Here is a 72,089-nt window from a genome sequence, read left to right on the forward strand (position 1 = left end):
AAATCATCTTTCGGGCTAGCTTTGTTCAAATCCCGGTAGTCCACACACATCCTCACCTTTCCATCCTTCTTCGGCTCTTGACACTTACCTCCAAAGCGACCCCAATTTTCACTTCCTTTCTGACCTCTTCGGTGCCCAGATTGACATCCTCAACTCGCTCCTCGTGCGGCTGAGTCACCTTCTCCTCTGGATTCAACAACCTGGCTAATTCTTTCGGCAGTTCACAATCTTCTTCGCCTTCTTTCTTCGGCATAATAGATTGGATTGTCGAAGTCATATAGATGTGTAACAGGATTGTTATCAATGAGATCCGGAGAATGATCGCATCTACATGAATGTTGATTCATGCATTGCTTTGGAGTCGGGACGAGACCAATCAAAAGGAAGGAAAAAAAAAACATTGCCATTTTTATTTTTTAAACTGCAAAAAAAAAATGAAAAACAGGGAACAGCGCTTTTAATGTGAAAAACATCCATTTATTAATGATGCAAAATGTTGCAAAATGAAACACATGAGGTGGCCCTTACGATGGACCATTACGTTTCGGGCAAAACGTATGGCTTTCATGCAAACAGAATTGAAAAACAGAAATATTACTCTTCACGTAGAGTGACAGTGATGATCTTTTAGGCCTTCCAGTTTTGGATCTCCATCCCTGGTACGCATGATTTTATCCAAAGATCGAGCTCGCAGTTACTGTCAATCTCCTCACCCATCGCACAAACGCGATCTGGATCTAGCATTCCAGCACTGGTGAATATGAGCGGTTGACGACGTCCTCTGTTTTGCCCAGACGAGCCTTGGCCTGATTAATAGCCAATCCCAAACCTATCTGTTTTCACCGCAATGTCTATCTTCTGCCCTGGCTAAAGCTTCGGCCTTATCCATCTTTTCGGCGATCGCTTGCTGCCCCAGGGCAAACCCTTGCATGACGTTGATCAACGCACTCATCTTCTCTTTCAGCTCGAGAATGTCAGCGTTGGGTGGATCCATTAGTCTGAATTTGTTGGGTCTGGCAGGATATCTGAGCGGACGAGCTATGTGCAGAGGAATGACTCGGTGTGTGCGAGAAATGATTCCTAGGTCAATCAAACCACCTGCAAAACAGAAGACAGGTTATTATGACTCATGCATGCATGCAATGTCTATCCGTATGAGGAACATTCTGTCCTTCGATTCTGGCTTCATCGAGACAGATAATAATTCGACAATAACATTCTGACATCAGGATGTCTCTCAACCAGAATCTCAATCGAGAATGTACCCTGAGTATGGATAAACATGGGTTAGATGCAGATGAATGCGAAATTGGAATGATGCAGATGCATGAATGCAAGTCACTGTGCCATCCTCCAAGTCATCTGAACATCAACTGTGCGGAAGTTCCGGTCTCTGAACTGATCACAACCATCTGAGGGACCCAGTAACCGCAAATCCAACTTGGGGAGTTCCGAAATAAACGGAACGGAGGATATACCACCATCATCACAGGACAATCACTGGACAGATAGCGACAAGATCCTCTGAACAAGTACCCTCGAATCCAGCCCGAGGATCCGAAATAAACGGAACCCGCTGATAAATACCACGGACAGCACTTCGGCGTGTCGGACATAAATATCCATAGATCCGACTTATACACAGAACCCGGATCACGAACCGGACCAAAGTCATCATCAAAGAGTCACCAACAGAACAAGTCACCATCAGTACCTGTAAATGATTCATTCCCTCCCCACTCACGGGTGTCATCTAGGCCAGGGTAAGGTCAAGAGAAACGCAGGATAAACAATCCTTTCAAGAATATCATCATATGCACACCAGGTGTATGCAACGATAATACCCCATCAGGATCTGAACTGCTCGTGATACCATGTTCCGCTAAGTGGCGCCATACCACCCGCTTCCCATGAATCACTCTATTCCTAGGTGTCCTAAAGTTCACTCATAGCTTGTGTATTGGGCCTTTTACCTCTTGTGACTCCCACCCCAAATCAGAGGAACCAACATGTACAGAGTCCAGCGCAATGATAATATGATGCATGCAAACATATATGCAAATATATACAATCAAGGTACAACAATCACAAATGCAATGAATAAAGCAGTAAAAGCAACCAAAAACTATCCTAAAGAGCGCTAGGATTGACTCGCTTAGGGAAGATGGACCAGCAAGAGGTCAACTTATTTATGTCCCCAGCAGAGTCGCCAGCTGTCGCATCGCGAAAAACAACCGGCGGGAGAAGACACAGAGCCGCCACCGTGCGTTATTTATCCCAAAGGAGGGAAAGGAAACGCTCGAAATAAACCTGAAAAAGGGAAAGGAATGGTTTCACGACCAGAGATTACAAGGTACGGGAGTCGGTTACGCAAGGGGACGGTATTAGCACCCCTCACGTCCGTCGTACTCGATGGGATCCACGCTCAAAAGAAAAGAATAAGGTTGCTAACAAACTGCTCAAAAACTGCACCAAACTGGGATAAAACACAGGTGAAGGAAAACGGAGAAAGCGGACTCGGCAGAATGTCGCATCCTGGGCCTACGTAGTTTGTCAGAAACAAACATCAGAGTCGACGTAGTTCGGGGAAATGGGAAACATGCTCGCTAGGACATCACATCCTATGCATACGTATCTTCTCTAACTAGAGTTAGAATCAGAGCACTCGTAGCTCGGCTAACACACACCGAAACAAAACACTGAAAAGGGACGCTGAGACGTCAAAAGAAACACACAACAGGAAACATAATGTCAATGAATGGACTTACATCCGACTCCGAACAAACAAACGCAAACAGGAAACAGAATTCCAATGAATGGGCTTACATCCGACTCTAAACAAACAAACGCAAACAGGAAACAGAATGCTAATAAATGGACTTATATCTGACTCCAAACGCATACAAAAGGAAACAGATTGCAACGAGGGAAAGAGAAAAGGAAGGTCTCGATCGCAACGAGGGCGAGAGAAAAGAATCGCAACGAGGGCGAAAACCAGCAAGGATTAAATGTTAGTCGTCAGTCAAACTCGGCAAGACATCGCATCTCGTGCCTACGTATCTCATCTGAACATGAGAATCAGAGTTGCCGTAGTTCGGCTAAACCATTTCTGTTCGTTTTGTGTTTTTTAGATGAACAATCTACCGGATGCTCGACCTTGGGAGACTTACTCACCTGTAGTAGAAGGAGTCAACGTGTCCTTAAGAGAAGATAGAGTTTGTTTGTGTTTTAGGAATGCTCGCGCAAGAAAGGAAGTCCTAGACGAAGGAACCGTGCTACCTTAATTGACATGCAAACGAGAGACTATACGAAGTCTAGCAATCCTATGGGGAAACAATAAGCAGGTCTCATAAGAGAACAACAAAAACTGGAAACAGAATGCCAATCAATGGTCTTACATCTAACACCACAAAACAGAACAGGAAACAGATAGCCAATCAATGGTCTTACATATTACTCCTCAAACAAACAGGAAACAAAACAGAAAAGGGTGCACACCCACACAACAAAAACAAAAGGGTGAAAAAAGAAAAAGGGCGCCCGGAGAGATCTCGCTCAATCTCCTGCCTACGTATCTCATCTGGTATGAGAATCAGGGCGATGTAGTTCCCCTTAACAGGGAAGAAACTCTCCTAACCAGAGACTAGGGAGATAACAGACTAATAGGGAGACTACGACTCGAACCTAAAAGTTGTCATGCAAACGATCCCTAAGTTGAGGTCTCTAATCAGAACCTAACTCACACAGGAAGCAAGCTAGCTCAAACAACAAATAAACATCAATCACAGGTGAACAAGTATCACACTCTATATGCAAACAAGCGGCTCATACAAGTTTGGCTTTAGTCAAGGGGTCATATCAACCTCGACAAACAAGCCAACACTGGAAGGGTACGATGAAGCTCTTAACCACTAACATTGAGAGTTAGGGTGAAGCCGATGAAAGGAAATGAGGATAAGACCTCATGCTCTTAACCCTGGCCTGAGGATCCAGAATGAGGGACCCTATTCCACATGACTGACTCTATCCAAGATCTTGGGTGTTTATTCAAAATCATCAGCACGTAGTGCGAGCATAATGAAAGACTCAACTGAATAACAGGGGATCGATTGGAAATCCCTTCTATCTGTCAATTGCCTCTTCACTTAGGAGGACTTAACAAGTAACATGCCTCGCTTGGAGGTCTTTAGCACAAATATAAACAATCACAGTCATTGCCTCTTAAGGGGGACTTCAGCCAAATGCCTGCCAAAAAAGTGGCAGGACTTCCAGACTACATGGAGTGAGAGAGTGGTTACCTAGGTGGTATATCAACCACAACCAAAGCAAAGCTCAAGCAAGATCTAAAAGCGACTGATGTACTTGTACAAAAGCCAAACAGTTAATATTTACATTCAGACAAATCAAACAGACAACAACAGTGAGACATTTCCAATATGTACACAATGCAAGTCATGAATGCAATCACTCAAGTGATTTCACCACATCAAAGGACCTACAACACAATAAGAGTTAGTTAATCAAAGCAACTTGCATCTCAAGTAATGAGATCACATCAACCATTAGAGCTAGATGCTTGAACCTGAAATACAAAGCTCAATTGGTGAGTACAAACCACTAGTACCAAGACTAGGGTCAAAGGCAAGTCAAATAGTCAAAACAGAAATCAACATTTCATATGAAGCACATTCAATCAATCAAGGAGAAGGCCTCAAAAGGACCAAACCCAAATCATTAAGCAAAGCCATCAAGTAATCAAGATAAGGCAGAGTCAAACAATGTGATCACATTTGGACATCAAGAATATAAAATCCACATTAAAACATAAACACATCCAATGATCATGAAACATTTTATGTGAATACCATATGTTATGAATAAGCATCATACCAAAAATTAAGTCCAGAAGATAACAAATGGTACATGAATGAAAATGCACAAGAGCAAGGTCAAGAATGTGACACCAAATGTTACAACATATGTTCATGTGTCCAAAATAGTGGTATCAAATGGTAAAAATGCCAAACAAAATCCAAAAAATCATGTTACATGTTAGGATTGAGCATGTCAAATTTTAAGGCAATTGGACAAATCATGATCATTTTACAATCAAATGAATGCAACATATCAATATGGCCTCATGTGCAATCAACAAATCACCATTAAAAATCCAGAACCACAAAAATCAGGAAATTAGCATCACAAAATAATAGACATCACAACAAGAATGTGGAAAAACGTTTGGATTAAATTGGACAATTTTTCTATTTGTTATGAATTTTTGAAGTTGCATGAAAATAAAATGAAATAATGAAAATCATGTTAAAAATGGAAATGTGAATAAAAAAATGGAATAAGGCACCAGCAAGTGTTGAACACAGGTCCTTAAGGTCACAAGGCGCGCTCACTGAAAATTCAATTGGAAATTAAAAGAATGCATAGCCAAGTACCGAACTGGCTTGCCTAGGGTTACCAGCGCGCTATCAAACGCTGCGTTTGGACCAAGCGAGAATTACAAGTTGGAAATTAAAATGTTCACGCAAGGGATCGAACAGGGGACGGTGAGGATAAAGGCGCTACACAGAAAACCCTAGCGAACGAACCAGATGACCGGAACAGTACTTCCGGTCATCTTCTCCGGTCATACGCCGGTGGCATGCGTCAATAATTTTCCAGAATTTAGCATATCCTATACCGTTGGAACCGTCTCATCACGTAGAACACGGATCTATGATTATCTAAGCTTAACTCTCCATGAATAAAGAAAATCGAAGGAAAACATATTGCACATCCAAAATTGAATTCAGCATAGCTCACTAAATACTCATCCATTTCAAATTCTAACTATATCAGCGTTAACAGCATCCAAAGATCTACAAGATCATGGCAATGAATTGGAGAATAATGAGATTCAAATTTTCACCAACCTGTTATGCAGTGATCAAAAACAGTGGATTCAAGCTTCCTCCAGCTCCAGATCTCTTCTATCAACCTTGTGGTGAAGCTTTAAGCACGAAATATCACTTGAATTGGCTTGGATCTTGCTAAATTTCAGAACACCATCTTCATCTTCAAGCTTTGTGTATGCACGTTTCTGCACCAATTTCTTCAATCCAATGCTTGATTTGTACTCAATGATACTCAATGAACACGATTATGCAAGAAAATTGATGTGTTATGTGAAGAATTTTGAAGTTTTAATTGAGAGGATTTTTGGAGGGAAATGAGATTTTGAGATCTAGAATGTGTAATCTGAGCAAAACAGTTAGGATTATCTATTTATATCACATGTTAATCACCATGCTAATCCCAATTAGGCTTGGCTAATGAAAAATTAATGAGAAATGAGGTGTATGACCAATTTGGCAAGTGTGTGGTGTATGGAGATTTCACACGTGAACAGTGCACATGCATGGTTCAAAGTCACTTAAAATCATCCAAAGATCACAATGGCATTGGTATTTTTCATGTATGATCAATAGAATTTGAATTCTCCATTTTCCCTCCAAAATATACATGCATGGACAAATGATCATGTGAGTTAATTTCATGCAATGCAATGTTTGATTTGAAAAATATTGCTCAAGTCAAGAAATTTGCAAAAAGAGTGGCTCAAATTGGAGTTTTGGATCAAAAGTTATGCCATGTTGAACTTCCATGCACACTTGGTGATCCTTTGCTCATAACTTCTCAACCCTTCATCAGATGCTCATGATCTTGGACTTTTTGAAAAAAGGAGAGAAAGATCTTCAACTTTCATGTTGACCAAAATTTCATTTGAAGCTTCTTTGATGTTGGAAAGTCAAGTTAAATGTGAACCAAAAACTTGCCATTTTTGGAAACTTTGAATTACAGGTCACTTTCCATTTTTGGAAACTTTTGATTTAACTTCAAATTCTTCAAGATAGATGTTTGACATGATGAATAGACCTTGTATGAACATGATTGGGATGCTTCCACTCACTCCCCCAACTCAAAGCCCTCAGTTGACTGCACAGTTGACTTTTATGGGCCTCAGATGACCTGGACATGCACTGATGAATTTGGGCCTCTACCACTTGGTAAAGTTGCTTCAAAATGAACCTAGGCTCATATAAGCTCTTTAGAATAATCATGTGACCTTCATCTCAAGGAAAAACTTGCTCTTTTGCACAAAAGACTCTCTTGATGCCAGTTCTGACTGCCAAGATGCAATGCAATGGAATGATAAATGACAAAAAAATGGAATGAATGCATGAATGGGTGAGGGAAAATTTGAGGTACTACAGATATCAAGTGTTTTCTTCAGAGTCAGATTTACCCGCCTGGGGCATCTGTTAAAGACAAGAAGACTCTGAGGAGATTACCTGCCAGTTTTTACCTTAATGGCGATGTGCTTTATAAGAGGAATTTTGATATGGTTCTGCTCAGATGCGTGGATAGACACGAAGCAGACCTGTTGATGACTGAAGTCCATGAGGGTTCATTTGGTACTCATTCCAATGGACATGCCATGGCAAAGAAGATGTTGAGAGCAGGCTACTATTGGCTGACAATGGAGTCTGACTACTTCAAATACGTGAAGAAATGCCACAAGTGTCAGATGTATGCGGATAAGATTCATATTCCTCCGACACTTTTGAATGTTATTTCCTCACCATGGCCCTTCTCCGTGTGGGGAATTGACATGATTGGCATGATAGATCCAAAGGCGTCTAATGGTCACCGTTTTATTCTCGTAGAAATTGATTACTTCACCAAGTGGGTTGAAGCGGCGTCATATGTGAATGTCACCAGGCAGGTGGTTGTGAAGTTTATCACGAATCAACACATATGCCGTTATGGAGTGCCAGATAAGATCATTACTGATAATGGATCTAACTTGAACAATAAAATGATGAAAGAGTTGTGTAGCGAGTTCAAGATTGCACATCATAATTCTTCTCCCTATAGACCCAAGATGAATGGGGCTATTGAAGCTGCTAATAAGAACATCAAGAAGATTATCCAGAAGATGGTTGTTACATACAAATATTGGCATGAGATGTTGCCATTCGCTTTGCATGGCAATCGTACATCTCTCCGCACTTCAATAGGGGCAACCCCTTTCTCTCTTGTATATGGCATGGAGGTTGTGCTCCCCGTGGAGGTTGAGATCCCATCAATGAGAGTCTTGATGGAAGACAAGTTGACTGAGGATGAATGGGTTCAGAGTCGTTACGACCAACTGAATTTGACTGAAGAGAAGAAATTATCTGCCATGTGCCATGGTCAATTGTATCAGCAAAGGATGAAGAAAGCCTTTGATAAGAAGGTCAAGCCTCGTGTGTTTAGAGAAGGTGACCTCGTGCTCAAGAAAGTTTTGTCTTTTGCGCCCGATTCCAAGGGCAAGTGGACTTCAAACTATGAAGGTTCATATGTTGTTAAGAGAGCCTTTTCAGGCGGTGCCTTGATACTTACAACTATGGATGAGGAGGATTTCCTATGAATTCATATGCAGTCAAGAAATACTTCGCCTAAAAATAAAAACAGAATAGCTCGCTAAGTTGAAAACCCAAAAGGGCGACTTAGGCAAAAATGAGCGTCTCGGTGGATTGAAAACCCGAAAGGGCGATCCAAGCAAAAGTTAGAGACATAAAAAATGAATATATATATATATATATATATATATATATATATATATATATATATATATATATATATATATATATATATATATCCCGCTAGATTGAGTACCTCACCCTGGGGAAATCTAGGTAAAAATTAGGGATTTGGCAAGTAACTGCATCTTGACAAGACTTTGTTCTACAACTGTCATCCTGTCAGAGATTCTCGCTCAATCATCATCAACTGAAGCCTCAAATACATCTGATTAGAGTTGATGGAGAAATGGTCATTATGTTCAATGTAGCCTTTTTTCCAATATAAATCCAATTTCAAATTTGTAAAGATCCATGGAGTCTCGCCATTTGCGGACTACCATTCTATCAAAAAAATTTGAGCCTTTATCCAATTCTTTGCACTCTTATTTGTTTCTATTTAACAAATGTTTGCATGTTTTAATTGATAAATATCATTGTTTTAAACAAATAAAGTTTTATAAACTGTTTTTAAACAAAGTGAACATTCACAATGACTGAAAGGATAAACATGAATTGTCTTCAGTGCTCTCCCAAGGATAGCATGATCTCCTAAAGGGTAGGACATTTATACATATTCCTGGCATATTTATATCCTCTTCATCATCTTTCAGGTTGTCTCCTCAGCAAGCAGAGAAGGGTGATACATTATCAAGTCCCTAGAGAGTCTCGAATTTTTGGCCTTGATCTTTTGGAGATGTGTATGCCTCTGTCCTCAGATCCCCAAAGAGTCTGAGTCTAGCCTCTGTGTTATCAATTATATGGTTGTCATCCCTTGTGTGGACTGAACTAAAATCCCTTAAAAATTGATAAAAATTGTTATGCTATCTATTTTCGAGGAAGTTGGTTTTCCCTCATCATAAGTGGAAATCTCCCGCAGAGTGAGCAGGAATTCCCAGCATGAGTGGAAACCCTCAGCAGGTTAGCTTGCAGTTTTTCCCCAACAAGTTTGCTTATAACTCATCCTCAGCAGGGTGGCCCACGTTAGACTTCCCCAGTTGGTTCGCCAGCAGATTATCTCCGGCATGATCGCCTTCAGTCTTCCCCAATGGGTTTGCCTGATCAGAGTATGACTTTTTCTTCCTTCTTGGATAGTGTCGCAACCTGAAAAATACAGTGCGAAAAAAAAACAACCGGCGAAAGAAAATGACAGAAGAGTCGCCACCGTGCGTTATTCATCCCAAAGGAGGGAAAGGAAACGCTCGAAGTAAACCTGAAAAAGGAAAGGACAAGACGGGGTCTCGCAACCAAATCTTGGGTTCGGGAGTCGGTTATGCGAAGGGAAGGTATTAGCACCCCTACGCATCCGTAGTACTCTACGGGATCCACTTTTGTAGTTCTTGTCTAAAGGGTGTGGGTTTATCTTGTGCTATTTACCAAAAAAAAAGGGTTAAATGAAAATGACTCGCGCGGATGTCGCATCCACTGCATACGTATCTCATCTGAATATGAGAATCAGAGTCTTGGTAGCTCGGCTGACCTATGGGTTGGGGGATGTGTGCTCGCTAAGACATCGCGTCTTATGCCTACGTATCTCATCTGGCCTGAGAATCAGAGCAAAACGTAGTTCGGCTAACTACGGGGTTATGGATTGGGTTTTGGACGAACGACGTTACTACGCAATCTACCGGATGCTCGACCTTTGGAGACTTACTCGCCTGTAGTAGAAGGAGTTAACGTGTTACTTTGGGTTTTAGGGTTTGGGATGCTCAAGGGCAAAAAGGGCAGTCCTTGATGAAGGAACCGCGCCACCTGCAGGGATACGAACACAAAACACAAAACATGTATCTTGAGGTAAACACAAAACATTGCCTCCTATCGAGGTCTTCCAGCTAGGAAAGCAGTAAAATGCGGGAAAAATGTAAAAGTACCACGCGGATAAAGATCCGAAGTAACAGCAATTAGAGGAATGGGAAACCCTGAGATTCTTCCAAGCTAACATCATCAAAGAAAGTGGGTCAGTACAGGTAATCGAAATGAACCTCCAGGGGTTATCCCACAAATAAAGTGGGAAACCACGCAAGTTATCCCTGCAAAAGTCATGTGCCTTCACAAAAACTCAACAAAAGGGTTAGTGAAACAAGATAGGGTAACCAAGAGTTGCCCCCAAATCAAAATGTAACCACATGAATCATGCCCTTTCAATTCACAAAAAAAAAACCAAGGGTAGGAGGCCTAAACCTCTTGTTAAACATATGCATCAAAAGGGTATCAAATTCACCCATAATACCTCATACATTCAGAAAATTCAAATTGAAAGCATAGAGATGATGGATATAGGGCAAACCTGATTGGAGAGCTTGATTGAAATTGGATTGCACCGGGGTTTGCAGAACAATCTCAGGGTTTATATGAGGTAGAACTGGTTCTTTGCCAATGAGTTCCCTTCAGTGTCCGGAGGTTGCTCTGAACTCTGTTGACTCTTCTCTCACTTTCTTTTTCCTCCAGGGTTTTGTTCCAAGGAAACCTCAGAGTATTTTGCTTCTCTTCCTTCTTCTCCTCTTCTATGTGGCCTTTGTTTCAATGAAACTCTAGTATTTATAGGCTAATATTGGTAGCTTAGTGGGCTTTTGAGAAAGGTCCAAGTCCAAGATTTTTTTATTATTTATTTATTTATTTAATTATTTATTTAATTAATTAATTAATTAATTAATTAATTAATTTTTTTTTTTTGGATCTAATTCTGATTGACATGATGAAATGCAATATGAAATGCTAAATGAATGCATGAATGAGGAGGGCAAATTTTGGGGTGTTACAGCTGCCCCTATTCAAACATCAGCTAACCCGAGTAGGATGAAAGCGAACAGCTTATCAGACAAACGGGGTGAGCTGTGATTGAATACCAAAGACAAACCGAAAATTTGTGCTCCGAGAATACCACAAAAACGCGGAAATACACCGCGCTGTTTATCTTTCTTCCGATCCTCTGGCTTAATCTGGAGTTTCGATCCTCTGGCTGAACCTATACTCAATTTAGTCCTCTGGTCGGATATTAATTTTGATCCTCGGGCTGGATACGATTTTGATCTTCTGGCTAGATCTTCTTCGATCTTCTGGCTAGATCTCCTTCGTTTCGATTCTCTGGCTGAATCTATTTCCTTTGATTCTCTGGCTGAATCCATTTTCGGTCTTCGGGCTAGACCTGACTTTGATCTTCTGGCTAGATCTGGAGTGTCGATCCTCTGGCTGAATCTGAACTTAATTTGATTCTCTGGCTGAATCTACTTCGATCTTCTGGCTAGATCTGAATTGTTTCGATTCTCTGGCTGAATCTATTTCTGGTCTTCGGGCTAGACCTGACTTCGATCTTCTGGCTAGATCTGGATTAATTTGATGATAAATTCCCATCATTAGGATCCCGCATCTGAGGCATGCGCTGGTTGACCCTCTTTTGAAATCTACACCCAACCTTCATATTAGATATGCAGCTTCGAGCATATTCCACTTTTGGGCTTCGTACATATTCTTCGGGCTAGAACATGTTGTAACGACTCCTCAATTAGACTTGCTGGGGAAATAAAGCTTGTAGGCGACTTCACTGGGGAATCTTCAAATTGAGCCTCAGGCTGACTCTTGGGAAAACGATTCTCAGGATGAATCGTCAAAAATGACCCTCATGCTGGATCACGGGAAAACGATTCTCAGGTTGAATCTTCAAAAAGTGACCCTCATGCTGGATCACGGGAAAACGATTCTCAGGCTGAATCTTCAAAATGACCCTCAGGCTGGATCACTCACGCTTGATCCTCTGGCCGTATCTCAAGACCTTGGTTGTAAAGTAATTCTTCAGTCTGCTTGGAAGAACCTGTTTATCAGCTTATGTGTATGCTTGATATGATATGCATGCGAATGCAAATGCTATGCATGGTGTAAAAGAAAAAAAAAATCTGCTAGGGGAAGCAAACTCCGGTAGGGAACAGATCGCTGTATCAATCCTTGAATGCTCTGTGGGGAATGATCCGTCTGCCGGGACCAATGAGCCACCAAAAATAAATTGGCTGCTTGAAAAGTTGACCTTGCGGGGGGAGTATCAACTATGGAAACTTTGTTCGACGAGGCTCTGTGAGGAGAGTCTGTGGGGAAAACACTTCCTGGGGAAATGTCGTAGGAGACGACCTTTGCTGGGGATATGAACTTGCTAATCGTCCTCTAGCTGGGGATTAGAACAAATATGTTAGAAATAATCTGCTGGGGATAAGATGAACATTGAGAACACCACCCTCTTGTCCGTTGGGCATGCAACCACTCCGCTGTTGCTAGGAAGATACAGTCTGACATCGTCAACTCCGCTGGGGATATATAGTCTGGATACTGTCAACTCTACTGGGGATAGACAGTCTGGATACTGTCAACTCTATTGGGGAACATGCTCTGCTGAGGAGAGACTTTGTCAACCGCTTGGGGATGAGGATTCATGACTTGGCATCCGGTTCCTGTGACGTGCAACCAAAAATACACGTATGCCTCGGGGGAATTACTCGGTTTGAATTCACCGTCCGGGATTAAGTACATTCAAAGCAATTTTAAATGTTTTCCTGTGCAAATCATCTGCAAAAGCCACCATTATGTTCATATGCAATATGTTTTATCAAAAATTCGGACATTTTTGCAAACAAACTGATAAATGAAAAATAAAGAGGCTCTTTAACTGAATTATTCGACTCTTACTGGGGAGAAAATTTGTGCCAGGAATAGGCGAGGGCATCAGGAAGCTGATCCCTGAAAATAGGTGATCGCTATAAAAAAGAGAATTATCCTAATGGCAATGTGGAAACGGGGTCCCACTGAGTTTCGACTCTGCTATGGCTCGTATGTCCTCAAGACGCTCTGCTCATCTTGCTTTCTGAAGTGGATGATTAGTCGATCTTTAACCTTCGAAGATTGCCGGATTGAATGAAACGGTGATATAACACTGATGAACTCAGATCACAGTCATTCGCTTATTCCCTAACTTTTGCCTGGATCGCCCCCTTTTCGGGTTTTCAATCCACCGGGATACCCATTTTTGCCTGAGCCGCCCTTTTGGGTTTTCGACTCACCGGGTGTACTCTTTTTTTTTATATATCCCTAATTTTTGCCCGAACCTCTTTATTCTTTTTTTTTTGGTTCGTCGGGATGCCCCTTTTTTGCCGGGACTATTCTTTTTACTGTCCAGCGGGTCTATTTTATGCGAAGTATTTTTTAACCGCGTCTGAGTTAATAGGGGATGGGAATCCTTCGCCCTCCATGGTTGTTAGCGTCAAAGCTCCGCCATAGAAAATCCTTTTAACCACGTACGGACCCTTATAGTTCGGTGTCCATTTGCCCCTGTGATCTGTGTTGGGAGGAAGAAATATTTTGAGTACCAATTCACCGACTTGATACCCCCGAGGGCGCACTTTCTGACCAAATGCTTTCTTCATTTGTCTCTGACCGAGATACGTCAATTCTGGGTACGTAGTTCCAGCATAGCACCATTTCCCTGTTGGTTTGATTGATAACCAAAGCTGAGTCCCCGTATACATCCAAGGATTTAATCTGTATTTTGACGGCTTCCTCAAGTCTTAGGATACAAGCTTCGTATTCGGCTTCATTGTTGGTGCAGGGAAAAGTTATTCTGGCACCAAATGGCATATGAACCCCCTTCCGGTGTGATCAACACTATACCAACTCCGCGACCATTGACGTGGACCGCCCCATCAAACATCATAACCCATTTGGATTCAGGGTCAGGCCCCTCCTCCGGGAGTGGTTCCTCTCAATTTTCGATTTGAGAAACATGATGTCCTCATCAGGAAAGTCAAACCTCATAGGTCGGTAATCATCAATCGGTTGCTCTGCAAGATAGTCTGACAAGACACTTCCCTTGATGGCTTTTTGTGAAGTGTATTGGATGTCATACTCTGTCAGTATCATTTGTCACCTAGTAACCTTTCCGGTAAGTGATGGCTTTTCAAAAATATACTTGACTGGATCCATTTTTGATATCAATAGAGTCGTGTGAGTCAACATATACTGTCTTAGTCGGCGAGCAGCCCATGCCAAAGCGCGGCCAGTTTTCTCGAGCAATGAGTATCTTTGTTCACAGTCGGTAAACTTTTGCTAAGGTAGTATATTGCATGCTCTTTTCGACCTGACTCGTCATGCTGACCGAGCACACAACCTGTTGACCTTTCTAACACAGTCAAGTACATGATTAACGGTCTTCCCTCTCGGCCTGTAGACTGGCCCCGATCTTGATCTCTTTCGTGTCGTCTTCGGTATCAATGTTGACGGTCTCAATCACCTCCTGATAAGGTGTAATAGCTCGGTCCTCCTGTTTCAACAACCTGGCTAACCCTTCAGGCAATTCACGATCTTTCTCAACCCCTTCTTCGGCTTGATAGATAGGATTGTCGAAGTCATACTTGGCCATAGCAGTGTCGTTAGCAGTGAGATCCGGGTGGTCGGCTCTGCATGATGGAGGATCATGCTTTACCTTAGAATGAGAGATTTTTTTTTTGAAAGAAAGGAAAAACGAAAAAAGAAACATTGCCATTTTTTGGTAAAAAGTAAAAAAAAACTGAAAGAAAGAGAACACAAAATTGTTTGCAAAAGCCGTCCTTTATTGATGATAAAAATAATTGCGAAACGTAACTAAATGGATGGCCCTACAAATGAGCCGTTACACCTTGGGCAAAGTGTAAGACTTTATTATGCATGTAATAAAGGAAAACAATAAAAATCACTCTTTCAACAGAGTAACCCGGACGGTTTTTTCAGACGACCAATTGTCGAGCTTTTCTCCCGGGACACACGGGCGAATCCAGCTATCTAAGTCACAGTCGCTGTCAGCCTTGTCTTCATCTGCAGCATTGACGATGTGGGGAGAAACCAAACCCCCGCTAGAGAAAGTACCGGCTTCATTCTTCTGAGATCCCGGAGCAGACCCCAATCCAAACTTGTCTTCTTTGATGACTGGCTCCACAAATTTGCCCCAGCCTTGGGCATTACCAGCTTCAACCACTTCGACAGCATTAATCCCCTGCCCGCCGTGAGCCGGCATCGGGTTCTGGATAACATTAGGCACCGGAGCAAAATTGATAGCCTGGGTATCTCTCAAATCTTGTACCTTTAACTGGAGAGCCTTGCAATTATCTGTAGTATGGCCAGGTGCGTTGGAGTGAAAAGCACATCTGGCGTTGACATCATAACCTCTAGGAAAATTATTGGGATCGATTGGTGGGGCCAGAGTTCTCAATGTAACCAGATTCATGTCAATCAGCTTGGGAAGTAATACTGAATAAGGCATTGGGATTGGCTCGATGACCCGGTCCGTCTGCCTTGGACGTTGTTGATAGTGTCTCTGCTGACCCGGATTACTTCCTTGTTGTTGATTGTTGTACCTGGGTTGTAATTGCGGATGATATTGTGGTTGAGGAACAGGTGTTGGAATAGTGACTGCGGCCACTTGATCTTGATAATAATTAGGGCGTCCTCTACCCCTACCTCTGCCGGTATACACAACGCTTGTCTCGCCTTCTTTTCTTCGCTGACCGTTACCAGCAAACGGTCTCTTGGGACCTGATGAGTTGGAAGCACTATTGTCTTGAATTCGGCCTATCTTCAACAGACTCTCGATTCTTTCTCCAGCAATTACTATCTCTGCAAAGCTGATTGACGGGCAAGCAGCCAATCTCTCAATATAATTGCCTTGAAGAGTGTTCATGAACATGTCCGCCATCTCCCTTTCAGACATAGGGGGTTGGACGGACGCAGCAATCTGTCTCCAACGCTGAGCATACTCTCTAAAGGTTTCCTTGGCAGTCTGAGACATACCTTGCAACAAGGTCCGATTTGGAGCCATGTCCAAGTTGTATTGATATTGCTTGACAAAAGCCTCTGCCAAGTCTTTCCGGCTCTTGATGGTAGTACGAGACAAATGAGAATACCATTCACGAGAAGCTCCAGTTAGACTGTCTTCAAAATAGTACATCCACAGCTTTTCATCTTCCGTGTGAGCTCCCAACCTTCCCAGATAAGATTGGAGATGAGTGCGTGGGCAAGAAGCCCCGTTGTATTTCTCAAAAGTAGGGGGTTTGAACTTGTGAGGAATCCTTACTCCCTGAACCAGACCAAGATTTGTGACATCAAAGCCTAAGGAATTTTGAGACTCCAAAGATTTGAGCTTCTCAGCCAGCTCATCCATACGGCGAGTGGTCTCGAGGGCCTCGTCGTGCAAAGAAAATTGATCATACTGACAATCTTCAGTAACGGGGTGCCCGTTAATCCGAATTCCTTGATTCACATTGTATCTTCCACCAATACCATTTCCAACATTCCCTGTGTTGCCAACATTACCCGGGTTTCCATCAGCATTTGCGTTACCCGCGTTACCAGTGTTCACAGGGTTATCAGCGTTCCCAGGGTTACCAGGGTTTCCCTCAGCATTTGGTATCTCCAAATCTGGATTGGGCCTCGGTTGCTCAACCAATTCCCTCAGCTTTTCTTGGCCTGCTGCCATACCAGTCATCAATGTCATGAACTGATCCATCCTTTCACGCATATCAGCCAGCTCTTTCTGTACTTGGTCCATCGCTAGTTGTGGACGGTTTTCCTTTGTCGGGTAGCTATGGACTCGCTTGGGACCAATAACTCCCTGATACAGGGAACAAACATTAGACACTGCGGTGACACCTGCAAAACAGACAAGGGTTAATATGCATGGTATGCGATGCACTGCTTGTTCAGTTTTAAGGCACCCCCGTTTTGAAAGGGAATACCCTGCAAATGAATAAGCATGACATGTTGGATGCAAATATGCAGATGATGTTATGCAATGCAAAGGCATGTCAATCAGAATTGATGGATCCGCTTGAACATCTGTCAGGTTGCACTGTCTGGAGAGAAATTAAGAGCACACCAAACAAAGGTCATGGGATGGATCATGTTATCCTTAATATCAACCACCCATTTTGGTGGATTATGGTTTACATCTTATCAACACCCGAGTTCCATTGATATTAAGGATACCTGATCGGATTAACCATGAATCAAGGGTTTGTTGCAAGTCACGAGCATGGAGTTTAGGTTAAGAACCACCCAAAAGGAGTGTACTAAGGTTTAAACCTGCCAAACATGTTCTACAAAAGGTTCCCATAGTCATAATCCCATCTTTCGGATATTATCAGAGGAACGACTACTCGTATTCCAACAATATTCTCAAGAGAGACTCTTATGAGTGTAGTATCGCGTAACAATCGTATCAAATCTCACACTTGAACGACTTTCGCACTACGTCCTACGAATAGGCCAAGATGGGTTTGGTAAACTAAGGTCCTCAGCTTCTTAGGTCTATATTGGAACAAGTAATGTCTAACCACAACTTACTTGTGTGACATCATTGATCTCAACATGACCTCCACCAAGTGAATGGGCTTGCAAGTCGACTCGCTAAGAAATAACTCCACACAAGTCGACAGGACTATGCCATTCTCCTATCCTAAGTGCACTCGAGCTCGAGTATAAAACTCATCTCACAAAGATCACCAAGCAGCCAGCCAATAGAAACAGCAATGATATATACACAATGCAATAAGGTAAAGCAGGTAAATAAATAACCGTACAAAAGCATGAACACCCAATAAACAAACTACAAAAGCTAGGAGGGACTCGCTTAGGGAAACCGGATCCCTAGCAGAGTCGCCAGCTGTCGCAACCTGAAAAATACAGTGCGAAAAAAAAACAACCGGCGAAAGAAAATGACAGAAGAGTCGCCACCGTGCGTTATTCATCCCAAAGGAGGGAAAGGAAACGCTCGAAGTAAACCTGAAAAAGGAAAGGACAAGACGGGGTCTCGCAACCAAATCTTGGGTTCGGGAGTCGGTTATGCGAAGGGAAGGTATTAGCACCCCTACGCATCCGTAGTACTCTACGGGATCCACTTTTGTAGTTCTTGTCTAAAGGGTGTGGGTTTATCTTGTGCTATTTACCAAAAAAAAAGGGTTAAATGAAAATGACTCGCGCGGATGTCGCATCCACTGCATACGTATCTCATCTGAATATGAGAATCAGAGTTTTGGTAGCTCGGCTGACCTATGGGTTGGGGGATGTGTGCTCGCTAAGACATCGCGTCTTATGCCTACGTATCTCATCTGGCCTGAGAATCAGAGCAAAACGTAGTTCGGCTAACTACGGGGTTATGGATTGGGTTTTGGACGAACGACATTACTACGCAATCTACCGGATGCTCGACCTTTGGAGACTTACTCGCCTGTAGTAGAAGGAGTTAACGTGTTACTTTGGGTTTTAGGGTTTGGGATGCTCGAGGGAAAAAAGGCAGTCCTTGACGAAGGAACCGCGCTACCTGCAGGGATATGAATACAAAACACAAAACATGTATCTCAAAGTAAAATGCCACCAAGGGGCTCAAACGTTGCCTCCTATCGAGGTCTTCCAGCTAGGAAAGCAGTAAAATGCGGGAAAAATGTAAAAGTACCACGCGGATAAAGATCCGAAGTAACAGCAATTAGAGGTATGGGAAACCCTGAGATTCTTCCAAGCTAACATCATCAAAGAAAGTGGGTCAGTACAGGTAATCGGAATGAACCTCCAGGGGTTATCCCACAAATAAAGTGGGAAACCACGCAAGTTATCCCTGCAAAAGTCATGTGCCTTCACAAAAACTCAACAAAAGGGTTAGTGAAACAAGATAGGGTAACCAAGAGTTGCCCCCAAATCAAAATGTAACCACATGAATCATGCCCTTTCAATTCACAAAAAAAAAAACCAAGGGTAGGAGGCCTAAACCTCTTGTTAAACATATGCATCAAAAGGGTATCAAATTCACCCATAATACCTCATACATTCAGAAAATTCAAATTGAAAGCATAGAGATGATGGATATAGGGCAAACCTGATTGGAGAGCTTGATTGAAATTGGATTGCACCGGGGTTTGCAGAACAATCTCAGGGTTTATATGAGGTAGAACTGGTTCTTTGCCAATGAGTTCCCTTCAGTGTCCGGAGGTTGCTCTGAACTCTGTTGACTCTTCTCTCACTTTCTTTTTCCTCCAGGGTTTTGTTCCAAGGAAACCTCAGAGTATTTTGCTTCTCTTCCTTCTTCTCCTCTTCTGTGTGGCCTTTGTTTCAATGAAACTCTAGTATTTATAGGCTAATATTGGTAGCTTAGTGGGCTTTTGAGAAAGGTCCAAGTCCAAGATTTTTTTATTATTTATTTATTTATTTAATTATTTATTTAATTAATTAATTAATTAAAAAAAAAAATTTTTTGGATCTAATTCTGATTGACATGATGAAATGCAATATGAAATGCTAAATGAATGCATGAATGAGGAGGGCAAATTTTGGGGTGTTACAGATAGTTTCCTCCTAGCAGAGCTGGTGTTGAAGATGTTTATTCCCTTCCCCAGCGGAGCAGTGGTTCTCTCTCCTCCTAGCAGAGTTGTTTCTCCAGCGGATATGAGGAAATTTGTTGATTTTTGGAACCTCTGTTCGGTGGTTGTTCCCCACAGAGTTTCATATCTTTCCTTGATAAGTTCCCCAGTAGAGTTTCTTCTACGATGGATCTTATCCGTGTTGAGCTCCTCGATAGAGTTTCATATCTTTTTCTCCGCAACAGAGATGTTCCTTCAGTGGTTAGAAGAGAATGTTAGATTGATGTGTTTTTGTTTGGTGGTTGTTCCCCATAGAATTTCATAGTATTGCCTGATAAGATCCCCAGTAGAGTTCTTCTTTGGCTCATCTTATCATTATCTCTGTGTGTTGTTGGAAAATCCCCGGCAGTTGGCAGTTGTGACCTTTTGGCTGATCCCCAGCGACGGTCTCTGATCCCCAGTGGTGGTCTTTGTTCATGGCAACGTTTCTGCTTGGTCCCCAGCAGGTGATTGGTGTTCCCTGGTATTGGATGCTCTCCACCAGATTGGATTCTATCTTGTGGACCTGGCCTTCTCTCTTGAGATGTTGTACCGGATGTTTGTCCATTGATTCTTGGACCTGTTTGTTTTAGATATGTCTGTTTGTCAGCATTAATCATACATAAACCACGCGTATACATGCATAATCATAGCATTCAGATATTCATGTTGCATTCTTTGCCATATATCTTTGCTTGTTATCTCCCGCCTTTGGTGAAATGTTCTTCCCCGAGCAGATGTTCGTGTTTGATCTCTCCATATAGAGTCAGCCCCATAGGCAGAAAGTGTCTATCTTTCCTTCTATACTCCCCACCGAGTTATTTCCTCGTGGATGATTATTATTTCAGTGTCCTCACTAAATATGTGTTGGGACGAAATTACTCCCTTGAGTTATATCCTCATTGGGTTGAGTCTTGTTAGATTGTGTCTTTCTGGTTTGTTCCTAGATTGACCCCTTCCTTGTTATTTTCCCCTGCAGTTCCCTGTGGTTCAGGTGATCAATTACTCAGTAAACGGTAGTTGTTCATTCTCTCCCAGCGGAGGTTGTGACCTTCTACCCAGTAACCGATAGTTGTAAGTCCTACTTCTGTGGTTTTCTACCCAGTAACTGGTAGATGTAATCCCCTATTGGTTGGTTATCTTTATCCAATATTCGGTATTAATATTCCTTCATTTTCGAGTATACAACCTAGTAACCAGTGATATATATCTCTTGGATAATTGTTGTTGTCAAGCAATTTATCCCCAGCGAGTCATCTTTCATTTACCCTTTATTTGGTAATGATTGTTTCTCCCCTTGATTGGTCATCATTTTATACCCAGTAGCCGGTATCCCGATATCCTTTCGTTTTGATCGATTTATCCTTTATTAACCCAGTAATCGGTTGTGGATAATCTTCCATTCGAGTATGTTATCTACGTTCTGACGGTAATAGATAATATATCTCATGCGCTCTTCAGTCGAAGCCTTTTCTTCCCCAGTTAAGTATGACTCGTATTTCCTTGTGGAATCGAATGTGCATCCTTTAATTGAGTTTGCTTTTTCAGCTCTCCTTTTGGATGATGAGTGTTTTGGATATATGTTCCCAGTTCACGTCTGGTTGGTCACCTATTATATGCCCAGTAACCGATATCCTTGGTGTTCCTTCCTTCTGCTCCCTATTATGACTTTTTGTCCCCTGTGGAGTCAGATTTTCCTGAGTTGAAATACACCTTTTAGGTCTTCCTCAGATGTTTTGGGACGATCGATATCTCTCACCCTTATACCGGTCTTAGATATTCTTTCTCCATGAGCGTGTTGCTCTTTCACCCTTATACCGGTGTTTGGATCACATGTCTCTTTTTGAGTTTTATTACCCAGTAACCGGTAATACCTCATTCGTCGGTTCCTCAACTGAGTCCTTAATGGACATCCCCACCTGAGTCTAGATTTGTATCCAAAAAATCCTTTATGGATAAGGTTTTTGTATTGGCATATTCCCCAATACATGCATCTTTGCGTCAGCTCGAGTCTTTCCATTGATTTATGGAATCCCCTCATGTCTCCCAGCAAGTCTTCAAGTCGTGACCTGCTCACACACTTTAATTCCCTTTATCCCCTCGGAGTCTCTGTATCCCAGTGAGTTTTCCTTAAGGAATGTATTATACTCCCGTGGATTTTTCAGTTTCGCCTGATTTCTTTTTTTCTTTGTGGCCATATATCCCCACAAAGTATTAACTTTTGCATGCATACATCTACATCATGAGGTCTCTTAGGGACCAAAATTTGTCTCTTTGTTATTATCTAAGCCCATTCTACCTCGTCGAGACAAAGATTTTAACCTTCATATCTCCGGCTAGAATGACCTTAAATAGGGGCATCTGTAAGACCCTAATTTTGACCCTAAGATTCCTCATGGCATCATAATATTGCTCATTTACATTTGCCTCAAGGATCCTAGCATCTTGGCTCCTTAACCCTAGGGTTAGGACTTGTGTGAGTTGGTTTGAGACCACCAAGCATGCTTGAATTGTATATTATTGCTTTTCTTATTTTGTTTACTAACCAAAAGCACAAAAATATGTCACTAACCTCTTTTGTTTTGTAGCTTAAGCAATCATGAGATCCAAGGCTCTTAGGAGGCTCCTATGCTCAATGAAATGGCTAGATAAAGATGAAAGCAAGCATGACAATGGTTCCAAAAGCTCTCAATCTTCATATATGTCTCCCAAGTATCTCAACTTTCCAATTTTATCAAGATAAACCAAAGGGCTTGAGGATTCCTTCCCAGGGAAACCCTAATTCAACTGTGCATTAATTGTGCCTTGCTCATGAAGCAACCTAAAACTATGGTTAAATTCAATCAAGGGAAGTTCTTTCATTCATCATTTTATGCATATATTAGCCTATGTGAGGCCCCTCAATCATTCATTCATCAATATTTGAAGTTTCGACTTGAGAAGTTGGCCAGTCAAGTCATCAGACTATTTTGAGATCCACTGAGACCTAACTTTTGATGTGTTTGTCAAATAAATATGACCCCAAGAACAACAATGTTCTTAAGAACCATATGAACAACTTTCACGTTCATAAAAAATTCGTTTGAAACATGTAAGGTCATTATCCATTTCAAAACATTATAGGTCATTTTGACTGAAACCCTAATTTTGGGTCAACTTCCCAATGACCTAACTCCTTTTTTTTTATGATTTTGAGGTTATACCAAGTGCATTGAAAAGCTTAAGATGTGTAATTCAATTGTTATGTTGGAAAAAAATTCATAATCCTAAAAGAAACACATGTGATAATACAAAACATTATAGGTCACTTTGGACCAAAGCCATTGAATCTTGAAAAAGTCCAACTTCAAAAATCTAAATGATGCAAAATTTAATTCCAAATTTATTGTCATGAAAAGATATACAACTTTGTTGTGGGAGGTTTTGGCATTTTAGGCTTGCATCATTGAAATATAAGGGCTTGAAGTTGGTCTTTTTTGGAAAAAATTTCAAATACATGTTTTGTACCTTGAACTTCATGGCCAGTTTTCACAATTTCCTAAACTCCAAATGGATTTTTTTCCAACATAGATTTTGTTCCTTATGTAAAGACCTTTCCAACCATTACTCACATGCTTATGTTTGGATTTGTCATGTATGACTTTCGAAGAGGAGAACATTTGTGACCATTTATGGAATCCAAGTGAAACCTTCATGCACAAGCCAATGGCATTCAATCTGCACGTCCAAACATACTTCAATTGGGCTCAACATGAAAAACCATTAGCTTTTGGGCCTCACATGCGCCTGTACAGGCCCATGCATGGAGGACCCAAAGCTTCATGCACACGGTTTCCATCCACCTTGCCTTGGATATTCAGCTATAAATAGATGCATTGCTTCATTGAATAATCAACCTGAAGGCGCCTAAAACCCTGTTGGAATTGAATCTTAACCTCACACCAAAGGAATTCGAATTTTCATTTCTCTTTTTCAAGTTTGATTTTCAACAACATTAGTTGATCTTCAACACTAATTCCTAAGCCTTGCACTCATACCATACCTCAAGATCAAGTTGCAAGCAAGAGATTGGTTGGATTGTGCTCATTAAAGTTGCACTTCAAAGGTTTCCATATGAACTATTTTGCTTCGAATCTCACTATATATTGTGCATTGCTTGAGTTTGCTTGGTTTTCTGAAGTCCTCATGTGAGAGGCAAGTCAATGATGGCTTTAATTTTGTGAATTGTTGAACTTCAGATCAAGTACCTGGATTTTCCATCTCTGGTTTCTCCTTCCATAGAGATCAAGGGAAAAATCCAAGGTTACAGGGGTGATGTACATCACCCCAGCTTTAATTTGGTATAAGGATCGTTTGATTTAGTTGAGGTTGCAAAGGCTGCAACTGGTGGCCGGATTTAGCTTGCTCGCCGGAGAAGACGGCGGTTTCCACCATCGTCCACACGTGGAATATCCATAGCCTTTGGATCCAACTCTCCAGATCTAACCATGGCCTTGCATTATGTTTACTTTTTTAAATACAACATGTGATGTTGTTGACTTGTGAACACCATGCGCACGCGCCTCATGGCCTTAGGATCAGCCACGTCAATTAATGAAAGTGGATCTGAGCGCTGTGGTTTTTTTTCATATTTTTTATTTCTGTTTTATTTTTCTTTTAATCCATTTATTTTCAAAAACTCATAACTCTTTTATTTGGAATCACAAAAATATGGGACCAATTGCAAAAAGTTTCTCTTAAATTCTAGTTTCATAATCTGATTTTTAATTATTTTTGTGATTCCATTTAATATTTTTTGTGAATTATTTTGTTTTTGATTGTTTTTAATTCATTTTAAATGCTTTTTGATATTCAAAAATGCCAAAAATATTTTCTTAATATCTTTGGATGATGATAAGTCTATGAAAAATATTCTCATCAATTTCTTAATTGATTTGAGATTTATTTGATATTTTAGTCCAATTGTGTTATTTTTCTTCATTTTTAATTGTTTAAAAATAGTTTCTGTTTTCAAAAAATGTTGAGAAAATTTGTCAAACTTTGTTTGACCATGTTAGACTTATGATGATCCAATTGGACTTATCCAAGTTGATTTGAATTGGATTTGAAGTTTGACCTTAATTTGTTCATTTTATTTTATGTATTATTTTAATTCCAAAAAATACCAAAAATATGTTTTACCTTTCTTGACTTCTAATCTTCATTTCACTTCTTTTTACCATTGGTTGATGATGATTCCATTCACATTTGACCATTATGTTTTGATTATGTCATTTGAATTTCCATTTTATACATTTCATTTCATCTCTTTTCTTCTTCTCTTTCTTTTGACCAATGAGTTAATGATTTGTGGTTAGCCTTGACATATGAGAGGCTTAACCTTCTTTGATCCAAATCAAATTCAACTTGACCAAAGATCAAGTAAATTGCTTTGTGTCCAAGATAGGTTGCTTCTTGGTCAAGCAAAGAACCTGAAATCCATACAAGGTCATCCTTCTTTTCTTTTGGCATGGCAAGTTATAGGAGCTTGGCTTACTAGTCATGATCTCTAACTTGTGTTTATTTGCCTATAGTTTTATTGACCGGTCTCAGATAGATGTGACTACTACATTAGTCCACTTACGATTGCTTAACATAGCGCTAAATTACCTTATGGCACACTAACACTATCTACTAATTACTAACTTTTAATTCAAGCATTTAATTCTTGCAATTTACTTTAATGCAATTTAATTTCTTGCTCATTTATTCATATTATCTTTTCCCTTTGCTCATTTGAGATCATGTTTATGTTTATGCCATTTGCCTTTTGCTCACTTAAGCATATTATTGTGTAAATATACCATTGCCTTGTGCTTGTTTTGCCTTTGTTTGTGTGAACCCAATGCATAAAGGAGAAAGGACTTAGAATTAGGACCTCACCTATGCTTAATGGAGTTCAAGAGCAACTAGGCCTCATGCCTTTAGAATGCTAAAATTGTTGAAGAGCAACAAGGCCTCATGCCTTTAGAATGCTTACATCTCGATGTTGACTTGAAAGGACCCCTAATCTAAACTCTCTCTTTGTCCATTTCTTATTGTATTGTGAACTTTTTGATTGCTTATTCTTGTGTGATAGGGATTCCCAAACTTGAGATAGTTAGAAAGATCGTTGTCATGAGCATCCAAGTTAAGAGAGACAAGCCAATTGGAAGATCCTAGGAGCTTGATTGAATTTTTTATTGATTGCTTGAGTTAATTGCTAAGTCCAAAGGAAATGAGCATCTTGAATCATCTTTATGATCCCAAGAAAGGAACTCCAAGGGTTTTATCTCTTCTCTCATATTTTCATGTTTAGGACTAGCTCTTCTCTTCTTCTCTCCACTCTAACCCAAGCCAAACTCATTTTGTGCAAACGTTAACATTGTTTTCAAAACTAGAAACCTAGGCATTATGCCTTTGATTTTTTCAAACTCTTTTCATTAATACTTATTTTGAATTGAATCTTAATTCAACTTTGACTTCATTTTTGTGAATACTTTTAATTTGTAAATATAACTCACTTCAAATGATTCTTTTGTGGTTCCAATGACCACCTTTGTTAAAACCTTTTTCATAAACATTAGCCATAGGTTTGAGTTATCCTAGTGGTTGATGTAAACCTCACCTCATCCTTAGTGATTTGGACTATAAGTCTTTCATACTTATTATAGGGTGGATCCCTCACTAGTATGTTGAAGCTCTCCTCACATGGTGGATTGTTGGTTTAGGTTGAGTTTTCTCCCTTTGATAACAAAAGACCTTAAGGCTTTTGACAAACCAATTCACCAACATATTTTGAGATTTTTACCCCGAACTACGAGGTTTTGATCCTACCTTTTGTGATGGTACGTAGGCAATGAGTTTATCCATTAAAACAACAAAATTGTAAATAATTTGTATATTCTTTTCTCATCTCCCCAATCATGTTTGCACACGCAGAAACAAAAAAATTCAACACAGAATTTTATACTGGTTCGCTTGAAATTCAAAGCTACTCCATTCCACCCGGCCAAGGTGATTTCTCCTTCAATAAGGACTTAATCCACTAATCTTGAAAGATTACACAAACAAATGTCTAAGATAATAAAGATCTCTTAGCCCTCTCAAGTTTACAGACTTCACAAGTCACTTGAGGAAATTTCAGCAATTGAATAGAATTATAGTAATGATTAGTGCTTCTAGATAAGCAGAAATTACACAATATAAAAGAAAAGAATTGTTCACACGTTGGAGCAGCAACTTGTGTAAGAGAATAATGAATATAGTGGAAGTATTGTATTCTCGTGTGTTTCAGGTGTCTTCTTTGAGAAGCGTTCCATCCGTTATATAGGAGTGATGAGAGGACCGTTGAAGAATGTTAATGTCAGATTCTTGGGCAATGATGGATGATTAATGTCATTAATCTCTGTGTTCTTTCTAAAACAATTTTGGGGCGCCATAAACTTCTTCCTGAATTAGATTCTTTCCATAAGTGGGTTCCTTCATAGCTAAGTATTATGAATTAGATGGATCAAACTTCAGAGTCTCTATTCAGAAGGATATCATTAGATAGATGATTATTGTTGATTGTCTTCAGAGCTTCTTTTCACTTGATTTCATCAGAGCGCAAGACTTCAGATGGAGTCATTCTTCCGCTTTAGAGTGACTGATGTGTCTTATTTAGTTTACGCTTTCCATTGATCAGAGTTAGAGCTTCTGCTTGCATATCTTCTAAGTGGTATCTAAGAACTTCATTCTGTATCTGATGAGTGTCCATCTGACTATTTTGATTAGAGTCCTGCATACTTAGAAAAATTTTGTTAGGGTACTATTTTTGTTTCATCCCTTGTTATCATCAAAATCTTAGAGATACATTGTAGAACTAAATTTGTTCTTACAATCTCCCCCTTTTTGATGATGACAAAACAAGTCAGAGTGATGATGAAACAATAAATATTATCTTAGAATCAGATAAAAACAAGGGACTCCCTTTGAGTTAAATCATCAGATTTCTCGGAAGTTCTTACCAGACCTTCCTTGTGTGGTAGCTGATTTGTACCTTAGTTGTTATCCTGCAAAACTTTAGTTCTTATAAATCATTAATATATTAATGTTTGCAGTGCATTAAGAGATTTAGATATGTATTTTCACCAGAGCTGTATTAGTTCTCCCCCTTTTTGTCAGACTAAAAGACATAGAAAGTAAAGCAAGAAACAAATTTTCATATATATGAGAGAAACTGGTACAGATAGGCAGCAATTCAAAAAGATAGAAAAAATCAAAAAACATAAGGAAAACATAAGAAGAAAACAAAAAAAAGAGCCTAAGTGCCTAAGGGTTTGATGGCGGAGGCATCCTTTGAAGCAGTTGAGTCAGCAGGTTCTGAATGTTGTTATTGATGGAGTCCTGGTGATCCAATCTTGCTCTCACAACTTATTGCTCCTTCTGCAGTTCCTCTAGAGTTTTCAATACCATAGGGGCAAAGCCAGAGTTAGATTGCTCCCCCTGAGTCAGAGCATCAGCGATGGCCTTTGCAGCTTCCTCTGCAACAATGTGTGCTGCTTCTTCAGCTTCAGATTTTGCTTTTGCCTCAGCCTCAGCAGCAGCCTTCTCTCCAGCTTCTCTGATTCGTTGCTCCTCTTCAAGGCGAGCTTTCTCTTCTTCTTCCTTTTTGGACTTTTCCTCAGCCTTTTGGACCAGGCGATCATGTAGCCTTACTCCAGCATCTCTTATAAAGTCATTGCGGACTTTTTCAGAGATACCTTTCAGTTTGAAGGCTTCAGAGGTCATCCATATGATCACTCTGTTCCAATGGATCTTCACTGCAGAGGGATCATCACTGATGCCAGAGTTGACAGATAGAGACTTGATCTTCTCCACTGAAGACTCTGCAAATAAAGTGATTGCTTCTTCTAAGGTGGGGAAGGCATGTTTTAGTTCAGGGTTGGGGGATGGGGATTATGGTAGTGTTTGGTTGGTGTCAGTGGGAGTTTGAGTGGGAACGATGATGTGCTCAAAGGTTGGTATGGTGGGAATATTAGAGGGTGGTGGTGTTGTTTGTTCAGGCGTTGTTGTTTGTTCAGGTGGTGGACTTAGTTGTTATTCAGAAGGTAGAGTTGTTGGTTGTTCAGGAGGTGGTGTTTGTGGTTGTTCAGATTAGGGGGAATTTTGTTGTTCAGGAGGTGGAGTGGTGGCTTCTGGTTCAGGTTGTGGTTGTTGCTGTGAGGCAAGAGCATGTGCCTGAAGTTGGGCTAGTGTGAGGGATAGGGGGTCAAAGGGTTCTGAGTCGGAGGAGAGAATCAAGTATGGTGGAGAGGAAGGTGTAGAGGATGAAGGTGAGGTGGTTTTGTTCAGCATTTTGGCTATAGAAACAGGTAGGGTAGTGGTGGGTTAGAGGGTTTAGTGGTGGAGGGTGGTGTTTCTGATTGGGTGTAGATGGGAGTGGTTTAGGGAAGAGAAAAAGAAAGTGGCTTTAATTTAACTGAGCGAGAAGGAGACAGAGACTTACTTGGAGAATCAGTCAGAGGGACTAGAGGTCTTGACCCATAAGTTTCTCCCAAATTTTCCTTCTTTTCCTTCTTGGACTTCCCAGATGGCTCTCGTTGTCTCTTCATGAAATTAGGTGGACGCTCAGGTAGTCAATCCACAGAGAACTCTGAAATATCAACCCTTTGGCAGGTTATTTAGTATTAAGAATCTTGGAAAGAGGCCTTTGGGAATCTTCCTATGATCCTTGAGTGCTTCCCAGGATGTGTCTAGGTTGGGTTTAGCCCTGACTTGCTCAATCACCCCCATACTCTTTAGATTGCGGGCATTTAGAGCTCTTCCAATGTCAACAGTGACATCCTCCATCAGATTGTGATGGATCATGTGATCCACCAGCCCACTCTCGATCAGAACATCGGAGATGAGTCTTCCTAGAGGAATGTAGGTTCTAGGCTTCATATTATTTTTGGTATCCTTGACAGAGTCTCTTAGATACTTGAAGAGCAACGCTGGAAAAGACATGGTCTCGCGACCAAAGAGAATGGGATCGGGAGTCGGTTATGCGAAGGGAAGGTATTAGCACCCCTACGCATCCGTCGTACTCGACGGGATCCACGCACAAAAGGAAGGAATATGGTTGCTAAACACTGCTCACAAACAAACAAACACTGGCTGAAAGAGACACAAGAAAACAAACGAAACTGACTCAGCAGGATATCGCATCCTGGGCCTACTTAGTCTATCAAGCATAGACATCAGAGTCGAAGTAGTTCGGACTGGGAAAAACACATGCTCGCTAGGATGTCGCATCCCATGCCTACGTATCTTCTTGGACTAAGAAGAATCAGAGCATTCGTAGCTCGGCTCACGCACACCAAACACAACAGACACAGGCAAACGTGGAATCCGAATGCCAATCGCTGGACTTACATCAGATTCCGAACCAAAACAACCCACACTGGAAACCAGATGCCACTTGATGGACTTATACCGGACTCCAAGCACACAACAAGAGGATACGGAATTCCACTCGCTGGGCTTACATCCATCTCCTAACACACGCAAAGACAAAACAAAAAGGGCGCCCGGAGAGATCAGTTCATCTCCTGCCTACGTACCTCATCTGGTATGAGGATCAGGGCGACGTAGTTCCCCTACGCAGGGACAAAGAACTAGCCTAACCAGATAACAGAGGGAGACACAACTAGGGAGACTACGACTCGAGCCTAGATGTTATCATGCAAATTATCCCTAAGTTAAGGTTGCTATCTAACTAGCACAGGTAGCCAGCTGTCCTAAACAGTACAGGCAAAAGCAAACAATCACAAATAGCACACACTATATACACACAAAGTGGGGCTCAAACAAGGGTTAGGCTGCAAAAGCAAGCCAACTGTATCAGGGTGATGTTAGCTCTTAACCCTAACATTGAGAGTTAGGGTGAAGCAGATGAATGGGAAGTGAAGATAAGACTTCACAGCTCTTATCCCTGGCCTGGGAGAGCTTCAAACAAAAGAAGTGTGGGTTCAGAAAGTGGGAACCCTTCTACACTTATGACACTGACTCAACTGTACAACTGTACAAGGATCTTGGGTTAATGTCCACAATGCATCAACACCAGTTGTGTGAGCAAAGGGATGACTCAACAGAATAGCAGGAGATGGATTGCACATCTCTTGTATCTGCCAATTGCCTTATCAAAAGTCTTTTCCTGCTTGGGGACAAAAATAAACAAGCACAAGCATTGCCTCTTAAGGAGGACTTCAGACAGGTGCCTGGCCAAGTAACAGGCCAGGTCTTCAAGACAACATGGAGTTAGAGTCATTATACCTCAATGCTCAAGCTAGCAAGCAAAGCAAAAGCAAGTTCACAAGGGAACTATAGCAACTAAGGTACCTGAAAACAATCTAACATAATCAGTACTCAGCTCAAACAAAAAGTCAAACAGACAATGGTCAACAGTTAACTGTACATAAACAGACAAACAAGCAAAGCAATGCACAAAGGTGCAAGCCACAAGTCTCAAAGCCTACAAAACAAACTCAAGGTTAGTCATAAACAAGCAATGGACCAACTCCAATTGAGTGCACATCATCAAGTATAAGCAATTGTGCTCTTTGACCTGAAACAAAGCTCAAACATTAAGCACTAACCACTAGGACAAGGCCTAGGGTCAAAATGGGAGCAAAAAACCAAAACAGAACATGAAACTTATCCAAAACCAAGTTCAATTAAATAAGAAACAAATCCAAGTGGTCTCACATTCACATCATCAACCATTATCATTTCCTGAGGCAAAGAAGGCAAAGCATGCAATTTAGAACCTCATAGGACCAAACAGAAAGATCCAATTCAAATCAACTCACAAACAATCCAATAAATTTCAAGAAAAATCATGGCCAAACAGCATTCATTCAAGGATCATCACACCAAATTTCAAGTCATTTGGACAAAGGGAAGCAAGTCAATTAAATTCATCAAGTCAAGGCAAGGCAAAACAAGCTCATACAAGGCACCAAATCATGCATCAACTTCAAGCAAGCACGAAACAGAATCCAAACATGATATGGACATCAAACCAAAGCCATGACACACTTCAAAATGTCTAGAATACATGTGTGAAATTTCAGGTCCATCCAATAAACAAAAAGAATTTCACAAATCATATAAGATCAAGACTCACATAAGGTCCACAATTGGTCAACCAGAAAAGAAATTCTCAAACAAATTGAAAACGCACTCAAAAAATCCACAACAATTCACACTCAAACTTAACATCCAGAAGAGTCAACATGCAAAAATTCAGATCATTTTGAGTTCATATGGCATGGTAATGAAAATCCACAAGTTGGACAAGAAATGGTGTGACACACATTGTCACACCTCCAATGATCAGATCATATCTCATAAACCAGGAATGCAAAAATCACAAACTCTATACCAAAATGCTCCTAAAGGTGTCTAGTTTACACATATAAAATTCCAGCTCCATTGGATTAAGCATCATCATTTCACAATCAAAATAGCAAGCAATGTGCAAGAAATGACATGTGTGAACATTCCCTAAGCAATTTTAAAATCCAGGCGTGCACAATTTTTGCAAATATCACCATAAAATAGTAGACATGGCAAGGATCATGGCACAAAAAATCTCATGTGAATTGGACAATTATTTTGTGAGTTATTGATTTTCTAATGTAAAGAAAAAATAAAAAAAAAGCATGTGGAATGGCATATGAACATGGAAGCATATAATGAGAAATAATGCAAATGCCAAAATGAGAAACGCTGGAGTGGAGGATCGAAGCCAGTTGCTATTCAAATCCTGGCGCGCTACAGTGAAGCGCAGTGTTTCACTAAAGGAGGTGTCACGGTTTGATTGGTGCATGGAGAAAAAACAAGGAAAATCATGCAGAGCGCGCGCAGGAAGATCTAAACATTTCTGGAAATGAAAATAGCTAGGGTTCTTGATGTTCTTCATCATTTTCCAGCTCAAGAACAAACATTCACGAAAATCAACAAGCGGCATACCATTGTGTTCGTCTTTCAATGCTCATCACTAATCTAAACATCATTAGACCTAATTCCTACTCACATGAACGGATCGATCAAAGGAAGTTTCATCAACCAATCTTAAAATCCAGATAACTTTCTTGTTTCTCAATGAAAATCAAAACTACAAAGTTCAGCATGCTCGTTGATACAAGATCTACAAAAACCATAGCATAATTTCATGAATCGAGAGTATCGAATTCTGACCTGGTTTGAATTGCAGATTTGTATTTGTGATTTTCTGGCCTTGTAGTGTGCAAACAGAACTTCCTTGATGCTTAGGTTGATGTCTGGAAGATGGATCGTGGCTCAATTGTGCTTGAAGCAACTCAAAAATGCAATTGCCATTGACGAAGCTCACTTTAACAGTCTGAAATTTTGCTCGAAAATGGTGGTTCCTTGCTTGCAAAAGATCCACTAGCACTTGCAGATGATGAATCAATGAAGAAACAATGCAACTTCTATGAAGAAATTTGCAGAAAAGTGAGAGAGAAAGTTCTTGAGATTTTGCAATTTTTGATCTAGATCTGAGATGAATGAATGTTAATCAGAAATTCTGTTAGCATTATCTATTTATATGTGCTGCTAATCCATTTTGTTAATCAAGCTTAGCCAAAATGCAAGGATTAAGGAAAATGCAAGTTTATGTGCAAATTGATCAAACACCCCTCATGTGCATGGAACCTGCTACAGTGCACGAGTTATTCGCCAAACACCCTCCAAATATTGTTTTAGATCAAATTCAAGTGATTGGAAGTATGGCAAATGCATATTTTTTGAAATGGACTTTTTTCCCTCCAAATTCAAATTCAAGTCAAGTGAAAAATGCAATTTTTGTGTGATGATTTTTGATGAAATGTAATGAATGATTTGGATAGAAGAGATCAAGAGTGAAATGTTCCAAAAAGAACCACATGATTTGGCCATTTGGTGTGAAAGTTATCCAAGTTTGAAGTTCAAAATTTCTTGACAATGATTTGATCATAACTTGCCAACCACAAATGAGAAATGGATGTTCTTGGACTTTTTGGAAAGGTGAGAGCAAGATATTCAACTTTCATGTTGGACAAAATTTCATTTGAAGCTTGTATGATGATGTAAATTTGAGGAGAAGACCTTTCCATTTTTGGCAGTTTGAAATTACAGGTCACTTACTATTTTTGGAAACTTTTCTTCTGACCTCAAATTCCTCAATGATGATCTTTGACATGTCAAATGAGACTTGTATGGACATGAATGAAGCCTCTCTAACCATCTCCCACCTTCAAATCCATGAATTCAGGCACAGTTGACCACAGTTGACTTTCTAGGGTTTCAGATGAAATTCAGCTTGACTGTTGAGCTTTGAGGATCCAATCCTTGGCCAAACCACTTCGAAATGATCCCTAGGTCATATGAACTTTTTGAACCAACCATAGGGCTTTGCTTCAATAGGAAAATGCACTTGTTTTCTTGCACAACTGATCCTCCTAACCAGTCTTGACTGATGATCTTGCACTTGGGCAAATGGACAATGCAATGCTATGCAGTGGACAATGTAATGTTAATGACATAATATGAAAATGAATGTACAAAATGGTAGGTGCAAGTTTGAGGTTCTACAGCTGCCCCTATTCAATCAACTGGGAACTCGAACGGATGAGAGCAACGGCGGTCAGACTTTCAGGGTAAACAGGGATTGATTATCGAAGAACCGTAGAAATTTGCACAATGCGGGGATCCATCAACGGAAACGTCCACTGGGATCTGATGTTTATTACTGGGGATTTTGATTTTTCAAAGGTGCTGTCCCATCCAGATATCGAAAGACGATGAATGGGAACAGAGATCACAACTAGATGCCCACGGACAACTAGGAAAAACTCGACGTTTACCGAGACCACCGGAGAGGTAACCAGACATTAATGAATGACTGGAAGAGATACAACCATACGTCAACGGACGACATGGGAAAAACTCAACGTTTACCAAAACCAACGGAGAGGTAACTCTACTGGGGACGATCAGGAAAAACTCGACGTTTATCGAAACCAACGGAGAGGTAACCAGACATTAACGAATGACTGGGAAGGACTCGATCGGACGCCAACGGACGAACGGGAGAAGCTCGACGTTTATCGACACCAACGGAGAAGGAGAAAACTCGACCAGACGTCAACGGACGAAAGGGAAGAACTCGACGTTTATCAACACCAACGGAGAAGGAGAAGACTCGACCAGACGTCAACGGACGAAAGGGAGGAACTCGACGTTTATCGACACCAACGGAGAAGGAGAAGACTCGACCAGACGTCAACGGACGAAAGCGAGGAACTCGACGTTTATCGACACCAACGGAGAAGGAGAAGACTCGACCAGACGTCAACGGACGAAAGGGAGAAGCTCGGCGTTTATCGACACCAACGGAGAAGGAGACCCTACTGGGGAAGGGATACAACAACCGAAAACCGAATAGGACGTCCACCGACGACTCTACTGGGGATTCTGGCTGGGAATCAACCAGACATTGACGAATGACTGGGGAATAGGATACACAATCAGACGTCAACGGACGAAAGAGAAAAACTCAACGTTTACCAAAACCAACGGAGAGGTAACCCTGCATGGGAAAATATATCACAAACAACCGTCAACAGACGATCGGGAAAAAACTCATCGTTTATCGAAACCAACGGAGAGGTAACTCTGAGGGGAATCAACAGTCAATAACAAGTGATATGTGGGGAATAAGCAACTATACATCAACGGACGCATAGGAAAAACTCAACGTTTATCGAAACCAACGGAGAAAGGAGAAGACTCTTATTGGTGATAATGAACACAACCAAGCATCAACGGACGATTGGGAAAAACTCAACGTTTATCGAAACCAACGGAGAGGTAACCCTAGGGAGGGTAAGGGATGTTACGAACATCGAAAGATGATGTTTACCGACATCAAGGAAGACCAGACATTGACCGATGACTGGGGTGAGACTCGATGTTTACCGACACCGAAAGATGGTGTTTACCGACACCAAAGAAAGACGACCAGACATTAACGAATGACTGGGAAATACGACTCGATGTTTACCGACACCGAAAGATGGTGTTTACCGACACCAAAGAAATAACACACGCGGGTGTTGACATGACACTGACCAGTATCACGAGACGACATCTACATATGTCAGGGCAAGGCTAAACACTTGTTGGGGATCTCACTGGGGAGAAACAGGCTTTCCTTTCACCAACGGATAAAGAAATAAACCTCTCTGGGGGGTATCAACCCTGAATGCTGTCAGGAGCAACTGTAGCAAATGTGTTGTACAGATATCGAACAAAGATCCGCCTCCGCCGGGGATACGGTCTGATTGGTTTCGAACACATGAATGCATATGTTTGAATTTTTCTATGGCGTAATGCTCCATATGAAATGGAAATGCTACGCGTTTAGAGGATGCAATGATCACTATATGCCAAATGCAAAACTAGCTGGGAAGCCAAACTGATCAGATACTCCAACTCTGTGGGGAGATTCTGCTTGAAAAACACTCTGCGGGGGAGAGCACCGACTTCTCACTCATGCTGGAGAAACAATATTGTTGCTGGGGAAAGGATAGACTCCGCTGGGGACATCCTTCATAGGACCCAATCCACTCGGGGATTCCTCTCGGGGAAACAGTCAATACCACTCTGCTGAGGACTACCCAACGGCGACGGCGCTGAGGAACCAACAATACGACTCCACCGGGGAAGTAAACAAGGCAACTCTTTGGTGAAGTAATGAAACTACTCGCCGGGGAGTAACAAGACGACTTTGCTAGGGATAATCAGGCGACTTCACTGGGGAGAGCCAACCAATCCGCAAGTATGATAAACTCTGCTTTGGGAAATAAATGTTACTCCGTTGGGGACGACCCTTCCAATCCACAAGTAGGATAGACTCAGCTTGGGATGCAGACATCATTCCGCTACGGAAGACTCATTCAATCCACAGGTAGGATAACCCTGCTGGAGATAAATTTCTTTGAACCCGCTCCACTCGGGGACTCGCTGAGGACAATTATCAACACCCATCTCGGCTCGGGAGATCTGCTAGGGAAAGCAACTCTGTTGGGGATAACACACCATTCTGCTGAGGAAGAGCAAAACTCTGGTGGGGAAAGATACTATATCAGACTCTGTGCTGGGGAGAGACATCCACAACCCTGCTGGGGATGACCGCTCACGACCACGCTGGGGATAACAGTATTACAAACCCGACTGTTGGGGAATCAACACTCCACTGACACCTCCGCTGGGGATACAACATCCTTCCAACTCAGTGGGGAACTCTCCTGGGGAAAACACCTGCCAGGCACTCAGCGGGGGATCTCAACTGGGGAAATATTCGCTGGGGAATAACCCACCTCCAGGCCTGCTGGGGATAGGCAATCCTTAGATCTGCTGGGGAAACGTCTTCACAGATGACGACCTGCAAGACAGCACAACAAACGCCCCAGGGGATACATGGACAAGATACGCTCAAGTGTCCTCAACATTCAAAATGATTTTCAAATGTTTTATCTTTCTGCAAGTTATTGTTTAGCCTTCATGTTTTTATATGCAATGTTTATCAAAAATTCGGACGTTTTTGCAAACAAAACAGTAAAATAAAAACAAGCGAGCTATTTATCTGAATAACGACTTTTATTGATTGAAAATGGGCCTGAAAAGGCAAATACATTGGGAAGCAATTCCTAGAAAGAGGTAATTGCACACAAAAGGAAAAATATATCCTAATGGCAATCTGAACACGGCATCCACTATTTCCCCATTCTGTTATAACTCACAGATCATCAGTTTTCCTCCCCAACTCCCTTGCTTTCTGAGAAGAATGACTGGACCGATCACATCTTTCGGGATGGTAGACGACGAAGCGCGATGAAGTATAGAGAACTCAGACTGTAGTCTTCGCTTTAATCCCTCTTTTGGCTGGATCGCCCTTTCGGGTTTTCAATCCACCGGGATACCCATTTTTTCCTAAGCCGCCCTAGCGGGTTTTCGACTTACCGGGTGTACAAATTCTTTTCATTTTATCCCTAATTTTTGCCCGAACCTTTTCTTTCTGTTTTTTGGTTCGCCGGGATGCCCTTTTTTGCCTGGACTCTTTTATTCTTTTTTTTTTGTCCAGCGGGTCAATTTATGCGAAGTATTTTTTGACTACATCTGAGTTAACAGGGGACGGAAAATCTTCACCATCCATAGTTGTAAGCATCAAGGCTCCACCGGAGAAAACCTTCTTTACAACATATGGACCTTCATAGTTAGGAGTCCACTTGCCCCTGTTATCTGTACCGGGAGGAAGGATCCTCTTCAAAACTAGATCACCAGTTTGATAGCTTCGAGGATGCACTTTCTGATCAAAGGCTCGCTTCATCCTTCTCTGATATAACTGCCCATGGCACACAGCTGCTAGCCGTCTCTCTTCGATAAGGCTCAACTCATTAAACCTTGTTCGAGTCCACTCGGCTTCGTCCAGCTTAACATCCAATAAAACTCTCAGAGAAGGGATCTCCACTTCAACTGGTAGGACCGCTTCCATACCATACACAAGGGAGTAAGGGGTTGCCCCGGTCGACGTACATACTGAGGTACGGTACCCATGCAAAGCGAAAGGCAGCATCTCATGCCAATCTTTGTACGTCACGACCATCTTCTGCACAATCTTCTTGATATTCTTGTTAGCCGCCTCTACAGCACCATTCATCTTCCATCTGTAAGGAGAAGAATTGTGATGTTCAATCTTGAAATCTCTACAAAGCTCTTTCATCATCTTGTTATTGAGATTCGAACCATTGTCAGTGATGATTCTCTCAGGAACTCCATAACGACAGATGATTTCTCTCTTGATAAATCGGGCAACCACTTGTTTGGTAACATTAGCATAGGAAGCTGCTTCCACCCATTTGGTGAAGTAGTCAATCGCAACCAGGATGAAGCGATGTCCATTCGAAGCAGTAGGCTCAATCTTCCCAATCATATCAATCCCCCACATGGCGAACGGCCAAGGTGAATTCATGACGTTTAGAGGGCTTGGTGGTACATGCACCTTATCAGCATAGATTTGACACTTATGGCATTTCCGAGCATACTTGAAACAATCGGATTCCATAGTCATCCAGTGATAATCGGCTCTCAACAGTTTCTTAGACATTGCATGACCACCAGCATGGGTACCAAACGAACCTTCGTGCACTTCTTGCATCAACATGTCTGCTTCGTGTCTATCCACGCATCTGAGCAAGACCATGTCAAAGTTCCTCTTATACAGCACATCATCCTGATTCAAATAAAAGCTTCCAGCTAGCCTTCTTAGGGTTTTCTTGTCATTCTTTAACGCACCTTCAGGGTACTCCTGGCTCTTGAGGAAGTTCTTGATATCATAGTACCACGGCTTCTCATCAATCACAACAGACTCGGCTGCAAACACATACGCAGGCCTCTCGAGTCGATTCACCGCAACATGTGGCACATGATTCCACCAATGAACTTTGATCATAGAAGATAAAGTAGCCAAGGCATCAGCCATCTGATTCTCATCCCGGGGGACGTGATACAACTTCACCTTCTTGAAGAACGTCAGTATTCTTTTGGTGTAATCTCTATACGGAATCAAATGTGGCTGGTTCGTATTCCAATCTCCATTGACCTGATTGATCACTAGAGCGGAATCTCCAAAGATGTCAAGAGTTTTAATCCTTAGATCAATGGCTTCTTATATCCCCATGATACAAGCCTCATACTCAGCTTCATTGTTGGGGACGTCAAAAGTCAATCTGGCAGAAAAGGGTATATGAGCACCTTTAGGATTGATCAGCACTGCACCAATACCGTTACCATTCACATTCACAACCCCATCGAACATCAGTGTCCACTTGTCATCAGGATCCGGTCCTTCCTCGACAAGAGGCTCTTCGCAATCTTTCATCTTAAGATACATGATGTCTTCATCAGGGAATTCAAACATCATAGGCTGATAATCATCAATCGGTTGCTCGGCGAGATAGTCTGACAAAATACTACCTTTGATGGCCTTCTGCGACGTGTACTGGATATCATATTCTGTTAAAATCATTTGCCAACGGGCAACACGTCCGGTGAGAGCCGGCTTCTCAAAGATGTATTTCACTGGATCCATCTTAGAAATCAACAAGGTAGTATGGTTCAACATATACTGCCTCAGTCGGCGAGCAGCCCAGGCCAAAGCACAGCAAGTTTTCTCAAGCTGTGAATATTTGATTTCACAGTCGATAAACTTTTTGCTAAGGTAGTATATGGCATGCTCTTTTCGACCAGACTCGTCATGCTGTCCCAATACACACCCCATCGAGTTCTCGGTCGCTGACAGGTACATTATCAGAGGTCTCCCTGGAACTGGAGGAATCAGGATTGGAGGTTTTTGTAAATACTCTTTTATTTTGTCAAAAGCTTTCTGACAATCCGCATTCCACCTGATTGCTTGATTCTTTCTCAGCAATTTGAATATTGGTTCACACGTGGCAGTTAGGTGAGATACAAACCTTGCAATGTAATTCAATCTCCCTAAAAACCCACGAACCTGCTTCTCTGTTTTTGGTTCAGGCATTTCTCGAATAGCTTTGACTTTCGCTGGATCAACCTCAATCCCTTTCTCACTGACAATGAAGCCTAACAGCTTCCTGGATCTCACACCAAACGTACATTTGTTTGGATTCAGCCTCAGTTTGAACTTTACCAATCTGTCAAACAGCTTCTACAGATTAACCAGGTGCTCCTCTTCCGTCTTCGACTTCGCAATCATATCATCCACGTACACTTCAATCTCTTTGTGCATCATGTCATGAAAGAGAGTCGTCATAGCCCTCTGATAGGTAGCACTGGCATTCTTCAGCCCAAATGGCATCACCTTATAGCAGAACGTGTCCCAAGGTGTAATGAATGTCATCTTTTCCATGTCCTCTGGCGCCATCTTAATCTGATTATACCCAAAGAAACCATCCATGAAAGAGAATACCGAGGATTGAGCCGTATTATCCACCAATACATCAATGTGAGGTAATGGGAAATCATCTTTCGGACTCGCTCTATTCAGATCCCGGTAATTGACACACATTCTAACTTTGCCATCCTTCTTCGGCACGGGAACGATGTTGGCTACCCACGGTGGATAAGTTGTCACTGACAAGAATCCCACGTCGAACTGTTTCTGAACCTCTTCCTTGATTTTCACTGCCATATCAGGACTCGTTCTACGAAGCTTCTACTTGACCGAAGGACAATCTTCTCTGAGAGGTAGTCTATGCACCATAATATCAGTATCCAGCCCAGGCATATATTGATAAGACCAGGCGAATATCTCTACATACTCTCTCAGCATCTCAATCAATTTGCTCTTGACCTCTGTCTTCAAAGCAGCCCCGATCTTAATATCCTTTCTGGCGTCCTCAGTACCAAGATTCACAATCTCCAACTCCTCCTGATGAGGTTGGATGACCCTTTCCTCTTGCTTCAACAATCTAACCAATTCTTTCGGGAGTTCGCAGTCTTCCTCACTCTCCTCTTTAGCTTGGTAGATGGGATTATTGAAAACATACTGAGCCATAACAGAACTGTTCATAGTAGATGCCGTGAAATCACTTCTGCATGTTTAATGCTTTGTTTTAGAAAAAGAGTTCAATAAAGTCACAAAAACAAAAACATTGCCATTTTTATTTTTTGAAAAAGTGAAAACAAAAATAGAAAGACAAGGATCACAAAATTGTTTGCAAAACGTCCTTTATTAATGATAAAACTTGTAAAACATGATGTGGCCCTACAATGAACCGCTACGTCTTGGGCAGAACGTAGGGTTTGGTGCAGAATGAAAAAACAAAAGAAAATTACTCTGTTTGAAGAGTAACTTGGACTACATCCTCTGCTGTCCAATTGTTGATAATCTCCCCTAGCGCTCGCGGGCGGACCCAGTCTTCGAGATCATAATCACTGTCACCATCTTCAACATCGGCTGCAAAGACGTCACCGTGATTCATCAGCCTAGCGCTGGTAAAGGTACTTTGACCCGCTGGCACCCCCTGCTCTGCCTGCAACGGTTGATAGCCAATACCAAACTTATCCTCTTTGACAGGCAAGTCCACCATCTTGCCCCAGCCTTCAGCTCTACCGGAGTCAACAACCTCCTTGGCCTGCTTGTACGAAGCAATCGAAGCACCCGGCTTCCTCTGATCAGCAAATGCTACCCTCTCGAGAGCAACAGTCTCAAATGCCTGGCATAAAGTTTCGTGGATCTCGCCATCCACCTAAACATACTTGAACGAGGATAGGTGACTCACCAAGATATCTTCTTCGTCACACACGGTCACAATCTGACCGTTCCAGACATACTTGAGCTTCTGATGGAGAGTCGACGAGACTGCCCCTGCTGCATGAATCCATGGACGTCCCAACAAACAACTGTAGGCGGGCTGAATGTCCATGACATAGAAGATGATATCGAAAACCTCCGGACCTATCTTCACAGGCAAGGTAACTTCCCCAAACACAGAACGTTTAGATCCGTCGAATGCACGAACTATCAGGTCACTCGGAGTAAGCACAACCCCTTCTACAGATATCTTCTTCAGAATTTGCTTCGGCAGGACATTCAGAGAAGAACCGGTGTCGACCAGCACATGAGATAACACAGCACCCTTGCACTCCATGGTGATATGCAAGGCTTTGTTATGGTTTCGCCCTTCAGGTGTCAAATCAAGGTCTGTGAACCCCAAGCCATGTCTGGTGCTCACGTTGGCAATCACCCCTTCCAACTGGTTGACGGATATCTCCTGAGGTACATACGCCATGTTCAGCATCTTCAACAAGGCATTACGATGTGCCTCAGAGCACAGCAGCAAAGAGAGAATTGAAATCTTGGACGGAGTTTGGTTGAGTTGATCCACGATCTTGTAGTCGCTCTTCTTAATAATCTTCATAAATTCCTCCACGTCCTTTTCAAACGAACCCTCAGGCACATCCTTCTGAGTCGGTTCTTCGTCAACCATAGCCTGTTTTCCCTTGGATTTAGCAGATGCCTCAGCATTGGCATCCCTCAACGGTTGAGGAGCAAACAGTCGTCCACTACGAGTAAAACCTCCTGGACCACCGACATTGTCCACTATGGGACTCACAACCACAGGAGTTCTACTAACTGGTACACCGATTGTTACAGGCGCTTGATTAGATGGCCTGACCCGATTCTCAGCCCTTCTGCCACTACGGTAGGCATTATCATATTTCCAAGGCACAATCTTACTATTCTCAACAACAGGTCTTCTACCTGATACAGCAATAGTAGTTGGAGTGTTGACAGTTACTGGTGCGGAGATGGTAACAGGAGTACCACTTGTTGTAGGCGCACTGACCCTCGAACCACGTCCTTCAGACGGTTTGAAGAAGATAGTGACAGTTGACACTGAACCACGATCCCTATTATCAGCCCGGACAAACTGCAAACAGCCCTCATCTATCAGACTCTGAATACCAGCCCGCAACTGTTCACAACCATTCTCGGATTTTGCACAGCCCAAACAATCCTCATCACAGCCCGGGTAGACACCCCCATTCAGCAAACGGTCCTTAACAACAAGCAGAGAAGTCTGAATCTCATTAACACTAACAATCAGATCCTCAGCTTCAACCCCTTCAACACAGTTCACCCGGTGAGCACTATGCGCAGGCATAGGGTTGTTTACAACATTTGGTATAGGAGCGAAATTGATAGTCTTGGCATCAATCAAGTCCTGGACTTTATGATGAAAAGCCCTGCAGTTCTCTATATGGTGTCCCGGCGCACCAGAATGAAAGTCACAACGCACATTGGCATCATACCCAGGTGGTATTTTTGTCAATGGCGCCATAGTCCTCAACTCGACGAACCCTAGTCTGAGCAACTCCGGCAGTAACTCAGTGTAGGTCATTGGCAAGGGATCAAAACGTCTATCAGGCATCCTCTGCCTTGGCTGATACGAACGTTGTTGCTGTTGTTGTTTTGGCATTTGTTGCTGAACCCTCGGTTGTTGCGGTTGTTGACGTTGTTGAGGTGCAGGGATGGTTACTGCAGTAACCTGACGGTACTGATTTCTGTTCTAATTTCGGCGGTGTTGAACAGCATTAGTCTCACCCTCTCTCCGACGAGGCGCCCTAGCAAACGACTTTTTAGAAGAAGAGGAACCAGCATCTTGGATCTTACCAGCCTTGATCAAGCTCTCAGTCTTCTCTCCATATATGACAACATCAGAAAAACTACCGAATGGGCAGCTTCCCATCCGGTCCATGAAAACTCCTTGAAGAGTGCTGATAAACATGTCAGTCAACTCCCTTTCCAGCATAGGGGGTTGAACTCTCGCAGCCAACTCACGCCACCTCTGGGCGTACTCCTTGAAACTCTCACCAGATTTTTGGCAAAGACTCTGCAGCTGAGTCCGGCTCGGCGCCATGTCCATGTTATGTTTGTATTGCCTCAAGAAGGCCTCACCCAGATCCCTCCAGCATCGGATCGAATCTCTCTTCAATTCCATGTACCAGTCCAAAGAAGCCCCAGATAGACTATCTTGGAAAAAGTACATCCACATCTTTTCGTCATCGGTATACGCAGAGATTTTCCGATAATAAGCCTGCACGTGGGTGCGAGGGCAGGAAGTACTGTTGTACTTATCGAAGGAAGGTGCTTTGAACTTGTAAGGGATCCTCAACCCTTCAACCAAACCCATGTTGGTCACATCAAAACCAAGTGAGTTTTGACATTCCATTGCACGAATCTTCTCAGCCAGGGCATCAACCTTTCAATCCCTATCCTCAACTCTGACCACCTCATCATCTTCACTCAGCAGCGTGAACATGTCCTCTTGTCTATCGACAATCGGAGCAGGATGACGAACCGGAGCCCGGGTAGCTCTGACATTGACAGTCTCTGCAACAAGAGGCTGTCCATTAATTCTTATTCCCCTTAATTCATCCCCGACAGCATAGTCGTGAACGCTCATAGGACCAAACAGAAAGATCCAATTCAAATCAACTCACAAACAATCCAATAAATTTCAAGAAAAATCATGGCCAAACAGCATTCATTCAAGGATCATCACACCAAATTTCAAGTCATTTGGACAAAGGGAAGCAAGTCAATTAAATTCATCAAGTCAAGGCAAGGCAAAAAAAGCTCATACAAGGCACCAAATCATGCATCAACTTCAAGCAAGCACGAAACAGAAGCCAAACATGATATGGACATCAAACCAAAGCCATGACACACTTCAAAATGTCTAGAATACATGTGTGAAATTTCAGGTCCATCCAATAAACAACAAGAATTTCACAAATCATATAAGATCAAGACTCACATAAGGTCCACAATTGGTCAACCAGAAAAGAAATTCTCAAACAAATTGAAAACGCACTCAAAAAATCCACAACAATTCACACTCAAACTTAACATCCAGAAGAGTCAACATGCAAAAATTCAGATCATTTTGAGTTCATATGGCATGGTAATGAAAATCCACAAGTTGGACAAGAAATGGTGTGACACACATTGTCACACCTCCAATGATCAGATCATATCTCATAAACCAGGAATGCAAAAATCACAAACTCTATACCAAAATGCTCCTAAAGGTGTCTAGTTTACACATATAAAATTCCAGCTCTATTGGATTAAGCATCATCATTTCACAATCAAAATAGCAAGCAATGTGCAAGAAATGACATGTGTGAACATTCCCTAAGCAATTTTAAAATCCAGGCGTGCACAATTTTTGCAAAAATCACCATAAAATAGTAGACATGGCAAGGATCATGGCACAAAAAATCTCATGTGAATTGGACAATTATTTTGTGAGTTATTGATTTTCTAATGTAAAGAAAAAATAAAAAAAAGCATGTGGAATGGCATATGAACATGGAAGCATATAATGAGAAATAATGCAAATGCCAAAATGAGAAACGCTGGAGTGGAGGATCGAAGCCAGTTGCTATTCAAATCCTGGCGCGCTACAGTGAAGCGCAGCGTTTCACTAAAGGAGGTGTCACGGTTTGATTGGTGCATGGAGAAAAAACAAGGAAAATCATGCAGAGCGCGCGCAGGAAGATCTAAACATTTCTGGAAATGAAAATAGCTAGGGTTCTTGATGTTCTTCATCATTTTCCAGCTCAAGAACAAACATTCACGAAAATCAACAAGCGGCATACCATTGTGTTCGTCTTTCAATGCTCATCACTAATCTAAACATCATTAGACCTAATTCCTACTCACATGAACGGATCGATCAAAGGAAGTTTCATCAACCAATCTTAAAATCCAGATAACTTTCTTGTTTCTCAATGAAAATCAAAACTACAAAGTTCAGCATGCTCGTGGATACAAGATCTACAAAAACCATAGCATAATTTCATGAATCGAGAGTATCGAATTCTGACCTGGTTTGAATTGCAGATTTGTATTTGTGATTTTCTGGCCTTGTAGTGTGCAAACAGAACTTCCTTGATGCTTAGGTTGATGTCTGGAAGATGGATCGTGGCTCAATTGTGCTTGAAGCAGCTCAAAAATGCAATTGCCATTCATGAAGCTAACTTTAACAGTCTGAAATTTTGCTCGAAAATGGTGGTTCCTTGCTTGCAAAAGATCCACTAGCACTTGCAGATGATGAATCAATGAAGAAACAATGCAACTTCTATGAAGAAATTTGCAGAAAAGTGAGAGAGAAAGTTCTTGAGATTTTGCAATTTTTGATCTAGATCTGAGATGAATGAATGTTAATCAGAAATTTTGTTAGCATTATCTATTTATATGTGCTGCTAATCCACTTTGTTAATCAAGCTTAGCCAAAATGCAAGGATTAAGGAAAATGCAAGTTTATGTGCAAATTGATCAAACACCCCTCATGTGCATGGAACCTGCTACAGTGCACGAGTTATTAGCCAAACACCCTCCAAATATTGTTTTAGATCAAATTCAAGTGATTGGAAGTATGGCAAATGCATATTTTTTGAAATGGACTTTTTTCCCTCCAAATTCAAATTCAAGTCAAGTGAAAAATGCAATTTTTGTGTGATGATTTTTGATGAAATGTAATGAATGATTTGGATAGAAGAGATCAAGAGTGAAATGTTCCAAAAAGAACCACATGATTTGGCCATTTGGTGTGAAAGTTATCCAAGTTTGAAGTTCAAACTTTCTTGACAATGATTTGATCATAACTTGCCAACCACAAATGAGAAATGGATATTCTTGAACTTTTTGGAAAGGTGAGAGCAAGATATTCAACTTTCATGTTGGACAAAATTTCATTTGAAGCTTGTATGATGATGTAAATTTGAGGAGAAGACCTTTCCATTTTTGGCAGTTTGAAATTACAGGTCACTTACTATTTTTGGAAACTTTTCTTCTGACCTCAAATTCCTCAATGATGATCTTTGACATGTCAAATGAGACTTGTATGGACATGAATGAAGCCTCTCTAACCATCTCCCACCTTCAAATCCATGAATTCAGGCACAGTTGACCACAGTTGACTTTCTAGGGTTTCAGATGAAATTCAGCTTGACTGTTGAGCTTTGAGCATCCAATCCTTGGCCAAACCACTTCAAAATGATCCCTAGGTCATATGAACTTGTTGAACCAACCATAGGGATTTGCTTCAATAGGAAAATGCACTTGTTTGCTTGCACAACTGATCCTCCTAACCAGTCTTGACTGATGATCTTGCACTTGGGCAAATGGACAATGCAATGCTATGCAGTGGACAATGTAATGTTAATGACATAATATGAAAATGAATGTAAAAAATGGTAGGTGCAAATTTGAGGTGCTACAACTACGTGTCGATGCTTCAGAACAAAAGCCCAAGATCTTTTGTCCGGTCGTCAGTGGAGAGGGTTCCATCTTCCTGAATCCCCATTTTTTGTCATGAGCTCACCTTGTCTAGGGTTTAGAGCTATGAGGTCTTATCCTCATTACCCTTTTGATCTGCTCACGCTGACGTTCAATGTCAGTGGTTAAGAGCCCATTTGATTACCTTTCCATGGCTTGTTTGTCGAGGTTGATATGACCCCTCTTGACTAAAGCTCCACCCATGTATGTTTGAGCCCCCTTTGTTGGTGTGTTTACTTCATGTTATATGTTTTTTTGTGTGGTGTGATCGTCTCCCCATAGGATTGCTAGGCTTCATACAGTCTCTCGTTTGCATGTCAATTAAGGTAGCACGGTTCTTTCGTCTAGGACTTCCTTTTTGCATGAGCATTCCTAAAACACAAACGAACTCATTGATTTTTCTTCTCCTAAGAACACGTTAACTCCTTCTACTACAGGTGAGTAAGTCTCCAAAGGTCGAGCATCCGGTAGAGTGCGTAGTAACGTCGTTCACCTAAAAAACACAAAACAAACAAAAATAGTTTAGCCGAGCTACAATGCTCTTATTCTTAATCCTTCTTGAGATACGTATGCAGCAGGGTAGGGCCTGTGCGAGCAATAACTCTTTCTTTTCCCTACTTTGATTTTCTCTCTTTCGCATCACATATAGGACTTTTTATACACACACTTTAGACATAAATAGAAAACGTGGATCCTGTGGAGTACCACAGGCGTGAAGGGGTGCGATAACCTTCCCTTCACGTAACCGGCCCCCTTACTCGGTTTTCTTTGGTTCGAGACTTTGTTTTATCCGTTCCCTCTTGGTTATGTAGTACTACCTTTCCCTCCTTTTGGGATAAAAGTACATAGCTGGCGACTCTACTCTTTTTCCGCGCCACCTCTTTTCGCGTTTGTACTTGGATTCGGGAAATCCGGGGTGCGACAGCTGGCGACTCTGCTGGGGACTTATTTTCCCTATTGGGCCTTTCCTAGCGTTTGTTTGTTTATTGTCTATTGTGTGTTATTTATTTATTGCCTTGCATACTTATCTGCTTGCATTGCATCCTATGTGCGCTTTACTGTTTCATGCATACTGTGCTGGTTGTGTATCTATTTCGCTGTTGGGTGGGAGTCGCAAGAGGTAAAAGGCCCAATACACAGGCTATAAGTGAACTTTAGGACACCTAGGAATAGAGTGATTCATGGGAAGCGGGTGGTATGGCGCCACTTAGCGGAACATGGTATCACGAGCAGTTCAGATTCTGATGGGGTACTATCGTTGCATACACCTGGTGTGCATATGATGATATTCTTAAAAGGATTGTTTATCCTGCGTTTCTCTTGACCTTACCCTAGCCTAGATTACACCCGTGAGTGGGGCGGGAATGAATCATTTACAGATACTGATGGTGACTTGTTCTGTTGGTGACCGTGTCCTGTTGGTGACTTTTGTTCGGTTCTTGTTGGTGACCTTTGGTTCTGTGTATGGGTTCTAAGTTGATGATTGTGTTCTATGGTTCCCGGTTCCAAATTCATGCTGAAGTTCTGATCCTGTGCCTCGTGATACAAAGCCAACCAGCCATCGTTTTATCATTTTGCATCATAGCATGTTTATTTTCAAAAAAATAATGCATAAAAAAAAAAGTTAACCCGCATATGCATATCATTTTTCAGGTTTATTCATGATAAAACATAGCATACGCATCATACACATATCATTATTGCATCATTACAGGTGTTATTGAAGAGGATTTCTCATTCTTGTTCCCGTTCAGGCAGAATTGCTGAATATCGCCCGTGCCGCAACTTGAAAAAGGAATGCGAAAAAAACAACCGGCGAGAAAAGAGATGACAGAAGAGTCGCCACCGTGCGTTATTTATCCCAAAGGAGGGAAAGGAAACGCTCGAAGTAAACCTGAAAAAAGGAAAGGAAAAGACAAGGTCTCGATACCAAATCTTGGGTTCGGGAGCCGATTATGCGAAGGGAAGGTATTAGCACCCCTACGCATCCGTAGTACTCTACGGGATCCCCTTTTGTTGTTCTTGTCTAAAGGGTGTAGGTTTATCTAATGTACTATTTACTAAAAGGGGGGTCAAAAGAAAACGACTCGCACGGATGTCGCATCCACTTCATACGTATCTCATCTGAACATGAGAATCAGAGTCTTCGTAGCTCGGCTACCTAGGGGTTAAAGAGGAGTGTGCTCGCTAAGACATCGCATTTTATGCCTACGTATCTCATCTGGAATGAGAATCAGAGCAAGCCGCAGTTCGGCTAACTACGGGGGTAAGGGTTGTGTTTTGGGGTGAACGAGGTTACTACGCAATCTATCGGATGCTCGACCTTTTGAGACTTACTCGCTTGTAGTAGAAGGAGTAAACGTGTTCTTAGGAGAAGAAAAATCAATGATTTGAGGTGTTTGGGATGCTCATGCAAAAAGGCAGTCCTAGACGAAGGAACCGCGCTACCTTAAATGACATGAAAACGGGAGACTATACGAAGCCTAGTAAACCCTATGGGGAGACGATCACACCATACAAAACAAACATGCATAAAGTAAACACACCAACAGGGGCTCAAACATACATGGGTAGGGCTTTAGTCAAGAGGGGTCATATCAACCTTGACAAACAAGCCATGGAAGGGTAATCAAACGGGCTCTTAACCACTGACATTGACCGTCAGGGTGAGCAGATCAAAAGGGTAATGAGGATAAGACCTCATAGCTCTTAACCCTGGACAGGGAGAGCTCATGACAAGGCGTGGGGGTTCAGAAAGGGGGAACCCTCTCCACTGACCGACCGGACAAAAGATCTTGAGCTTTTGTTCTGAAGCATCGACACGTAGTGTGATCTTAAAGAACGACGCACTGAATAACGGGGGATTGACTACTAATCCCTTTTATCCGTCAATTGCCTCTCCGTGGAGGTCTTTAGCACTTGTGCCTCTTCTTGGAGGTCTTTAGGCACAAAAGTAAACACACAAAAACATTGCCTCCTATTGAGGTCTTCCAGCTAAGAAAGCGGTAAAATGCGGGAAAAGTAAAGGGATCGAGAGATCTACCGTACGGGTAAAGATCCGAAGTAACGACAATTAAAGAAATAAGGAAACCCAGAGATCTCTCAAGCTAGACACCATCAAAGAAAGCGAGTCAGTACAGGTAATCGGAATAGACCTCCAGGTGGTATCCCACAAATAAAGTGGAATACCAGGCAAGCTATCCCTGCAAGAGTATGCGAGTCCTCACAACAACTCAACAAACAGGTTAGAGTAACAGGATGGAACCAGGAGAAAACATGACGAACACAAAACAGATTAGAGCAAACAAAAAAAGAATCAATTACTGTCACGCTCGCTACTGCTTCGCCTAGCGAAGGCTTAGCGAAGCTTCGCTGCAGGCTCGCCTAGCGAAGTGGCTAGCGAATGCATGCGGGTTTTGGGTCCTTCATTGATAACAGTCCGATCTCGGCAACCCAAACGCTATGGTATCCATGAGAAACGAAACGATCAAACATTCAAGGTATTGTTCACACATTCATGCACATCTAAACCCGTGGGAAAAACCTAACAATACCTCATACATTTAGAGTACTCAAATAAAAAGCATAGAGTAATGGGAATAAGGGCAAACCTGATTGGAGAGATCGATTAAACTCGAAAGGCACGGCTGGGTTTGTAAAGCAATGTTAGGGTTTGCGTGAGATGGAGGTGAAAAAGTGTGTGAGTCAGAGTGAACTTTTCAAAGCTGTCTAGAGGCTGCTGCAGATTAGTTTGTAGGTCTCAAATGGAGTTCTGTATTTATAACCTAATTTTCATGGCTTGGTGGGCTCAAATGAGGGCAACTCAAGCCCATAACTTTCTGTTTTATTTTCAAAAATGCGTGCGCTTCGCCTAGCGAAGGATCTGCTTGCCTAGCGAGCATGTCAGTTCCTTTCGCTAAGCGAACCATTCTGTTCGCCTAGCGAGCATGACAGCTCAGGAACAGATTTTTGCTCCTTCAAGATTAGAATTTTGAATGATGAATAGGCCCCATTTGAACCTGTTGGAAGCAACTTAAGTCTTTCCCTTATGTTGACTGATCACCCGGACAGAAACCACAAAGCGTCTTGGATGATGTTCAAGCTTTTAGGATCTGATTCTGATTGACATGATGAAATGCAATATGAAATGTTAAATGACCTAAAAATGAATGCATGAATGAGGAGGGAAAATTTTGGGGTGTTACAGCTGCCCATATTCAATCATCAACTAACTCGAGCAGGATGAAAGCGAACAGTTTATCAGACAAACAGGGTGAGCTGTGATTGAATACCAAAGACAGACCGAAAATTTGCGCTCTGAGTACACCACAAAAATGCTGAAATACACCGCGCTATTTATTTTTCTTCCGATCCTCTGGCTGAATCTGAATCAGTCTTCTGACTTAATCTGGAGTTTCGATCCTCTGGCTGAATCTGTACTCAATTTGGTCCTCTGGTTGGATATTAATTTTGATCCTCGGGCTGGATACGATTTTGATTCTCTGGCTGAATCTATTCGGTCTTTGGGCTAGACATGACTTCAATCTTCTAGCTAGATCTATTTCGATCTTCTGGCTAGATCTACTTCGATCTTCTGGCTAGATCTTCTTGTTTCAATTCTCTGGCTGAATCTATTCTCGTTGATTCTCTGGCTGAATCTATTTCGAGCTTCTGGCTAGATCTATTTCGATCTTCTGGCTAGATCTTCTTCGTTTCGATTCTCCGGCTGAATCTTTGATTCTCTGGCTGATCTATTTTCGGTCTTCGGGTTAGACCTGACTTCGATCTTCTGGCTAGATCTTCTTCGATCTTCTGGCTAGATCTGGATTGTTTTGATGATAAATTCCCATCATCAGGATCTCGCATCTGAGGCATGCGCTGGTTGACCCTCTTTCGAAATCTACACCCAATCTTCATGTTAGATATGCAGCTTCGAGAATACTCCACTCTTTGGGCTTCGTGCATATTCTTTAGGCTAGAACGTGTCATAACGACTCTTCAATTAGACTTTTGTTTTTAAATGCGATTCGCGGGCTAGATCCTCTTGTAGGTTGATTTTCTGTTGAGCTGTCAATTTATCCCTCTAGCTGGCTTGATGGGGAAATAACGCTTGTAGGCGACTCTTTGGCTGAGTCTTCAAGTTGAACCTTAGGCTGGCTCACTAGAAACTGATTCTCAGGCTGAATCTTCGAAATGACCCTCATGCTGGATCATACACACTCGATCCTCTGGCTGAATCTCATGACTTTGGTTGGAAGAAATTCTTCAGTCTGCTTTGAAGAACCTGTTTATCAGCTTATGCGTATGCTTGATATGATATGCATGCAAATGTAAATGTTATGCACGGTGCAAAAAGAAATCTGCTTGGGGAAGCAAACTCCGGTAGGGAACAGATTGTTGTATCAATCCTTGAATGCTCTGTGGGGAATGATCCGTCTGCCAGGACCGGGGAGCCACCGAAAATAAATCGGCTTTTTTCTGGAAAGTTGACCTTGTTGGGGGAGTATCAACTATGGACACTTTGTTTGGCGAGGCTCTGTGAGGAGAGTTTGTGGGGAAATCACTTCCTGAGGAAATGTCGTAGGAATCGACCTTTGCTGGGGATATGAACTTGCTAATCGTACTCAAGTTGGGGATTAAAACAAATCTGTTAAAAATAATCTGGTGGGGAGTGAGAGGAACACTGAGGACACCACCCTCTTGTTGGTTGGGTATGCAACTACTCCGGTGTTGTTGGGGATACAAGGTGCAACTCTACTGAGGGACATGCTCTACTGAGGAGAGACCTTGTCAACTGCTTGGGGATGAGGATTCATGACTTGGCATCCGGTTCCTGTGACCTGCAAACACACACGTATTTCCCGGGGGAATTACTCGGTTTGAATTCACGGTCCAGGATTAAGCACATTCAAAGCAATTTTAAATGTTTTCCTGTGCAAATCATCTGTAAAAGCCACCATTATGTTCAGATGCAATATGTTTAATCAAGAATTCAGACATCTTTTGCAAACAAACTGATAAATGAAAAAAATAAAGGGGCTCTTTTAACTGAATTATTCGACTTTTATTGGTTGAAAAATTTGTGCCAGGAATAGGCGAGTACATCAGGAAGCTGATCCCTGAAAAGAGGTGACCGCTATGAATTGAACAAAAGAAACTATTCTAATGGCAATATGGAAATGGGGTCCCACTGAGTTTCGACACTGCTATGGCTCGTATGACCTCAAGACGCTCTGCTCATCTTGCTTTCTGAAGTGGATGATTAGTCGATCTTTAACCTTCGGAGATTGCCGGACTAAATGAAACGGTGATATAACACGGATGAACTCAGATCGCATTCATTCGCTTATTCCCTCTTTTGCGTGGACCGCCCTTTTAGGTTTTCAATCCAACGGGATACCCTCTTTTGCCTGAGCCGCCCTTTCGGGTTTTCGACTAACCGGGTGTACACATTTTTTTTATTTATATATCCTTAATTTTTGCCCGAACCTCTTTTTTTTTTCTTTTTTTTTGGTTCGTCGGGATGCCCTTTTTTGCCTGGACTCTCTTTTTCTGTCCAGCGGGTCAATTATGCGAAGTATTTTTTGACTGCGTCTGAGTTGATAGGGGATGGAAAATCTTCGCCATCAATGGTTGTTAGCATCAGAGCTCCGCCAGAGAAAACCCTTCTAACCACGTAGGGACCCTCATAGTTCGGTGTCCATTTGCCCCTGTGATCTGTGTTGGGAGGAAGAATTCTTTTGAGTACCAGTTCGCCGACTTGATACTCCCGAGGGCGCACTTTCTGATCAAATGCTCTCTTAATCCGTAGGTTGATGGCTTCCTCAAGTCCTAGGATACAAGCTTCGTTTTCGGCTTCATTGTTGGTGCAGGGAAAAGTTATTCTGGAACAAAATGGCATATGAATCCCCTCCGGCGTGATCAATACTGCACCAACTCCGCGACCATTAACGTTGACCGCCCCATCAAACATCATAATCCATTTGGATTCAGGGTCAGGCCCCTCCTCCGGGAGTGGTTCCTCGCAATCTTTCGATTTGAGAAACATGATGTCCTCATCAGGAAAGTCGAACCTCATAGGTTGGTAATCATCAATCGGTTGCGCGGCAAGATAGTCTGACAAGACACTTCCTTTGATGGCTTTTTGTGAAGTGTATTGGATGTCATACTCTGTCAGCATCATTTGCCACCTAGCAACCCTGCTGGCTTTTCAAAAATATACTTGACTTGATCCATCTTTGATATCAATAGAGTTGTGTGAGACAACATATACTGTCTTAGTCGGCGAGCAGCCCATGCCAAAGCGCAGCAAGTTTTCTCGAGCAGTGAGTATCTTTGTTCACAGTCGGTAAACTTTTTGCTAAGGTAGTATATTGCATGCTCTTTTCGACCTGACTCGTCATGCTAATCGAGCACACAACCCATATACCTCTCTAACACAGTCAAGTACATGATCAACGGTCTTCCCTCTATTGGAGGCATTAGAATCGGGGGCTCCTGCAAATACTCTTTTATTCTTTCAAAGGCTTTCTAACAATCATCATTCCAACTGACCTCTTGCTCTTTTCTCAGCATTTTGAACAACGGCTCGCATGTGGCTGTAAGATTAGATATGAACCTTGAAATGTAGTTCAATCTACCCAGGAAGCCACGGACCTCTTGTCATCTTCGGTACCAATGTTGACAGTCTCAATCACCTCCTAATAAGGTGTAATAGTTCGGTCCTCCTGTTTTAACAACCTGGCTAACTCTTCAGGCAATTCACAATCTTCCTCAACCCCTTCTTCGGCTTGATAGATAGGATTATCGAAGTCATACTTGGCCATAGCAGTGTCGTTAGCAGTGAGATCCGGGTGATCAGCTCTACATGATGGAGGATCATGCTTTACCTTAGAACGAGGGATTTTTTTTTTGGAAAGAAAAACGAAAAAGAAACATTGCCATTTTTTGTAAAAGTAAAAATAATTGAAAGAAAGAGAACACAAAATTGTTTACAAAAGCTGTCCTTTATTGATGATGAAAATAATTGCGAAATGCGACTAAATGGATGGCCCTACATATGAGTCATTACACCTTGGGCAAAGTGTAAGACTTTATTATGCATGTAATAAAAGGAAAACAATAAAAATTACTCTTTCAGTAGAGTAACCCGGACGACTTTTTCGGACAACCAATTGTTGAGCTTTTCTCCCAGGACACACGAGCGAATCCAGCTATCTAAATCACAGTCGCTGTCAGCCTTGTCTTCATCTGCAGCATTGACGATGTGGGGAGAAACCAAACCCCCGCTGGAGAAAGTACTGATTTCATTCTCCTGAGACCCCGGAGTATACCCTAATCCAAACTTGTCTTCTTTGATGACTGACTCCACAAGTTTTCCCCAGCCTTGGGCATTACCAGCTTTAACCACTTCAATAGCATTAATCCCCTGTCCGCCGTGGGCTGGCATCGGGTTTTGGATAACATTAGGCACCGGAGAAAAATTGATAGCCTGGGCATCTCTCAAATCTTGTACCTTTAGCTGGAGAGCCTTGCAATTATCTGTAGTATGGCCAGGTGCGTTGGAGTGAAAAGCACATATGGCGTTGACATCATAACCTCTAGGCAAATTATTGGGATCGATTGGTGGGGCCAGAGTTCTTAACGTAACTAGATTCAGGTCAATCAGCCTGGGAAGTAATACAGAATAAGGCATTGGGATTGGCTCAGTGACCCGATCCGTCTGCCTTGGACGTTATTGATAGTGTCTCTGCTGACCCGGATTACCTCCTTGTTGTTGATTGTTGTACCTGGGTTGCTGTTGCGGATGATACTGCGGTTGTTGTTGCTATTGAGGAGCAGGTGTTGGAATAGTGACTGCGGCCACTTGATCTTGATAACAATTAGGGCGTCCTCTTCCCCTGCCTCTGCCGGCATACACAATGCTTGTCTCACCTTCTCTTCTTCGCTGACTGTTACCAGCAAACGGTTTCTTGGGACCTGATGAGTTGGAAGCGCTGTTGTCTTGAATTCGGCCCATCTTTAACAGACTCTCGATTCTTTCTCCAGCAATTACTATCTCTGCAAAGCTGATTGACGGGAAAGCAGCCAATCTCTCAATATAATTGCCTTGAAGAGTGTTCATGAACATGTCCGCCATCTCCCTTTCAGACATAGGGGGTTGGACGGACGCAGCAATTTGTCTCCAACACTGAGCATATTCTCTAAAGGTTTCCTTGGCAGTCTGAGACATTCCTTGCAACAAGGTCCGATTTGGAGCCATGTCCAAGTTGTATTGATATTGCTTGACAAAAGCCTCCGCCAAGTCTTTCCAGCTCTTAATGGTAGTACAAGACAAATGAGAATACCATTCACGAGAAGCTCCAGTTAGACTGTCTTCAAAATAGTACATCCACATCTTTTCATCTTCCGTGTGAGCTCCCAACCTTCCCAGATAAGATTGGAGATGAGTGCGTGGGCAAGAAGCCCCGTTGTATTTCTCAAAAGTAGGGGGTTTGAACTTGTGAGGAATCCTTACTCCCAGAACCATACCAAGATTTGTGACATCAAAACCTAAGGAATTTTGAGACTCCAAAGATTTGAGCTTCTCAGCAAGCTCATCCATGCGGCGAGTGGTCTCGTGGGCTTCGTCGTACAAAGAGAATTGATCATACTGATAGTCTTCAGTAATGTGGCGCCCGTTAATCCGAATTCTTTGATTCACATTGTACCTTCCGCCAATACCATCTCCAACATTCCCCGTGTTGCCAATATTACCCGGGTTTCCATCAGCATTTGCGTTACCCGCGTTGCCAGTATTCACCGGGTTATCAGTGTTTCCAGGGTTACCGGGGTTTCCCTCAGCATTTGGTATCTCTACCTCTGGATCGGGCCTCAGTTGCTCAACCAATTCCCTCAGCTTTTCCTGGCCTTCTGCCATACCAGTCATCAATGTCATGAACTGATCCATCCTTTCACGCATATCAACCAGCTCTTTTTGTACTTGGTCCATCGCTAGTTGCGGGTGATTATCCTTTGTCGGGTACCTGTGGACTCGCTTGGGACCAATAATGCCTGAGACAGGGAACAAACATTAGACACTGCGGTAACACCTGCAAAACAAACAAGGGTTAGTATGCATGGTATGCGATGCACTGCTTATTCAATTTCAAGGCACTCCCCTTAAAAAGGGAATACCCTGCAAATGAATAAGCATGAGATGTTGGATGCAAATATGCAGATGATGTTATGCAATGTAAAGGCATGTCAATCAGGATTGTTGGATCCGCTTGAACATCTGTCAGGTTTCACTGTCTGGAGAGAACCACTGAGGAATATAATATCGGATCAGCACTTCGGCATGAATTCGGAACCGGGAACCATAGAACACAGTCATCTTAGAACTCATACTTCTGAACCAACGGTCACCAACAAGAACCGAACAATAGTCACCAACAGAACAAGTCACCATCGGTACCTGTAAATGATTCATTCCCGCCTCACTCACGGGTGTAATCTAGGCCAGGGTAAGGTCAAGAGAAACGCAGGATAAACAATCCTTTCAAGAATATCATCATATGCACACCAGGTGTATGCAACGATAATACCCCATCAGAATCTGAACTGCTCGTGATACCATGTTCCGCTAAGTGGCGCCATACCACCAGCTTCCTATGAATCACTATATTCCTAGGTGTCCTAAAGTTCACTCATAGCATGTGTATTGGGCTTATCTCTCATAGAACATCCCATCCCAACAAACAGAACTAGCAAATACGGCAATCATATGTACATAATGCAATAAAGCAGGTAAATGCTGAAAGATAAATAACTGTACAAAAGAATAAACACCCATCAAACAAAAAACCTACAAAAGCTAGGAGGGACTCGCTTAGGGAAACAGGGTCCCCAGCAGAGTCGCCAGTTGTCGCAATCTGAAAAAGGAATGCAAAAAAATCAATCGGCGAGAAAAGAGATGACAGAAGAGTCGCCACCGTGCGTTATTTATCCCAGAGGAGGGAAAGGAAATGCTCGAAGTAAACCTGAAAAAAAGAAAGGAAAAGACAAGGTCTCGCAACCAAATCTTGGGTTCGGGAGCCGATTATGCGAAGGGAAGGTATTAGCACCCCTACGCACCCGTAGTACTCTACGGGATCCACTTTTGTTGTTCTTGTCTAAAGGGTGTAGGTTTATCTAATGTACTATTTACTAAAAGGGGGGTCAAAAGAAAATGACTCGCACGAATGTCGTATCCACTGCATACGTATCTCATATGAACATGAGAATCAGAGTCTTCGTAGCTCGGCTACCTAGGGGTTAAAGAGGAGTGTGCTCGCTAAGACATCACATCTTATGCCTACGTATCTCATCTGGAATGAGAATCAGAGCAAGCCGTAGTTCGGCTAACTACGGGGGTAAGGGTTGTGTTTTGGGGTGAACGACGTTACTACACAATCTACCAGATGCTCGACCTTTGGAGACTTACTCGCCTGTAGTAGAAGGAGTAAACGTGTTCTTAGGAGAAGAAAAATCAATGAGTTGGGGTGTTTGGGATGCTTATGCAAAAAGGCAGTCCTAGACGAAGGAACCACGCTACCTTAAATGACATGCAAACGGGAGACTATACGAAGCCTAGTAAACCCTATGGGGAGACAATCACACCATACAAAACAAACATGCATAAAGTAAACACGCCAACAGGGGCTCAAACATACATGGGTAGGGCTTTAGTCAAGAGGGGTCATATCAACCTCGACAAACAAGCCATGGAAGGGTAATCAAACGGGCTCTTAACCACTGACATTGACCGTCAGGGTGAGCAGATCAAAAGGGTAATGAGGATAAGACCTCATAGCTCTTAACCCTGGACAGGGCGAGCTCATGACAAGGCGTGGGGGTTCAGAAAGGGGGAACCCTCTCCACTGACCGACCGGACAAAAGATCTTGGGCTTTTGTTCTGAAGCATCGACACGTAGTGTGATCTTAAAAAACAACGCACTGAATAACGGGGATTTGACTACTAATCCCTTTTATCCGTCAATTGCCTCTCCGTGGAGGTCTTTAGCACTTGTGCCTCTTCTTGGAGGTCTTTAGGCACAAAAGTAAACACACAAAAACATTGCCTCCTATTGAGGTCTTCCATCTAAGAAAGCGGTAAATGAAGGTGAGAAAAACAAGAAAGGGGGGGTTGAATTGTTTTTGAAAATAAGCGCTTTTTGCAAAATAAAATCACACAGGATTTTATACTGGTTCGCTTATAACACAAAGCTACTCCAGTCCACCCGGCCAAGGTGATTTCGCCTTCAACAAGGACTTAATCCACTAATCTTGAAAGATTATTACAACCAACGTCTAAGAGAAAGATCTCTTAGTCCTCTCAAGTATACAGACTGCGCAAAGTCACTTGAGGAATAAAAAATCAATTTAGGTAAAGACAGAATTTGTAATCTAGAATGCTTCTAGGATAAAGCAAATATTACAGAAATTTGAGCAAGTAAGAAGTTTCACGTTATGAGCAAAAGCTCGTGAAAGATTAAGAGAGAGAGTAGAGTATTTCTGTGCGTTCAGGCATCTCTCAATGAGGTTTGCCGTCCTTTATATAGAGGTGAAACGACCGTTGTAGTGATGGCAGATATTTTGTCTTGATGAGAGTTTAATGCCATAACTTCTGTTGTTTCTTGCCAAAACAAGTTAGTCTCCCTGAATAACTTCTTTCCAAATATAATTTCTTTCTATTTGAAGTTGTAGTTGCCGTTACTCTTTCTGGATAAGGAAATTCTTTGTCAGAGTCTGAATTACTCTATTAATCTGAGATCTGAGAAATGACATTAGAGCTTCTGATAGTCTTGGTCTTTTAGATCATCAGTGTTGACTTCAGAGGAAGTTGAGAGCTTCTGGTGTTCTGATATGTTGTTGCTCAGAGTCAGAACTTCTGGAGCGTGCTTCTTCTTCAGATGCTTCTGATATTCTGATATGTTGTTTTGCTCAGAGTCAGAACTTCTAAGGAGCGTTTCCACTTTAGATGCTTCTTATCTTCTGGTACTTTGTATCTGATTTTATTATGTATCTGATAAAGCGATCAGATTCCTTTGTTCTTGTTCAGAGTCCTGCACACTTAGAAACTTTTCGTTAGAGTGCCAATTTTGGTTTCATCCTTTGTTATCATCAAAATCCTGGAGTCTGTTGTAGAACTATTTTTGTTCTTACAATCTCCCCCTTTTTGATGATGACAAAACAAACTTAAATGACAGATGAAACATTCAGATATAAGAGTTTATCAGATCAGATAGAAGTGAGCTCCCCCTGAGATAAGCTAGGGAGTTCAGAAGTTCTTACCAGAGCTTCCAAGCAATGAAGTTTTCTAGATACCTTTCTGCATCTTTCTAAGTCAAAGAGTGTTAGATGGATTGTAATTGAATGGTATGTTTGCAGAGTGCTTGAGGATTTAGACAATTTTTCATCAGAGCTGTTTGATTTCTCCCCTTTTTTGTCAGAATCAAAAAGACTTAAAAAAAATAATAAGCAGGAACAAATATATATATATATATATATATATATATATATATATATATATATATATATATATATATATATATATATATATATATATATATATATATATATATATATATATATATATATCCAGATAAGAGCAAAAAACATCAGAGACAAAACAAGCAAGAAAAACATCCTAAGTGCCTAAGGGTTGGGAGGAGGAGGCATTCTCTGAAGCAGTTGAGTCAGCAGATTCTGGATGTTGGCGTTGACTGTGTCCTGTTGATCCAACCTGGCTCGGACTTCCTTCTGCTCTTTTTGAAGCTTCTCAAGGGTCTTGACAACCAGAGGGGCAAAAGTAGAGGACTCCCCCTGAGTCAGAGCATTCTGTTCTTCAGCGGCTTTAGCTTCAGCTTCAGCAGCAGCTTTTGCTTCAGCTTCAGCAGCAGCAACATCAGCTAGAGCTTTGGCTTCAACTTCCCTTACCCTTTGAAGTTCTTCTTGTCTTGCTCTTTCTTCTGCTTCCCTTCTGGCTTCTTCCTCAGCTTCTCTGGGTAAGCGCTCCTATAGTCTTGCCTCAGCGTCTCTGATAAAGTCGTTTCTGACTTGCTCAGAGAGGTTCTTCAATTTAAAGGCCTCAGAAGTCATCCAGCCAATGACTTTGTTCCAGTGTGTCCTAACAGAGGAAGGATCATCACTGATGCCAGAGTTTGTTGAAAGGGACTTAACCTTTTCCACTGATGCTTCTGCAAACAGCATAATTGCCTCTTCTAGGGTTGGCAGGGAGTGGTCAGGTTCAGAAGGTAGAGGTGAGGAAATGGGAGGGATTAGGTTGAGAGTTTGAGGTTCAGCGGAAGTGTTTGGAGGGGTAAGGTCAGAGGCGTTGGGGTCAGAGGGTTGAACGTCAGATGGAGTGACGGTTGGTTGTTCTGTGGGTGGTGAGGTTACTTCAGGTTCAGGTGGAGGTGGTTGTGGTTGTTGGGAGGCAAGGTTTTGTGTCTGAAGTTGGGCTAGAGTGGGAGAAGTGGGGTCAGAGAATTTTGTGTCAGATGAGATGATACAGTAAGGGGGTGATTCTGGGGCTGAGGATGAGGAGGTGGTTTCATTCATTTGTTCAGCTTCAGATATGGGTAATGAGGTAGTGGTGAGATTGAATTTTGGGAGTGGTTAAGATGTTTTAGTCGTTGAAGGAGGGGTTTCAGATGGGGTGTATAGAGGGGTTAGTGGAGGAATAAAAGAGGCAAGTTGTTGTACAGAAGGAGCAGGAGAGGCCGACTTACCAGAAGACTCATACAGAGGTGCTGGAGGTCTTGTTTCAGAGGATTCTCCTAGCTTCTCTTTCTTCTCCTATGATGTCTTCTCAGAGGGACCTCTTTTATGCCTCACGAAGTTGGGAGCTTTATCTGGCAGTTCGCTCAACCTGAATTCTGAAATATCCACGCCTTCATCCTTCAGACGTTGGAGATAGTGGAGAATTGCCTCTTTGGGTTCTTCCTTGGAGAACAGATATAGACCATGGGGAATTTTCCTCTAATCTTTTTAGGCTTCCCAAGAGGTTTCCAGAGTGGGTCTAACGTTGACTTTCTCCAGAATTCCCATGCTCTTCAGATTCCTGGAGTTCAGAGGCCTTCCAGTGTCGATTGTCATGTCTTCCATAAGCCTGAGCTTTACCAGATGGTCCACGAGACCATTCTCTATCAGTATATCTGAGAGGAGTCTTCCCAAGGGAACGTAAGTTTTGGGCTTCATGTGATTTCTGGTTTCTCGTACAGAGTCTATGAGGTATTTGAAAAGAAGTGCAGGGAGGCAAAGCTTCAGACCTTTATGAATGCAGTACATAATACATTTCTGATATGTATTGATGTAATCTGATGAATTCGACGATGGGCGATGATGGATTGTTCCCAGAATGATTTTGAGCCAGGCCCGGAGGTTCTGATGCAGTTCCTTGTTCTTTGAGGGGTTGCCTTCTGCGTTTAGTTTGAAGATTGTTGGGTTGATTTCTTGAGCTATGTATTTCCCCCTGGGATTGATGTTGTAAATCCTTCTTCCTCCATCTTTCTGCATGTTCAGCAAGGCAGCGATGGACTTTTCAGTTATCACAATCTTTACTCCCAGAACGTATGAGACGATGAAATGATCGTCAGCATCAGCAAATCTCCATAATTCCTTAATGAGATTTGGGTAAACTGGACCGTAGAGGCGTTGAAAGTAGTTTCCCCAACCTTGTTTGCGAAGTTCTTCAGTGAGGTCTAGGCCATTTCTTCTCATGTTATCAAAATCCACCAGGGATTCACACAGCACGTCCAGTTTTTCAAAAGGTGTTGCAAGGTTAATATGGGGTTCACGGTCAAGAATGTGAGGCTCCTTGTAAACTGGTGTTGTAACTACGCCTGTAACCGTTGGAGTAGGGTTGTTGGTGCTTTGAGCTGGGTTGCTGGAATCCATTTGCTGAGAGTAGTTGAACACAGATTGTTGTTGAGTATTCATGGTGTTGATGAAGAACTGAGATGAAGATGAACTGTTTGCAGAAATGCCTTGAGAGAACTTGGGTTTAGAGAGTGAGTGAGAGTGAAATGTGTGCAAAGTGAGAAAAGAGTGTTTAAATACCCAAACAAAAACGCATGTAAAACGACACGCTAATCAGAGTTTTAACACCAAAACCAAGTTAGCACGTTTAGAGGGAGAAATGATTATGGCTCATAAATGATGTCTAATCCCAACAGTTTGCACACTGCTCGAGGAGATCTCAAGAGTCTGTTCCTTGATTACATCTAGACAGTTGTCTAGAAGTTTCAAGGTTAGACGCAAGACACTCCACGTGGTTTGATTTATCTGATCTTCAGGAATACCAAGGGATTGGTTCCTGGAGATTTCTAACTCAGATAACATCTAACTGGGTAGAAGTATCAGAGTCAGAGGCAGAATCCATTTGTTTATGTTAAAGTCTCATTTATCAACCTCAGAGGCACATTTTAATCAGGGCAGTTTTGAATGTTCAAATTTTCTAAGATAAAGACGAATCTATCTTCAGCTAAGGGTTTAGTGAAGATATCTGCCCATTGATGATCTGTATCAATGAACTTCAATGTTACTATCCCTTTCTGAACATAGTCTCTGATAAAATGATGTTTTATTTCAATGTGCTTAGCTCTGGAGTGCAATATGGGATTCTTACTTAAACAAATGGCAGCAGTATTATCACAGAAGATAGGAATGTTACTCTCGAAGACTTGTAAATCTTCTAACTGATTCTTCATCCAGAGCATCTGAGTAGTGCACAGTGATGCTGAGATATATTCTGCTTCTGCAGTGGACAGAGCGATAGTTGATTGCCTTTTGCTTGCCCAGGATATCAGATTGTTTCCCAGGAGTTGACAATTTCCAGATGTGCTTTTTTGTTCCAATCTATCTCCTGCGTAATCTGCATCACAGTAACCAGAAAGTCTATACTCTGATGTTTTCTCATACATCAGGCCCAGGTTAGGAGTTCCTTTCAGATATTTGAGAATTCTCTTAACTTCAGTTAAGTGAGTTTCTCTAGGATCTGATTGGAATCTGGCACAGAGACAGACACTAAAGAGAATATCAGGTCGAGTAGCAGTCAGATAGAGAAGGGAGCCTATCATACCACGATAGAGCTTCTGACAAACCTTTTTACTGACTTCTTCCTTTTCAAGAATGCATGTTGGATGCATGGGAGTCTTTGCAGAGTTGCATTCAGCCATGTCAAATTTCTTCAGAACATCTTTTATGTATTTGCTTTGATGAACGTACGTGACTTCTGAAGTTTGGTTAATTTGAATTCCCAAAAAGAACTTTAGTTCTTGCATTAAGCTCATTTCAAATTCTGCCTGCATTAACTCAGAGAATTCTTGACAAACAGAGGCGTTAGCTGAACCAAAAATAATATCATCAACGTATATCTGGCATATCATGAGATCATTGTTAAGGTTTTTACAGAAGAGTGTGGAGTCAACTTTTCCTCTGATGAAATTATGTTCCAGAAGAAAGTTACTTAATCGTTCATACCAAGCTCTGGGAGCTTGTTTAAGTCCATATAAAGATTTTTTAAGTTTAAAAACATGTTCTGGATAATTTGGATTTTCAAAACCTGGAGGTTGGTTGACATACACTTCTTCTGATATATAACCATTAAGGAATGCGCTCTTGACATCCATTTGATACAGTTTGATAGAATGATTTATAGCGAAGGATACAAGAAGACGAATAGATTCTAACCTGGCGACTGGAGCGAAGGTTTCATTGTAGTCAATACCTTCTTGTTGACTGTAACCTTGAGCTACCAGTCGAGCTTTGTTTCTGACGACTTCTCCTTTCTCATTCAGCTTGTTTCTGAATACCCATCTGGTTCCGATAACGTGAGTGCCTCTGGGCTTGGGAACAAGATCCCAGACATCGTTCTTTGTGAATTGATCTAACTCTTCTTGCATGGCTAGAACCGAGTCGTTATCTTGAAGTGCCTCATCACAGGACGTAGGCTCGATCAGAGATACTAGTCCCAGAGGAGTCTCTTCAGAGGTCTTGAAGGTAGATCTGGTTCTGACAGGTTCGTCCTTGTTACCCATAATCAATTCTTCAGATATGTTGAGGTGACTTTTAGCTTTCTTTGGGATTAATGGAAGATGAATTTCCTCAGGATTTTGAATGGCAGTTGCTTCTGGAGCTTTGTCAGATCCTGCAAGAGTGATTTCTAAATCTGCAAAATTTTCAACTAGCTTTGACTTTTCAGGGTCAAGCTTATCGTCAAATCTGACATGAATTGATTCTTCCACAATTTTGGTTTCTGTATTGTATACTCTATAGCCTTTAGAGCGTTCTGAGTATCCTAACATAATACCTTTCTGTGCTTTGGAATCAAACTTGTTCAGATGTTCTTTAGTGTTTAAAATAAAACAGGAGCATCCAAAAGGATGAAAATATGAAATGTTTGGTTTTCTTCCTTTACACAGTTCATAGGGAGTCTTTTCCAGAATGGGTCTTATGGAGATTCTATTTTGAATATAACACACTGTATTTACAGCTTCAGCCCAAAAGTGCTTAGCCACGTTTGTTTCATTGATCATAGTTCTTGCCATCTCTTGGAGTGTCCTATTCTTCCTCTCTACAACTCCATTTTGTTGTGGAGTTCTAGGACAGGAGAAATCATGGGATATTCCATTAGAGTCAAATAATTCCTCAAAAAATTTGTTTTCAAATTCCCCACCATGATCACTTCTGACTCTTACAATTTTAGAGTCAAATTCTTTTTGCACTTTGGAACAGAAGCTAGTAAATACAGAGTGAGACTCGCTCTTGTGCTTTAGGAATTTTACCCATGTCCAGCGACTGAAATCACCAACAATGACTAGTCCATATTTCTTTCCATTGACTGATGTTGTTTTCACAGGACCAAATAAGTCAATGTGAAGAAGTTCCAGAGGCTTAGAGGTAGTAACAATAGTTTTCTTTTTGAAAGATGTTTTTGAAAATTTTCCCTTCTGACATGCTTCACACAGAGCATCTGAAGAGAACTTCAGTTTAGGCAGGCCTCTGACTAACTCGAGTTTATTTAGCTGAGATAAATTCCTCATGCTAATGTGGCCCAAGCGTCTATGCCATACCCATTGCTCTTCGTGAACGGACATCAGACACTTCACATTTTGTTCTTTTAAATCAGACAGATTAATTTTATAAATATTGTTTTTCCTCTTGCTTGTGAATAGGACAGAACCATTGTTTTGATTTATGGCTTTACATGTTTTTTGATTAAAGATTACATCATAACCGTTATCACTTAATTGACTTATGGATAACAGGTTATGCATTAATCCTTCTACGTAAAGAACATCAGATATAGAGGGAAGAGTATCATTACCAATAGTTCCGGAGCCTCTGATCCTTCCTTTCTGATCTCTTCCGAAACCTACGAATCCAGTGTCTTTAAGTTCCAGGCTTTGGAACATAGACTTTCTTCCCGTCATGTGTCGCGAGCATCCAGAGTCCAGGTACCATGACTGGTGTTTGAACTTTGCTGCATAAGATATCTGCAACATAAACAATCTTATCTTTTGGTACCCAGAGTCTCTTGGGTCCTTTATGATTAGTTTTCCCAGAGTTTCTGATTACCTTGGGTTTTCTAGCATTATCAAACTTGTGTTCTTGTGTGTGTGTGTATAGTGATATGAAAATGGGGATTTAGGTTGGTCACTAGTAGAAGTTTTATCTTCCTTAGGATCATACCCAATTCCTCTTCTATTGTTCTGACTGACTCCATAAATCATGGATGCCATTACACTCCTTCCTATCCCATTTTTCAGAAACTTTTGAAAGGCTTTTTCGTACTTATAAATTATCGTGTTTGAAGTTTGTGGAGCTTGAGATAACGCTTCTTCTAGTTTTAAACAATTTTTCTTTGTTGCATCTCTTAGTGATGTTAAAACTTTGTTTTCATCTTTTAGTTCTAGAATTGTCATCTCAAGTTTGCCACATTCTTCAAATTTTTCTTCAAGACATCCTTTTATTGCTTTAAATTTTTGTTTTAGTTTCTGATATGAGCTAAGATTTTCAGACAAGCATGATTCTAGGTCAGATCGAGAGAGTTCAGAAAATACCTCTTCTGATTCAGATTCTTCATCTGAAGTGCTCCTGGATGTGGTAGCCATGAATGCCACATTTGCCTGTTCATTAGAGTCAGATTCTGATGAGTCAGATTCGCTGTCATCCCAGGTGGCCATTAATCCCTTCTTGGTTCTGAGGGAGTTTTTCTTGAAGTTGTCTTTTCTGGAGCTGTCTTTCTTTAACTTTGGGCATTCGTTCTTGTAGTGACATGTTTCTTTACATTCATAACAAGTAACATCTTTGTTAGTTTTACCTTTTGAGGTTGATTCTGATCGATCCCCTCTGGGTCTTGGTCTCCTGAAGTTATTGTTCCTCTTTTTCCAGAGTTATTTAACTCTTCTAGTTAGGAGGGACAATTCTTCTTCATCATCAGAATCTTCCTGTTCAGAGTCATCAACATCTTCTGTTTCGGCCTGGAAGGCTTTGTTCCTGTCAGGCTTGCGTCTTTCAGATCTGGACTTTAATGCTACAGATTTGTTCTTCTTCTGAGGCTCATCTTCCTCCAGTTCTATCTCATGACTTCTGAGTGAACTGACAAGCTCTTCAAGGTTGATGTTGTTCAGATCCTTTGAAAGCTTTAATGCAGTGACCATGGGTCTCCACTTCTTTGGCAAGCTTCTGACTATCTTTTTGACGTGGTTTACAGTTGTGTATCCTTTGTCTAGTACTTTGAGACCTGCAATAAGAGTTTGAAATCTAGAGAACATTACCTCTACAGCTTCAGCATCCTCCATTTTGAAGGCTTCATATTTCTGGATTAGAGCCAGAGCCTTTGTTTCTTTGACCTGAGAGTTTCCTTCATGAGTCATCTTCAGGGAGTCAAGTATATCTTTAGTTGTTTCCCTATTGGTGATTTTTTCATACTCATTATAGGATATGGCATTGAGAAGTATCGTTCTGGCTTTGTGATGATTCTTGAATTCGCGCTTCTGATCATCTGTCATCTTGCTTCTGGGAACTTCATCTCCAGCATTAGTTACAGGAGGTTTGTATCCATCTGTGACAATGTCCCAGAGATCAGCGTCATAGCCTAGAAAGAAACTTTCAATTCTATCCTTCCAGTAATCGAATTTCAATCCATCAAAGACAGGAGGCTTAGCATTGTAACTGTCTCTTTCATTTGTCTGAGCCATAGTTTTTCTCGTTCTGGATCTCTCTACACGGTTAAGTGTTTGATTGGAAAATCAATAACAGAGTCGAAGCTCTGATACCAATTGAAGGTGAGAAAAACAAGAAAGGGGGGGTTTGAATTGTTTTTGAAAATAAGCGCTTTTTGCAAAATAAAATCACACAGGATTTTATACTGGTTCTCTTATAACACAAAGCTACTCCAGTCCACCCGGCCAAGGTGATTTCGCCTTCAACAAGGACTTAATCCACTAATCTTGAAAGATTATTACAACCAACGTCTAAGAGAAAGATCTCTTAGTCCTCTCAAGTATACGGACTGCGCAGAGTCACTTGAGGAATAAAAAATCAATTTAGGTAAAGACAGAATTTGTAATCTAGAATGCTTCTAGGATAAAGCAAATATTACAGAAATTTGAGCAAGTAAGAAGTTTCACGTTCTGAGCAAAAGCTCGTGAAAGATTAAGAGAGAGAGTAAAGTATTTTTGTGCGTTCAGGTATCTCTCAATGAGGTTTTCCGTCCTTTATATAGAGGTGAAACGACCATTGTAGTGATGGCAGATATTTTGTCTTGATGAGAGTTTAATGCCATAACTTCTGTTGTTTCTTGCCAAAACAAGTTAGTCTCCCTGAATAACTTCTTTCCAAATATAATTTCTTTCTATTTGAAGTTGTAGTTGCCGTTACTCTTTCTGGATAAGGAAATTCTTCGTCAGAGTCTAAATTACTCTATTAATCTGAGATCTGAGAAATGACATTAGAGCTTCTGATAGTCTTGGTCTTTTAGATCATTAGTGTTGACTTCAGAGGAAGTTGAGAGCTTCTGGTGTTCTGATATGTTGTTGCTCAGAGTCAGAACTTCTGGAGCGTGCTTCTTCTTCAGATGCTTCTGATATTCTGATATGTTGTTTTGCTCAGAGTCAGAACTTCTAAGGAGCGTTTCCACTTTAGATGCTTCTGATCTTCTGGTACTTTGTATCTGATTTTATTCTGTATCTGATAAAGCGATCAGTATCCTTTGTTCTTGTTCAGAGTCCTGCACACTTAGAAACTTTTCGTTAGAGTGCGAATTTTGGTTTCATCCTTTGTTATCATCAAAGTCCTGGAGTCTGTTGTAGAACTATTTTTGTTCTTACAGTAAAATGCGGGAAAAGTAAAGGGATCGAGAGATCTATCGTACGGATAAAGATCCGAAGTAACGGCAATTAAAGAAATAAGGAAACCCAGAGATCTCTCAAGCTAGACACCATCAAAGAAAGTGAGTCAGTACACGTAATCGGAATAGACCTCCAGGTGGTATCCCACAAATAAAGTGGAATACTAGGCAAGCTCTTCCTGCAAGAGTATGTGAGTCCTCACAAAAACTCAACAAACAGGTTAAAGTAACAGGATGGAACCAGGAGAAAACATGATGAACACAAAACAGATTAGAGCAAACAAAAAAAAGAATCAATTACTGTCACGCTCGCTACTGCTTTGCCTAGCGAAGGCTTAGCGAAGCTTCGCTGCAGGCTCGCCTAGCGAAGTGGCTAGCGAATGCCTGCGGGTTTTGGGTCCTTCATTGATAACAGTCCGATATCGGCAACCCAAACCCTATGGTATCCATGAGAAACGAAACGATCAAATATTCAAGGTATTGTTCACACATTCATGCACATCTAAACCCGTGGGCAAAACCTAACGATACCTCATACATTTAGAGTATTCAAATTAAAAGCATAGAGTAATGGGAATAAGGGAAAACCTGATTGGAGAGATCGATTAAACTCGAAAGGCACGGCTGGGTTTGCAAAGAAATGTTAGGGTTTGCGTGAGATGGAGGTGAAAAAGTGTGTGAGTCAGAGTGAACTTTTCAGAGCTATCTGGAGGCTGTTGCAGATTAGTTCGTAGGTCTCTCTCTGCCAGGGAATAGGATAGTATAGCCTCCTCCTTTTTTTTGACTCAATGGAGTTCTGTATTTATAACCTAATTTTCATGGCTTGGTGGGCTCAAATGAGGGCAACTCAAGCCCATAACTTTCTGTTTTATTTTCAGAAATGCGCGCGCTTCGCCTAGCGAGCATGACAGTTCCTTTCGCTAAGCGAACTCTTCTGTTCGCCTAGCGAGCATGATAGCTCAGGAACAGATTTTTTCTCCTTCAAGATTAGCATTTTGAATGATGAATAGGTCCCATTTGAACCTGTTGGAAGCAACTCAAGTCTTTCCCTTGTGTTGACTGATCACCCGGACAGAAACCACAAAGCGTCTTGGATGATGTTCAAGCTTTTAGGATCTGATTCTGATTGACATGATGAAATGCAATATGAAATGTTAAATGACCTAAAAATGAATGCATGAATGAGGAGGGAAAATTTTAGGGTGTTACAGCCCGCACCGTTACGCAACAAGGCAAAATCAACAGAAGATCATGGATCAAGTTCAAGCAGAACTAGCAGAGATGAGGACCAACATGGCCCAGTTCATGAGTATGATGCAAGGGGTAGTGCAAGGGCAAGAGGAACTCCGAGCCTTGGCCCAGAGACAAGAAACTGTGATTCCCCCTATCGGTCAGAATCCGCCAGAAGGGACCCCTGTTGATGACGCTGCTGTTACCAACCTTGTCAGCAACTATGCTACTGGTGACGAATCGCGTGGTATTAGAATCAACGGACAACCCATCATTGCAGAGGCTGCTAATGCTCGAGCGGCACGTGCTCCAGTTCACCATCCTTCTCATTTGGTTGACAAGCAAGAAGATATGTTCACTATCCCCAGTGACGATGATGAATTTGGAAAGGCAGAAGAGAGCGATAGAAAGGTTGACGCCCTTGCTGAAAAGATTCGCGCCATGGAGTGCCAGAATTTTTTGGGCTTTGATGTTACTAACATGGGTTTAGTTGATGGGTTGAGGATCCCGTACAAGTTCAAAGCTCC

Source organism: Lathyrus oleraceus, chromosome 4 (genome assembly GCF_024323335.1).
Source record: "Lathyrus oleraceus cultivar Zhongwan6 chromosome 4, CAAS_Psat_ZW6_1.0, whole genome shotgun sequence".
In the NCBI taxonomy this organism is placed as follows: domain Eukaryota; kingdom Viridiplantae; phylum Streptophyta; class Magnoliopsida; order Fabales; family Fabaceae; genus Lathyrus; species Lathyrus oleraceus.